Source organism: Lolium perenne, chromosome 5, assembly GCF_019359855.2.
Source record: "Lolium perenne isolate Kyuss_39 chromosome 5, Kyuss_2.0, whole genome shotgun sequence".
NCBI classification, from domain to species: domain Eukaryota; kingdom Viridiplantae; phylum Streptophyta; class Magnoliopsida; order Poales; family Poaceae; genus Lolium; species Lolium perenne.
In genome coordinates, this window is record NC_067248.2 from 262,880,360 (window position 1) to 262,951,841 (window position 71,482).

At 46.0% G+C, this 71,482-nt stretch overlaps 4 protein-coding genes across 4 annotated transcripts; 3 read left to right on the plus strand and 1 right to left on the minus strand.

The window, feature by feature from the left end:
- Positions 1-2,345: 2,345 nt before the first annotated feature.
- On the minus strand, positions 2,346-4,029 carry LOC127304406 (uncharacterized). The gene is made up of 6 exons (XM_071821189.1): positions 3,540-4,029; positions 3,332-3,421; positions 2,964-3,058; positions 2,799-2,877; positions 2,572-2,696; positions 2,346-2,496 (listed from the first exon to the last, which is right to left on the minus strand). Exons 1-5 carry the CDS (start codon positions 4,027-4,029, stop codon positions 2,650-2,652), a joined length of 801 nt encoding a protein of 266 aa, XP_071677290.1. The 3' UTR covers positions 2,346-2,496; positions 2,572-2,649.
- A 4,807-nt stretch (positions 4,030-8,836) lies between these two features.
- Positions 8,837-12,667, plus strand: LOC127302924 (transmembrane 9 superfamily member 8). Its single transcript, XM_051333657.2, has 7 exons — positions 8,837-9,026; positions 10,129-10,293; positions 10,388-10,497; positions 10,577-10,682; positions 10,772-10,884; positions 10,976-11,129; positions 11,233-12,667. The coding sequence occupies exons 1-7, from the start codon at positions 8,907-8,909 to the stop codon at positions 12,388-12,390; spliced, it is 1,926 nt and encodes a 641-aa protein (XP_051189617.1). The 5' UTR covers positions 8,837-8,906; the 3' UTR covers positions 12,391-12,667.
- A 1,061-nt stretch (positions 12,668-13,728) lies between these two features.
- LOC127302925 (basic blue protein) lies at positions 13,729-14,657 on the plus strand. The gene is made up of 2 exons (XM_051333658.2): positions 13,729-14,000; positions 14,112-14,657. The coding sequence occupies exons 1-2, from the start codon at positions 13,835-13,837 to the stop codon at positions 14,459-14,461; spliced, it is 516 nt and encodes a 171-aa protein (XP_051189618.1). The 5' UTR covers positions 13,729-13,834; the 3' UTR covers positions 14,462-14,657.
- A 1,869-nt stretch (positions 14,658-16,526) lies between these two features.
- Positions 16,527-17,307, plus strand: LOC127302926 (mavicyanin-like). Its single transcript, XM_051333659.1, has 2 exons — positions 16,527-16,845; positions 16,938-17,307. Exons 1-2 carry the CDS (start codon positions 16,680-16,682, stop codon positions 17,270-17,272), a joined length of 501 nt encoding a protein of 166 aa, XP_051189619.1. The 5' UTR covers positions 16,527-16,679; the 3' UTR covers positions 17,273-17,307.
- The last annotated feature ends 54,175 nt before the right edge of the window (positions 17,308-71,482 follow it).

Consider the following 71,482-nt stretch of genomic DNA (forward strand, 5'->3'; position numbering starts at 1 on the left):
CACATGGTTCAGCGTAATCACTCCAAATAGGACATCCAGGCATAGATGATAATTATAACAGCAATCTAAATTGGGCTAGAAGCAACATTTTTTTCCTGTAACACACTATTAAAAGTGCCCTATAATTTGACATTGACAAAGGACTTGGAAACGCTATGTTTGTACATGAAGGTCCAAACTAAACACAAACAAATATTTCATTTCGGAAAAGAAAAATAGCACAATAGAGCCTCTTGACATATCCTGATATCATGTCATGGTAGAGTAGATATCACTATGTAGAACAAGTACTCTGAGGAGGAAAAGTTTCAGTGGAATGATAGCACAGGGTAGGAAAATTGAGTTCACCACGCTTTAGCCTCCAACAGAACACAAGTCTGAACCCGAAAGCACATGACATCCTCCCTACTGAAAAATAAAATCTTAAACATTACGCTGCTAGCTTCGCTTATTCTCGATTTATATCATCATTGCATAACCTCCTCATCAAGACCTCTAACGCCAATGGTGTGAGCAAAATATATGAACATTTACATAAGAAAATATAGCTCATACCTTCTTACTTATGAGTTTGCCTCTGAAAATTGAACTTAGAATTGTATGATCGCAGACAATCAATGCAGCCTTGCTAGACTGCACAAAGACACAACTGGTTACAAAGTTACATTAGCCTCCTAGTTGCAGTAAATAATGCCAATGACAACATCAGAAATTTAAACAAATGGCAGCAAGAACCAACAAATGGCAGCAGTAACATGGACAACCAAAGTGTTACAAGCACCATCATGTGAATAGAAACTAAACGAGTTACATAAGTAATTCTTTCAACCCATTTGCTTTGAAGGAACTGACAAACCAACAAACTAACAAAATATATACATATTCGAAGAAAGCTCTACACAGTTTGTGATGCAGACCTAAGCATATCCAACTACCGAGTATAAGCGCAAGAATTGTTATTCAGTCACGTGTGAATACCTAAAGGGATGAGATAAATTCCTTTATCTACATAACTGTGGTACACATACAAGTCACACTGCCGAATAAATAAGAGGTAGAGCTGAACAATTAATAAACACAGAGGAATCACACAATGTCCCAAACAGAATAAAAAGAACCTACGCAGATGGACTAATAACATGCCTAAAAATTAACAACCATGTAGAAATTTAATCTATCACATGCAAATGCAGGACAGGGAACCCAGTGGGAACGAAGACTGAATATAAAACCCGGGCATCCTTTTGATTATGTTCTCATGTATCAGGAGAAATTTCATATTATCCCGTGGCACTGAATGGAACAGATAATAAGATATGTACATTATGCATAAGGTGGCATGTCATAGAAACACAAATATCTGAAAAGGAGTAGCGCTAAACACCAAAAAAATAGAGATTAATACAGTATATTCATTTTCTAGTGAATCAGAGTAAACTGAACATGATCTCATACATGAAGATAAAACTGAAGAGATTTGAGTAAAATCTAATCCTCTCCAGGAACAACTGGACTGCACATATCAATTATGAATGTATTTTGATAATATCATCGATATGTGCAACCAATTGATTAACCATCACCTCCATTCATTGAGCATACAACGCAATTTTGTTCTTTGCGAGAAAATAACAGCTATAACCTACATGTTCCATATTTTGTTTTGGCTTAACCACAATAAAGGCTCGGATCACTGGAATAGGTTGTTTTGTCAACTTGATATTATTCACTGATAAAACAATGAAAATAAGATAGTGCTACATTAGCCTTGTCCAGAGCACAACATGCACAATGAATGATGTTTACATACTGTTTATAGGTAATATTCATGGAAACTACGTTAGCGATAGAGATACTTATGGTACCAACAATAGCCATGAGAGCAGCTAAATCACAAAGCGTAAGAAATATATTTACTACAACTTTCATTAGATGGTTGAAATTCATGACACGTCACATAGATGTATGCACCAATAGCATGGCAAGTGACAAAACAAATCATGAAAGCGTCTATCTGAGTAGAAACCACATCCGGAGTCATAGTTTCAGGAGAAATAATCTCGCCTGCCACTCAAAAGAGTGCAGAGGTGCGGTAGGAGAAATTCCACAAGTGATACAAACTGTTCAGTAGGTGTGTGCCTCATGGTCTATACCAGCAATTTTATTTGTGCTAGAAGGTATTTCTACAAATATCAGGTTTGCTAACAGATTAGTAAATTTGTCGCAGTCAGGGAAACGATAACAGAAAATCCTGATTTGCCTTGCTCTTCTCCTTTTATAGGCATTTAGTCAAAAGATTGATGATAATTAAATCGGAAACAAACTTTCACTGATTAGGAATTATAGCTACCTGCAAGTAAAAGACCCACTTTATCATCATTTACAAACGGAAATAAAAAAATGGACAATCAGAGAAGCAGGAAAGCTGACCTTCTTGAGTTATGGATTTCAAGGTAGGATACCTGAACTCCAATATGGCCGAGCCAATCCTTTAGCCTGTAGAAAGGGCTTTAATTGTTATAATATGCCCATGTAGACTGTAAGAACTGTGGCAATACGCGAAATAAGTACCTTGTGATGCATTAGTTCTAAGCGTGAAGCCTCATCAACATTGGCTCAAGCCGCTTCATGGCGTTAGCATCCTCTCTATCAGTCGCAGGAGTTCTTGTTCTCCCTGTCCCGCATCGGCCTCTTCACTTCATGCAACCATCGGCAACAAGCCAATCCTTGATCATTCGAGGCACATTGACCAATCCTAGATACATCACCATAGCCTATTTAGATTAGTATAGTAGTACCTTGTTGTCGACCAGCAAAGAGACCACCGTACACCTCATTTGTCGCGAGAACTGTTGTATAGTATCTTTTCTTGTCCTCCTACAACAAAATATTTTACAAATAATTATAAAGGCGACAAGAAACCTCCAACCTATGATTTACCAGCAAGTAAGAAAAATGTTTACCCAAAGAGAGATTTGTACCACCATGCTGTAACGGTAGGTTGCTGCTGGGATTCGTCTTGGTCTCCAGCTCAGTCCTCTGTCACAATTATGTGCTCCTTCAGAGATGGAGAGGGGTCAGAATCAACTGCAGCAGAGAGATTGCAAATGAATATTTCACTTAAGAAGAAAAATATAAGAAGTACATGAGTACAAGATGGTGACAGAGACATCACACCCCTACCATCATGGCTTGACATTCTCATGCCTCAATGCTCTCGGTTATAGATCCAATTTGGCTAACCCACAAAATGTAAACCGGATAAAGATTCTTTAGCAGACAAAGGATTTAGCTACAATAAAAAAAATCAAGGATCTAAAACCATACACACCTTGAGGAGAAGAGCAGTAGCCATCGACTGCCCAATACTGCGAAATCCCATGAGTCGGGGTTTGCTGCAACCGCCCTGATTTGTCCTGTACTAAGAGAAACAAGCGAATGGACAAGGTCATAACCACAATAGACGAGCAACACGGCGCACACATGAGAGCGAGAGAGACCAGGAGCAGAAGGGGAGAAAGGATCGGAAGAAGCATCACCTTGGCGGCATCTGCATCGGCTGCGTTCGTCGCTGGTCGGCGGCGAGGGCCGACATGGCGACATCTCCCAAGCCTCCAGGGCCGCGCCGGCCGCCGTCGCTCTGGTCGTCGATCCTCCGAGGTTGAGGTGCTTCCGCCTGCTTCCACCACGGGCTGATGCCTTAGATGAAGGCGTGGTGGTGGAGGAGGTCAGGAACCATCCAGATCGGGTGAGGAAGAAGATGAGGGCGTGAGGGGGAGCCGCCGCCGCTGGGACATGAGAGATGGGGAGGTTGCGTGCGGGGAGAGGAAGCGTGCCTCTCTGGCTCTCTTGAGTAATCCAACTGACCTTTATTTCCCTCACTCGTCCAGCCTTTTTTTTTGCCTCTCTGATCGCCAGCCCTCGCGCCACAGGTGGTATCGTGGATAGCCCCAGAGGGCTCCCTAGTACCACGCACTTGCTTGTTCTCAATTGGCCCTTTATACCCGCTACCAATGCTTGCAATTGCATCAATCATAGGCTGATAGTATCTAGAAGTAGTTGCATTGAAAGGGATAGATGCATCAAAAAACTATTTATTTATAATTAAATCAACTCTTTCTACAGCTTCTTGAGATTGCAACACACTCTCTCTCTTTTTATGGTTTGTTGATCACCTGGTTGGCCTCTAGATAAATGAATCTATCAACTCCCTGGTTTGTTGTTGTCATGCTTGATGCAACAGATTTACCCTTTTTCCCTCGAATGGCTCGAGTGGCAGCGGCAACCTGTTAAGGAGATGAGCCCAAGCGAATGAATTGACACAGAAGCATAGAAAACCTAAGGAAACCATGATTTGCACTTTTTCCAGTCTTGCCCTTCTATTTTTCACACAAAACAAGTCAAATAAGGGTTATTTCTGGAAACAGCACTGAACCGTTCGGCTCAGTCCAAATCGGCCGGTTCGGCGGTTCCAGAGAAAACCGGCCGGTTCGCACGGTTTTTCCGGGTCGCTGGCGGGGGCGGTCCTGTGCGCTTAACAAGCCAGCAAGGTCACCGGTTCCGGTTTTTTCCGGTCCAACCGCCGGTCCGGTACGATTTTTAAAACTATGGTCCAGAGCCACAACGGAAGGCGCTAATTTCAGCCGCCTAAAAGTTTTTTTCCCTGCGATAGGATAGAGCGTAGATGCATTTTCTACGCGGGGAAAAGAAGCGAAGCGTCGATGCAACAACTAGCGCTAACGCTAGGTTGTTTCCCGGGATCGGCAAGGAATTGGGCCTAACGGCCAGGAATTTGGTCCTAGCGCCCCTGTTAAGCACCTCCATTATAGATCCCCTTAGAGCTCTTAGGGATTGTTGGAAAGAAAAACTATTATATGTAGTAGCAGGCAAAGATGGCAAAATACTTGAGAAGTTTCTAGAGAGCTATATATCCCGTATGGATATGAATCACGGAGAAAGTTGAAGACAAAAAAGTATATTGATGCCTTAGTATATCTTATTTTCTCCATCACGCAAAAAAAAGGCGGAAGCCCGAAGGATACCGCACACAAAATTAACAGTAGTGTAAGCATCATGACACAACAAACAATCGGGTTGTGATCCCGTCTTTCAACGGGTTGCTTATTTTTGTTCGAAAAAATTCACGAGGTTGCTAACAATGCCCACCTCAAAAAAGGGTACAACTTTACCATCTGGACACCATAGGATATACTAGGCTCCTCATGAAAAGACTCGGTAGCGCACATGTTGTGCTTCCTTTTGTTGAAGTTTTTCCATTGTGGGCTCGACCAATTTAGTGGTTTGCTCGTCCGATTTGATTTAGTTACGCCTTCGTATGATGCTTCCAGTTCAGCCAATCAAAGTGTGTTCTTCCTCTCTCCAACTTGAACCCCTTCCCGGTTTCCTCTTCATCTCCCACTTCCTAGTGTTGGTACCACTCTTTTAAACCTAAATTCCCTAGTTGTCGGCCTAGATTTTTGTTTCTGTCAATATGTAAGATGGCGTCACCGCAGACAAGCTTGGCGAGTCAAGCGAGCGGATCAAGAACTAAAAAGGGGGAGGACCGGCCCTTGATGGTATATTGATGCGGTTGAGGATTGATGATGACGATATTTGATGGTCTCATTTGTGAGGATGAGATCGACGTCCGGAAGGAAGGTATGAAGTGGACTGCTCTAGCCCATGTTCATAAATCAAACTCTTTCGGTGCACAAATGTTTGAACAACATATGTGTGTACCATGGATCCCCACAAAAGATATCAAATTCATATCGTTGGAGGATTTCTTGTTTTGAGTCCACTGCTCATGCCTTGGAGATTGGCTAAAGGTTGCAAAGGGAGGGCATTGGTTGTTTTGTCAGAATGCCATCTCTAAACTCAGTCGATCTAAACTATATTACTATGTGGATTCAATCTCACAACCTTCGTATTGAATATATGATTTGTCAATAACTTGGCTGAAAAGAAGGCCGACAAGGCATTGGTAACTTTGAGAGAGCCCGGGTCCGACTGCATGTCAAGAAGCCTCTTGCAAGGTTTGTTACCATCTTGAGAGGAGGACGGAGAGAGTTTATGATGTCAAATTATGTGGAGCTTTTTTTTGTCATACTCATACCGAATGGCGTATTGGGGAACAAGATGAGAACACCTTCAAGTGGGGAGATTGGCCTAAGGCAAACTCCGAAACTTGCCATGGCCATGTAGGCAATGGAAACCATGGAGGCAATAGGAGTGGTAGGGGCAGCGCCCCCGTTGGACGTGGACGGACCAACATGAATGATTGTGGTGAGTATGTGAGTTGGAGGTTCAGTGCACATCTCTCATGAGGACGAAAAGGATGAATCACTAAAGGGACATAAGTCCGACCAAGTCAGTCGATGTGGATATGCATGATGGGAGAACTCGGGTTAATGGAGCCAAAATGAGTTTGGGCCTTGGTGTTGTAGCTGATAATACAGTCAACCATCACTTGAGAAGGGAGATGGTGGTAACCTAATTGCTATGATGACTGATTTTGTGCCACAGGAAAATGTAATTGCACATACGGTTGTTGTGCCAGAGAAGATAGAAAGAGGAGGTCAAAGAATGACCGAGTTGATTATAACAATTCCCAAGGATCGGCGGTCTCCCTGGAGGGGTCTGTCCGGACACAATGAACATTATAGCATGGATATGTTGTGACTTGGGCAATGTTGCAGTAGTGTGCGCTTCTGGATGTCCTGGGGTGGTATAACCCCAAGGTGGTGTCCTTATCAGAGGCACACCTCGATTTATATCCGACAGAGTGTTTGAGAAGGACTTCAAGATGGTTCAAAGAAAGTTATGGTAGGCGGGAGGAATTCTGATGTTTTGGAAGAAGGAAATGAAAGTAACTCGAATCTATTCTCGCGAAAATTACATCAATGTTTGTATTTGAAGAAGAATTGAACAAGATTTAGAAATTTACTAGCATGTATGGAGATTTTTAGTGGAGGGAGGAATGCAAAACATGGGGGAGACTTCGTGAAATTCATTAGCAGAATAGTCTCCTGTGGTTGGTTATGCGTGTTTTGGATGAAATTCTATATACCCATGATAAACATGGTGGCAATATGCGACCATAAATTTATATGCAACCTTTCCATGATACCCTTCATGCATGTGATCTGCATGATAGAGTTTTATTGGAGATTGTTTCACTCTGCATAGGGGAGCTATGCGACAGAGAGTAGACAAAGCACTTGGTAATGTCTTGGGGTGAGGGATTTTCTAAGGGATCCTCTGGCACTTCTCCACAGAGGGAAGGTTCGATCGTGTGGCAACCCTTCTTGTCCTTAGCAATCCGGCTTGTTGTATTCCTTCATGAGGAGTAGGGAGTTGCAACCCACACTTAGTGAATCAGGGGAACACTAGTTTCCATGGATACGACATCTCACCTATCTCGAGGGAGGAGAAGCTCATACACCACAATGATGGTGGGTCATACCTCTCGATGTAGTACACCTGGTATGATGGGGAGTTGCTCCTTTAAAAGGTGGCAATGGTGCTCCCTTGCGTCCCTCCGACGCCGACGTAGTATCTGACCCACCGTCGGATTGGCTGAGAGGCTGAGGGAAACATGTGCCACTGCTAAGGCAAACCTCCCTCGCATCCATGTGTACATCACAGGCTTTGCGACGCCTCTTGCGGACCGTCGTCATGTACCTGCACCGGGCGAGCTCATCCTCCGAAGCTTCGTATGACATTGTGGGCGGCTTGACCTTCAACGCCGGCTCACGCGGTTGCCTCATCGCATTCTTGTTTGAAGGCACACCAACAACTATGGCGTGGGAGAGGGCGCGAACCGGAGCGGAGGGGTGATAGAATGGAGTTGAGAGGGGACATTAGGGGGAGGAATATATGTAGGTTTTTTTTGGACTGTGTGACTGCCAAGTGGGACTTGTGGGCGATACCCAATGTTGCTGCAGGTGCCCCCGCTCCGACCCTTGTGGGTAGGGGGTGGCACGGGCGAACATGAAATTTTGTTGGGCTCGAAGGTGCCGGTGGGAGCCAAAAATTTAGCCGGGACCCAATATGCATGTTCGAGGCACTATTGGGGCCATCGGTGGAGATGCTTCATAGCTGCACGACCCTTTAGGACCGACATTTTCCTTGTGGCAATGCCAATACAAGGCATGTCCAAACACCTTTTTAGGACCGACATTTCCAGAAACACGTTATATGCGCCATAGCTGCACGACCCTAACCACACCATGGATGTCCTCCTCCTGGCTGGAAGCCACATAGCGGTTGGCAAACTCGTTGTGGGTGACGCAATCGCTGGAAGCCATAGAGCTATTGCCAAAATCGTTGTGGGTGACGCTAAAATGGCGCGTGATGCCTCCGATGGAACCCCTGCGGGAAGTGGGTTTGTTGGGGATGGCGTACAAAATATAAGAAGGCGCTGGACAAAATTGTTATATGGTGATAGATTGAGTGTTGCTTTTAGTGGGACGTCCACCAAAACCCTTAATAGTTTGAAGGTATCGAGACAAAAAAAAGTTCTAGGTTTTTTTTCTAGAAAAAAGGTAAATATAAAAAATCGTGGCCATGTAAGCAACGTTGCCGGGTCGGTCAAACAAGGCGAGCGAGCGTGGCAACCAGCCCTCGCACTCGCACGTGCCAGGCCACGACGGGTCAAAGCCAATCTGCCGACCCAAGGAGCCGGCCGACACTCGCTTCGTAATTCCGCATTTCTCGAGGGACCTGTGCGCGAAACCCTATTTATTCGATAAAACTCCCGGTAAGAATAAGATCCAGCCCCCACCCGAAGCTTCTCTTCTCTTCTCTTCTCCCCCTTCGCAGTCGCAGCCAGCGCGCGCCGGTCGTCGCCCACCCTCCGCCACCGCCGATCCAACCGCCGCCCCAGATCCCGCGCGCGCGCGCAGATGCGGGCGCCGGCGATGCTCCGGTGGGCCCTCGCCGCGGCGGCGCTCGCGGTGCTCCTCGCCGCCGCGCCCGCCGCCGGGTTCTACCTCCCCGGCGTCGCCCCGACCGACTTCGCAAAGGTGAGCCTTTTCCACCCCCTTCCTCCTGCATCGACCTAGGGAGTGAACGAGTAGCCGCTCGCTCGCGCTGGATGGGATCTGGTCAACGGGGCGGCGGTTCCATGCCCAGGATCCCCGGATCCTAGCGCGGCTCGATGATTAGGTTGCCTCCGGCACGGTCCTGCCTACGAGATTCGCGTGGCTGCGCCTTAAATTCTCGCGTTTTTTCCCCTACCTGCATGCGTGCACTTCTGATCCGCACACTAGTCATTAGATTTCGGAGTCAACGCATGCCTACTACCTCACCTAGCTAAGGTTGCATCTGGAGTACGCGTGCTAATTGGTGATTTATCTGGACCTTCTACCTAAGCAAGACTTCGCGATAAGCTATCCTCTGCATCTTGTGATACTGGAGTTACTATTTATTATTTGTGCATGCTCTCCTGGATGAATGTTACATTATGTGTTATAGTAGTTTATCGAGGATCATTCATGGTACATGTATTGTCCCATGTCGACGGTCGATCATGGCACGCGTGCTGCAGCTTGTATGCCACGCGTGTTACTGGGAATTTCTGACACGGAGGGTAGCTGGATTGGTTGATTTGATATGCATAGCGGTGGTAGCGTTTGGACACTGATCATCATAATTTGTAGCTACTACTACTGCTTGATAAGTGACCCTAAACGATTACCTAGGTATTGTTGAAATACGTGGACGTCGGGAAGTGGAAATATTCAGTTTGATCCACAGACCACGGTTGGGGCTCAATCAACTGAGTCAGTGGAGTAGCCATCTCAGCCAAGCGGAAATCTTGTCTTAAGAGAACCTAGTTCAGAGTAATTGCATGTGCCGCAAGCACTTCTTTTTAAAATGTTCATTGCTTTAAAGGCTACAGCCGTTTATATAGATGATCTATGATGTAGTTTTTTCGTCTGCATGTTTCACTTTATAATCTCTGGCAGCCGCAGCTGGCTTTCTTTTGCACTGAGAGACTTATATTTTGGTTGCATCTAATATTTCTACTAGGAGTTATCTGTAACATAGTCAAACTATATGGAATCATAGCATTTTGTTTTTCTGATAAGAATATCCTGGATTGCTATCTCGGTTTGTCTGCAGGGAGATGAACTTATGGTGAAGGTGAATAAGCTGACATCAATCAAGACTCAGCTTCCCTACACGTACTACTCCCTTCCTTTCTGCAAGCCCAATACTATAGTTGATAGCTCTGAAAATCTTGGTGAGGTTCTTCGTGGTGATCGGATTGAGAACTCCCCTTACGCGGTAAGTACTGTACTGTATAAAGATCAAGCCAGGTTCATTGTCCTAACTAGCATGCCTAATGCTTAGCTTGTCGTCCTTGTTTTGCGAACCGCAGTTTCAAATGAGGGAGCCCAAGATGTGCCAGATTGTGTGCAAGCTAACTGTTACCGAGAAAGAAGCGAAGGAGCTCAAGGAAAAGATTGAGGATGAGTACCGTGTGAACATGTAAGTACTATACACGTATTGTTGTTGCACTTCAGTAAACATACTCATTTCCAAGGTGCTGACATGGTTTGCTTTACAGGGTTCTTGACAATCTGCCACTAGTTGTTCCAGTTCAAAGGCAAGACAAGAACACTATCGCTTATCAAGGTGGATATCATGTTGGCGTCAAGGGCCAGTATTCTGGAGTAAGTTCATATTACCACTTCATCGTGCTTACGCTTGTCTTGCACATATGATCGGGCTAACGAATTCACATGTACAAACAATTCTCCAGAGCAAGGAGGAGAAGCACTTCATCCACAACCATCTGGCATTTTTAGTGAAGTACCACAAGGATGAGGAATCCGAACTTTCTAGGATAGTCGGATTTGAGGTCAAGCCATTCAGGTTTTCTTTCAACTTTGCTTGTTGATATTTTTGCCACATAGCTTATGGAATGAAGCTAAGTTGTGCATTCTTTCATATACATTTGCACCAGCATCAAGCATCAGTTTGATGGGAAATGGAATGATGCAAACACTCGTTTGAGCACTTGTGATCCTCATGATAGCAAGTTTGTGATAAATTCTGAAACTCCTCAGGAGGTTGAAGTTGGCAAAGATATCATATTCACTTATGATGTTCGCTTTGAGGTACTGATTTCTTATTGGTTGTTGCATGATACTTTCCTAACCTTGAATGTTAAGCTCTGCTGAATTATGGTTCTTATGGAGTGTTTTGTTGTTACTTCTGCAGGAGAGTGAAGTCAAGTGGGCATCCCGGTGGGACACCTATCTGTTGATGTCTGATGATCAGATTCACTGGTTTTCTATTGTGAACTCTCTCATGATCGTGCTTTTCCTATCTGGTATGGTGGCCATGATCATGATGCGCACCCTGTATAGAGATATATCTCGATACAACCAGCTTGAAACTCAAGAGGAGGCACAGGAGGAAACTGGCTGGAAGCTTGTTCATGGAGATGTTTTCCGCCCTCCAGTTAACTCTGATCTGCTCTGCGTTTATGTCGGCACCGGAGTTCAGTTCTTTGGCATGCTGCTAGTTACAATGATCTTTGCTGTTCTAGGTTTCCTCTCTCCATCAAACAGGGGAGGACTGATGACTGCAATGCTTCTTGTCTGGGTACTGATGGGGCTGCTTGCTGGTTATTCTTCTTCACGTCTCTACAAGATGTTCAAGGGTGCAGAGTGGAAGCAGATAACCCTGCGCACGGCTTTCCTATTCCCAGGGATTGCTTTCGTTATTTTCTTCGTCTTGAACGCCCTTATCTGGGGGGAGAAGTCATCTGGAGCTGTTCCATTCACCACCATGTTTGCCTTGGTCCTCCTTTGGTTTGGCATCTCAGTGCCCCTTGTGTTCGTCGGGAGCTATCTTGGGTTCAAGAAACCCGCCATGGAGCCTCCAGTGAAAACCAACAAGATCCCACGACAGATCCCCGAGCAGGCCTGGTACATGAACCCGCTCTTCACCATTCTGATCGGTGGCATCCTACCGTTTGGTGCGGTCTTCATCGAGCTCTTTTTCATCCTCACCTCCATATGGCTACACCAGTTCTACTACATCTTTGGCTTCCTCTTCCTGGTCTTCGTCATCCTCATCATTACCTGCGCTGAGATCACAGTCGTGCTCTGCTACTTCCAGCTGTGCAGCGAGGACTACAACTGGTGGTGGAGGTCGTACCTCACCTCAGGGTCATCTGCGCTGTACCTCTTCCTGTACGCTGGATTCTACTTCTACACGAAGCTGCAGATCAGCAAGCTGGTGTCGGGCATCCTGTACTTTGGGTACATGCTGCTCGCCTCCTTCTCCTTCTTCGTGCTCACCGGGACTATCGGCTTCTGCGCCTGCTTCTGGTTCACAAGGCTGATCTACTCGTCCGTGAAGATTGATTAGTCGCTTCAGCCGCATGACAGTGGAGCATAGCATATGTTTTCAGGTTTTGGGTCGAGATAACTGTACGATTAAGGTGAAAGCGGGGATCATTCCCCTGAATTTTTTATCCAGTCATATCAGGAAAAGATACATTTTGGGATTAGCTATGCATGATTTAAGTTTATTGTGGTCAGGTGATACATGTGAGTTATTACAAGGGTAGAAGAAGAATACACTGTGATGTAGTTGACTCTTTTCGCAGAATTTTATCAGCCGGTGTATAAGATTCAATTGATTATGACTGGTATAGTTCTTGTTCTGGATTACCCTAATCACAACATTTTGATCATTGTATTTTAAGATCATATAATAAGTTATATATAGCGACCTCTTTTTTAGAAATTCATTAGCTCATCTTTCCAGCAGTGGTGCCTTTCGATGTTTGGACTCTACTGTCTTCCTGGCATTCCACATTGGTGTTTATCTCAAAGATAGCTTTGGGGAGTAGCATGAAATTGGCCCAGCATCGTCGCATGGCTCCGGTCAGAAATGGGCCAGAGTCGAGTCACCACGAGACCAATCAGTGCGTGCCGTCGTGTCGATGTATGCCCCAGCGTCACGAGTATCCACTACAACTCGATCCGATGCTGAGAAATTTATGTCAGCACTGCTCCTGTGCTGCTTTGCTTTCCCCTGCCATTCTCTCCAGGACTCCTTGCCACCCTTCTGAGATTATCACATACTCTGATAGGTTAATTATTTTTAATTATTTGATAAATATATTATTTGAGAATAAGTTTAAATAATAGCCCTTTTTTGGACTTAGTATCCTATTATTCGTGTGCGCTCTACAGTGTTCCTGGCATTGCATTATTAGTTTATTACTTTAGGAATTCCTAGATTTCATATCATCTTATCTTTCCAGAAGTGGTGCTTTTTGGTGTGCTTTCTACTATCTTTGTTCATACAATCACCCATTTGAACGCAAATACACACATCTTATCCCTATGAGTAACTTTGAAGATTGAGCCAGCTGATCGGATTTTGAAATTGACAAAATCACAACAGGCGTCTCGCTGTTCCATCTTTATAAGACACACATGTCAAATCTGAGATTTTAACTCTGGTGGGCTAAAGGTACAACCATCCTCCTAACCACTCAATCTTAGGTTGGTTCTCTTTCTACTGTCTTTGTGAACATTTCATATATTGGTGTATATCTCAAAGTTGGCATTGATCTTTGGGCACCAGCATGAAATTGCTCCAGGAAGTCTCCTCCTGTCAACGTGTGGCCCAGTGTCACGAGCACGACCGATTTATTTGTGTCACTGCCACTATTTCTACTCCGGTGCTCCTGCCCTGCATTCCCCACGCTGCTCTCTTGCCACCGTCCTGAGCTCACACCCCATTACTCACTCTGTAGTCACTCTCTCTAGCGGAGAGCAAGACTCCTCGAGCTCCGGCAATGGCGTCGTCCAGGCTGCTGCTGGCCGTGGTCGTGGTGGCCAGCTGCGCGGTAGGGCTCTGCGGCGCGACGGACCACATCGTGGGCGCCAACCGCGGGTGGAACCCTAACATCAACTACACGCTCTGGTCCGGCAACCACACCTTCGTCGTCGGTGACCTCATCTGTAAACCCCTCCCCTCCACCTCTCTTTTCTCCAGCTCCAGACATGGATGGAGCTCCACCAGATCTACTACAGTAGTCTCTCTCGGCCGTCTCATCCAATCTGTTCTTGCAGCGTTCAGGTACCAGAAGGGGACGCACAACGTGTTCGAGGTGAACCAGACGGGGTACGACAACTGCACCATGGACGGGCTCGCCGGCAACTGGACCTCCGGCAAGGACTTCATCCCGCTCAACGAGCGCCGCCGCTACTTCTTCATCTGCGGCAACGGCTTCTGCCAGGCCGGCATGAAGGTCGCCGTCACCGTCCACCCCGGCGCGCTCGTGGGCACAGAGATGCCGATGGTGCCGCCGGGCCCCGACTCCACTGCTTCTGCCGCCGCCGCCACCACCTCCACCTCATTCACCGCTTCCGCCTGGCTGGCGGTCGCGGCGCTGGCCGTTGTCATTGCTGCCGTCGCTTGATTCGCAGGAGCTTAGTGGCTTAGTGGTGTCGCCTAGTTAATTCGCAGGAGTTTGATTGGGATGTATATCAACTGAAACATTGGCCTTCATGTAAGCGAGTGTCATTTCGAGCTGAATGTACCAGTGATCACTGACCACGCTAGAACCGAGTGTCATTTCGAGCTGAATGTACTACTGATGTTTAGCCTCTTTTTAAGCTCGGATTGGGTGTGATGATGAGATGACCTATGATTAGTTGGATAATGAGTAACGTACTCCTCCGTCCATAAAAAGATCTCATAGGTTTGTCTAAATTTCAGATAAATCTACATTTAGATACATCTAAATTTAGATAAACTTGCGTCATTTTTTAATGGGCGGAGATAGTTGTAAAGTTTTGTGATATGTGACATGTAATTAGTTGAGTGCTACTTCCAGATCGGAAAAATGTTGACATGTTTTTTTGCCTTATAAGTTTGACCAATGCAGGAGGAAGTTTGTAATTATTGTGAATTTAGTACCCCGTACCTATTACAGACTAACAATATAGCATTGCTAATATTCTTGCATATTTGTTAAAGTTTAAAATAGCTGGCTATTGCATTTAGCCACGGCATCTTTAGAAGTTATGAAAGGTTATAGCGGGCAATAGCGGGCCAAGTCCATATATCGGTTTTGGTAGATAATAAAAAAATACAAAATTTAGGCAAGATATATTTGTATATATCAATAATTTATAGATGCATAATATATTGTCTTGTGCTTCCATAGACCCCAAGCCTCAAAACAGTGTAAACACCCGAAAGGGTATCATTTTATCGTTTAATCTCAGCCATCATACCCCTAATCCCGAACATGTATCGTTAGTCTCAGTCATCCTTGTGTTTCACTCAAAAAAAAAACGTTGCAGCTTTGAAGGTCTATGGAAGCATAAGTTGTGGACATAGTTCTATCCACATATTACTGCATGAACTAGCAACAAAATAAGAGAAAAGGGAAAAGGGAGGATTTGGGGATAGGGTTAGCCATGCGATTGATTTTGGTGAGAAATAAGACCGTGCAGGAAAATTTTGGCCCAAAATTTGGGCAGCTAAGCGGGAGCACAAAGGCTAAGGGGTTAAATAGGGGCTAAATTAATTTAGCGGGGCTGTTACCGGCTATTCTTGTTATATCCTAGGAAGACTTAAAACTTTGATTATTTGTACACGCTAGGAGATGACTGTCACTTGTTTTTAGTGGAAAAAGCGGCACAACAGATTTTTGTGTCGAAAATTTTGTTTGATCCTAATGCCCTCAATTGAGTGCCATCGGCTTGTTTGATACTACTAGTGGAAAATGCAGCACAACGGATTAATGCTCATAAAATTGAGGAATTCCAATTTCATTTAGGGTACATATTCTCCTGCTATTAGAAAAGATATTTTGAAATTCCAGGAAAAATTAGAACAAAAAATTCACGCGTACATGTCAATATTTTACACGCGTGCACCGTTTCATGGAAGATCTACATTTTTTATGTGCTGTGGAAAAAAAATTCTTGTGAAGAGCATTTTTTACCACCAAAATTTATCTTATTTAAATATGACACAAGAAATGTCGATTTTTTGTGACACAACTTTGCGAGCACATAGAACATTAAGATATATGTGTGATATATTTTTATCAGATTTTTAAACATTTTGAAATACATTTAAAAGCCATTTTATTAATAAGGAGCATATGCTCCTGAGAGCAAATACGCCGCGTCTACTGATACGTCCATGCTATGGATAGAAAATTTACTGAAGTAACTAGGTTATGAAATGGATGGAAAGTTGCATGTGTATTCGGTACCAGCAAGGGAAAGCAATTTATGATGGATTAGTATGCATTGAGAGTGATGTTGAATTGTCCTGCTCGTCTCTACAGCATGTGCTCCTGGCATAAAATTGGTATGGGTTTCATTTTCCAAAGTTGGCTTTGGGGCGTAGCATGAAATTGCTCCACGAGACGAGAGTCGTGTCAGAAGTGGGCCAGAGTCGGGTAACCACGAGACGAGACCAATCAGTCCGTGTCGTCGTGTCGATGTATCATCCGGCCAGCCTCACGAGCAACCCTCCAGAGCTGAGCAATTTATGCCACTACTACTCCTGTAGCTCTGTGCTCCTGCTCTGCTTTTCCTTGCTGCTTTCTTTGATCTCCTCGCCACCCTCCCGAGCTGACACCCAACTCAAGTGAAGCCACTCGAGCTGCGGCGGCAATGGCATCCAGGGTGCTTCTCGCCGTCGCCGTGGTGGCCGGCTGCGCGGTGGGGCTCTCCGGCGCGACGATCCACATCGTGGGGGGCAACCACGGGTGGAACCCCAACATCATCAACTACACCCTCTGGTCTCGCAGCCAGACCTTCTTCGTCGGCGACCTCATCTGTATGTAAACCCTTCTTTCCACCTCCATCCAAGCTCCACTGCACTCACTGTAAGCAAGAGCCTCCGTCAGATCTATCCATCTATCTGTGCAGCGTTCCGGTACCAGAATGGGACGCACAGCGTGTTCGAGGTGAACGAGACGGGGTACGGCAGCTGCACCATGGACGGGGTCGCCGGCAACTGGACCTCCGGCAAGGACTTCGTCCCGCTCGTCGAGCCCCGCCGCTACTTCTTCATCTGCGGCAATGGCTTCTGCCAGGCCGGCATGAAGGTCGCCGTCACCGTCATCGACCAGGATTTCCAGTTCCACGACCACGGGCCAGAGATGGAGCCAGATTGCGCTGCTGATTGCGGCACCGCCGCTGCCTCAGTTGCCGCTAGGCTCATGGTCACAGCGCTCGCGGTTGCCATTGCTGCTCTCGCCTAGTTGATTAGTGCTAGGAGCTTACCATTAAGATTACTGCTATCTAGGAGCTTACTGCGATGCCTCAATTAGTAGTAGGAACTTACTGCTGTCCATTAATTCGTAGGAGTTTGCTGCATTTTATCAACCGAGACATCTGCTTCCCTGTAAGCACCAGTTGCATTCGAGTAGAATACACTCCGCTACCGCTCTGCTCCCCTATTCAGCAACATGATCCAAAGCAGAAGAACCATGGCCAAATTAAAAGTCGGAAAAGAAATAATACCACTAGAAAAAACTCAAGCAACTCCACACAATCCATATCCGCAAACCAAAGATGCTACTGTCATATCCACGAACCAAGATGCTATCTATTGCAGGCTGCGAGATGATCATCAGTCGACGCGAGAAGGCTAGAATAACAAACCCTATGGAGATTGTCGAATTAAGTCCCTCTGTTATATATGTGTACACTACTTAATTACTACCGCACATTTCATCTATCAACGTTCAGAACTTTTTGAGCATGGATTGTCCTCATGAAGTCTTGTTTTGCTGAAGTTTCAGAGCACCTTAAGCGCCTGTCTACACATTAGCAACATTTATTTGTGAAACTACTATGAAAACAAGTGCAAACTTCATGGGGGGACATGTGTAAAGAAGCTGTGAAACTGCATGAAACGCATGTGAAATGTCAGCCGACACTACGGGAAAAACACGGCAAAAGCCGTGTTGGCAAAATACACGGCAAAGCCCCTTCAAAACATGGCAAAGCCCTTGCCGTGTGGCGGAACACGGCAAAATCCACACGGCGAAAAACAACACGGCAAAGGACCTTTTCCGTGTGCCTTTCTGCGCGGACCGCGGTAAAGCTTTTGTCGTGTGCCTTCCACCCAGGAACACGGAATCTCCGTTTAACAAACGACGCCACGTCGGATGATCTTTGCCGTGTGCATCAAACCGGAGAACCCGACAAATATTCAAACATTCGCCGTGTGCCTACCATCAAGGAACACGGCAAAAGCCTCCTTCTTTGCCGTGTGCCACACCGTGAGACGAGCACGGCAAAGAAATGGCACGGCCCACCCATCTCCCTTTCTTTGCCGTGTGCCACCGACCAGGGAACACGACAAGGGCCTCCCTCTTTGCCGTGTGCCACCAAATCAAGGAGCACGACAAAGGCCGTTTGATATGGATATCCGGGCCTGGTACTCTAGGATAACCATTGATATGATATTTGGGTCTAAGGTTGTACCAGTAGTTTATTATAATCTTGTTATTAGGAGATAATAATGTAGCCAGGTCATGCTGTGGGCCATCTAGGGTTTTAATAGAGTCTGTTTGACTTGGGCCTGTCCAAGTCGAACTAGGTTAGGCCCGATAAGGGGGCCGGCCGGCCAGCTCTCCCTCTCATATAAGGAGATGGCACGGCTAGGGTTGAGGATAGTTCAAGTTTAGTCTAAAAGATTAGGGTTTCCCTATTGCGTGTGATCACGTGTATCATCCCTCCGGGGGTACGGCGCTGCCGTTATCTATTATATCCGCTGCGAAGGTTCTTGTGTTCATCAAGGATTGTCTAGCTCTTGGTTTGAGGCGGTCGTTCATCGATCCATTGCCTGCTGGATTCTTTCCCTCTTCTCCAGGCTGCGTTCATCGCGTTGTTGGGAGGATTCTCTACCCCAGGTTCTCGCTGTGAAAGATCGGGCATCAATCTAGGTGGATCACGTTGGATCTACCGTATCATGTGGTATCAGCTTTCTGGGTTGCTCACGGCGAGGTTTTGTTGATCGATCTCTTTGATCGGTTTGCACTGGAGAAGATTGGCTCTAGATCGGAGGAGTTTGGCTCTCGGTCGAAGGAGGTTGGTTGGAGGAAGTTTGGTGTTGTTTGGTGCAGTTTGGAGGTCATCCATGGTTGTTTCGGAGGTCAAAATCGCGAAAAATCGCGCCTGGAATCGGGAAGAAGACGAAGATTCGCGACGCGCCCCGGTGCCAGGGCCGGTCGACCGAACCCAGGACCGGCCGGGCCGGTCAGCCAGCCGGTCAACCGGGCGCCAACCGGACCAGCTGCTGACGCCAACCGGCGCCGTTACCGAGCCGCACAGTCGCACGGCCGGCCACCAGGCCTGTCTGACCGGGTCCCTGGCCGGACCAACCGGTCACCAGTCCGGTTTGACCGGGTCCCAGACCGGATCGGCCGGTTCCCAGGCCGGTTCAGCCGGGCGCTGGGCCGGGAAGCCTGCTGCTGTTTCTGGTGTTTTTCCGGCGAAATTTGTTGTTGCTACTGGTGATGCTACTTCGTTTCCAGGCGATGTTCTGGGCATGAGGTGTACTCTTCCGACGAAATCTAGTAAAGTTTTCAATGACTATCTCGATTGTTTGAAGGGAGAACAGCGTCCGCCATCCGATCTTCGTTGGTATCTACACCGTCTTGCGACAGTTCAGGAGTATGAAGATTGGGAGAGGAACATGGAGTTGGGTTTTGCTCGATGCCGCACATACAAAAGGAAGTTCAATAGTTCTTATGCCTTTTATCTTGCTATACGGCGTGTGGACGAGGCATTGGAACGTGACTGGGAGGATGCGGTGGACAGAGGTGAATTTGCTGAAACTTGGGAGGATTACACAACTTTTCTTCGTAGTGGTTTTGTGTTACCATACATGGAAGAGAGTGATCAGTCATCCCGAGTTGTACATACAATAGAGAAAGTGGACAAGTGCATAGTTCCTATTCAGGAGATTGTTCCACTACCAACAGTCACTAAGGTCGAGGTGAAATCTTCAGAGGAGAGGAAACCCGGCTCTGATACCAAGAGCGCTACTGTGACTGTTGAGGAGGATATACCATTGAGCGGGCTGTGCAACTCAAGAAGGTACAAAGTGATGCTTGCAAGACAATTGACAAGGTTCAGCGGTGGAGTTTGTTTCAGACTCAGTGCATTATCAAGGGCAAGGCTTGCAAGTTGATGGTTGATGGTGGTAGCTGTACTAATGGCATTAGCAAGGCGATGGTGGCAGCATTGGGGTTGTCTACATGGCGTGTTCCTGAACCTAAACATCTTGAGTGGTTGAATAGCTGTGGTATGCTGAAGATTACTCACAAGGTGCGTGTGCCATTTACAGTTGATGATTATGTTGATGAGATCGATTGCGATGTGTTGCCATTGGAGGTGTGCGGATTGCTACTTGGGCGTCCTTGGCAGTATGATCGCAATGTGACACATGCTGGGCGAGCAAATACATATTCTTTTATGCATGGAGGCAAACAGCGGACTTTGAAGCCTTTGGGTGATGATCATATCAAGTCCGATGTGGAGTTAGTAGTGCGTAAAGAGAAGTTGCACAAGCCTAAAGTGCAGCTTGAGGTGCATGATGTTCCTAGCATTGATGTTGGTGATGTTTCAGCCAAGCCTGTAGATGACAAGCCAGTTCTTGTTGGTGACAAGCCGGATGAAGCTAAACTTGTTGTTGATGTGGATGTTGCAGCATGTGCTACAGTTCCAGTTTGTGTTGATGCTAGTATGCAGACTGATGATGTTTGTGCTGATGATGTTCCAGTACATATGGCGCAGATGCGCGTGGGAGGAGTGGGAGGCGAGAAAGTTATAGAAGCCAGTGTTGCTGGGGTTTCCGCCCGGTGCCAGGGCCGGCCGGGCCGGTCAACCACCCGGTCAACCGACGCCCAGACCGGCTATGGCGCAGCGCATCAGTGGAGACAGTGGGCAGCGGTTGTGTACTGCAGTCCAGTTTTCCGTGACACCGCGGATGCATCGAGGCAAGGATGGACGTGTGAGACATCTATGTGGCCCAGGAATTACACATCTTGTGCAGGGTCATGTGCAGCGATACAAGGGTCCATCAAAACCTCACAAGAAGAAGGAATTGGCGCCGAAGGCCAAGCTCATGTGGAGAATAAAGGAGGCGCCAAGTGCTGTATCAAGTCGAGAAGGCCGCGAGGGAGGATGTGGTGTGGAAGGCAAGCAAGACTTGAGGACGGCGAGGACGTGTCATGTTCATATCACGTCACATTTTTCCAGAAGACCCTCACGCGTTGGGGACAACGCTTCTTGAAGAAGGGGAGAGATGATATGGATATCCGGGCCTGGTACTATAGGACAGCCATTGATATGATATTTGGGTCTAAGGTTGTACCAGTAGTTTATTATAATCTTATTATTAGGAGATAATAATGTATCCAGGTCATGCTGTGGGCCATCTAGGGTTTTAATAGAGTCTGTTTGACTTGGGCCTGTCCAAGTCGAACTAGGTTAGGCCCAATAAGGGGTCCGGCCGGCTAGCTCTCCCTCTCATATAAGGAGATGGCACGGCTAGGGTTGAGGATAGTTCAAGTTTAGTCTAAAAGATTAGGGTTTCCCTATTGCGTGTGATCACGTGTATCATCCCTCCGGGGGTACGGCGCTGCCGTTATCTATTATATCCGCTGCGAAGGTTCTTGTGTTCATCAAGGATTGTCTAGCTCTTGGTTTGAGGCGGTCGTTCATCGATCCGTTGCCTGCTGGATTCGTTCCCTCTTCTCCAGGCTGCGTTCATCGCGTTGTTGGGAGGATTCTCTACCCCAGGTTCTCGCTGTGAAAGATCGGGCATCAATCTAGGTGGATCACGTTGGATCTACCGTATCACCGTTTGGCCTGACCAAATGGTTGCCCCGTAGTAAGGTTGGGTAAAGTGACAGTTGAGGGTGGGATCATGACCATACCTGAACTAATAGCGCAGAGTTTTTTATGCCCGATCAGTACCAATGGGATGTTCAGCACATGGAGGATAATGTATTCAGGGTTAATTTTCCAAGTAGAAGTGATTTGGTGAAGGCTCAGCACTTTGGCAAATTCTGTGTGCCGAGAACACAAATTACTTTGTCATTTGATTTCTGGAGAAAGGATGTTGAACCAATTTGGACGGCATAATAAGTGTGGGTCAGAGTTCATGGTCTACCTCCTTTTGTTCTTGATGAAATTCTGGCTTTGTAGGCCTTTGGTGATATTTTTGGTGAGACTACATATATTGATTTACCGTTTACAAGGGCTAATAATGTGCTAAGAATTCGCATTAGCTGTTTGGACCCTGCTCTTATTCCTGCTAGTCTTGATGTGAAGATTCGCAATGATTTCTTTCGACTCCGTTTTGAAGTAGAGGGCTTCAAAGCTCCAACGATACATGAGGAGAGTTTGTCCGAGGATCTTCTTTTTTGGTAGAGCAAAGGATATTGAACAACAATATATGCAAATTTTTGGATGTGAGGCAGGAGCTTTACCATTTAAATATCTTGGAATTCCCATCCATCACCGAATCTTGAGAAATGCTGAATGGAATCCGGTTGAAAGTCGTTTTGCTTCAAAATTAGGATGCTGGCGTAGTAAAATGCTTTCTTATGGGGATAGGTTGGTTCTCATTAATTCGGTCTTAACAAGTTTACCGATGTTTATGTTATCATTCATGGAAATCCCAATGGGGGTTAGAAAAAGATTAGATTTTTATAGATCCACTTTTTTCTGGCAATCTGATGAACAAAAGAAAAGATATAGGCTCTCTAAATGGAACATGATTTGTAGGCCCAAAGATCAGTGGGGACTGGGTATTGAAGTTCTAGAATTTTAAAGAATAAATGCTTACTTAATAAATGGTTATTCTCAAACTCCTTACTGAACAAGGTATGTGGCAAGAAATTCTGCATAACAAGTATCTACATTCTAAAACTCTAGCGCAAGTTGCGGCTAAACCTACGGATTCACCATTTTTGAAAGGTCTTATGCAAGTAAAATCTGATTTTTTAGTAGAGGGTTTTTCAAAGTTGGTGATGATAGTTCGGTACGTTTTTAGGAAGATGTCTGGTTATGGGATGTCCCTCTATCACAACAATATCCCTCTCTTTATAATATTATTCAGCATAAAGATGTTCTGGTTTCCACAGTTTTGGCTCAAACTCCGTTGAATATTACCTTCAGGAGAGGCCTAAATAATCACAAATATATTGAATGGTTACATTTGTATGAACGAATCATTACCATCAACCTTACGGAGGAACCTGATAAATTTGTATGGAAGCTTACAAATTCGGGTTTGTTCACAGTCAAGTCTATGTAGCTTGACTATATGAATGGTCATACTAGATTTCTACGCAAATACTTATGGAAACTTAAAGTTCCTTTAAAGATATAAAATTTCATGTGGTTTCTTAACAACAAGGTTTTACTTACTAAGGACAATTTGGCCAAACGTAGGTGGACAGGGTCTCAAAAGTGTTGTTTCTGTGATGCAAATGAAACCGTTGATCATTTGTTCCTTGCTTGCCCCTTTTCTACTATCATTTGGAGGATGATTTACTTTGCCTATAATATTCCGCCACCCAGGAGTATTAATAATATGTTTGGAACTGGTTGTATGGAGTTCCGAAGAAAGAGAAAAATAAAATTAGGATTGGTATATCTGCTATATGCTGGACAATATGGAATACTAGAAATGACTTGATTTTTAATAATTAGAAGGGTACTAACTTTTTGCAGGTTATTGATACGTCCAAAACGTATCTACTTTCCCGAACATTTTTGCTATTGTTTTCCTCTAATTTGTGTATTTTGGATACAACTAACACGGACTAACGCTGTTTTCAGCAGAACTGTTCTGGTGTCTTGTTTTTGTGCAGAAATCCAACTTTCAGGAAAATCCTCGGAATTTATGCGAAAGGTCCTATTTTTCCAGAAGACTGACGGAGCCAGAAGGGCAAGCCAGGTGGAGACCCGAGGGCCCCACACCCTAGGGCGGCGCGGCCTAGGAGGGGGGCGCGCGGCCCTAGCGTGTGGCCCCCTCGGCCGGCCTCCGACGCCCTCCTTTGGACTACTTAACGCCTTCGACCTAAAAACGCACGGGAAGAAGTCGAAGTCGCCAGAAACCCTCCAGAACGCCGCCACATCGCGAAACTCCATCTCGGGAGCCAGAAGTCTCCGTTCTGGCACTCCGCCGGGACGGGGAATTGGAGGAGATCATCGCCGCCATCACCACCGACGCCTCTCCATCAACCAGCAATGTTTCCCCCATCCATGTGTGAGTAATTCCCCCGCTATAGGCTGAAGGGGATGGTAGGGATTGGATGAGATTGGTCATGTAATAGCATTATATTGTTAGGGCATAGTGCCTAGTGTCCGTAATTGGTACTTTGATGATATTGTTGCAACTTGTTATGCTTAATGCTTGTCACCAGGGCCCGAGTGCCATGGTCTCAGATCTGAACATGTTATTGTTTCATCGTGATATTTATTGTTTATGATCTTACCTGCAAGTTGTATACACATGTCGCTGTCCGGAACCAATGGCCCCGAAGTGACAGAAATCGGGACAACCGGAGGGGATGGTAGTGATGTGAGGATCACATGTGTTCACGGAGTGTTAATGCTTTGCTCCGGTGCTCTATTAAAAGGAGTACCTTAATTTCCAGTAGATTCCCTTGAGGCCCGGCTGCCACCGGCTGGTAGGACAAAAGATGTTGTGCAAGTTTCTCATTGTGAGCACGTACGACTATAATTGGAACACATGCCTATTGATTGCTTTGTACTTCGACACCGTTTTATTATTATCTGCAAATGCCCTGCTATGATTGTTACATGAGTTTCTCTCATCCATGCAACGCCCGTTATCCGTCCCCGTGCCTACAGTATTTTAATCCTGATGTTTACTATAATTACTACTGCTGTTATTCTACTACTGCTACTGTTATAAAACTGTTACTACTGATAAACTCTTGCGAGCAAGTCTGTTTCCAGGTGCAGCTGAATTGACAACTCCGCTGTTAAGGCTTTCAAGTATTCTTTGTCTCCCCTTGTGTCGAATCAATAAATTGGGTTTTACTACCCGCGAAGACTGCTGCGATCCCCTATACTTGTGGGTCATCAAGACTGTTTTCTGGCGCCGTTGCCGGGGAGCATAGCTTTATTTGGAAGTTCACCTGGATTGATATTGTTCACTGCAAATTCTCCATCATCGGTAAATCTCGCGATCCTAAAGTCGCCATATTACCATCCACTACAAGAAAAGGTACTACTCTGAGTACCTCTGCTGCTCTTGATTCACCATCTGTGATGAGTCAACTTGTTTCACCACCGCAAGCTTCACTTGCTGGTACTTATGCTGAATCTGAAAACTCTTATAATATTGATAATGTTTCTGCTGTGCTTGATGATAGTGGTTCATTGGGATCTTTTCTAGATGCTACAATTGCTAAGTCTAGACAAATTGAAAATACTGAAACTCCTAATGCTACTACACCTGTTAGTTCACCTGAGTCTGTTGATTATTCTAGTGATGATCCTGATGAGGATTATGTGGAGCTTAATGATGATTTTATTGATAAATGCAATTCTATTACTGATGCAAGTAAAATTAAAAAGTTTCTTGCGCAACATACTGTTAGATATAAGCTATCTCCTGATCCTAAATTTGCCACGTCTCCCATAAACATTAAGGATAAAGATTATGATTTTTCTCTTGATCTATCTCATATAGCTATTGTGGAGAAAACATCCTTTTGTGGTACTGAAGAAGAAAGTGCTGAAGAACACATGATTGAGCTGTCTACTCTGAGTAGCTTGTTTTCTGATGATATCAAGGTGCGTACTTATTTTGTTGCTAAAATTTTTCCTTTCTCATTAAAGGATGATGCTAAAACTTGGTATAATAATTTGCCTCCTGGTTCTATTAAAAGTCCAACTGATTTGCGTGATGTTTTCTTTCGAAAATACTTTCCTGCTAGTGCTCAACATATTGCTTTGCAGAGAATTTATAGATTTGACCAGGAAGATGGAGAGAAATTGCCTGAAGCTTGGGCAAGATTTTGCTCTCTTATCAGAGCTAGACCTGACCATGATCTGGAAAAGAATGATCTACTTGATATATTTTATAGTGGACTAACTATTGAGTCTAGAGCATATTTGGATAGTTGTGCTGGTTGTGTTTTCAGGAAAAGGACTCCAGACGAAGCTGAAGAATTATTGGCTAAAATAGGCCGGAATCATGATGATTGGTCTACACCTGAGCCAGCCCCGACGCCGATGTTGAAGAATAGGGGTTTGATTAAATTAAATGATGAAGATATGAGGGAAGCCAAGAAGTCTCTTAAGGAGAAAGGTATTAAATCTGAAGATGTGAAAAACTTACCTCCCATAGAAGATTTATGTGAGACAATTCCCCCTTCATCCATGATTGAGGTAAACTCCCTTCAACGCTTTACTAGGGAAGATATTCCGTATTCAAAACCTCCTGCTCAATGCTTAGATGAGTTTGATAATTATATTGTTAAGCAAGAAAATTTTAATATTAGAGTAGAGAATCATTTAATGGAAAATTCTCAAGCTATTAGTGAATTGCATGATATTGTGGAGAGAACCTCCAATGATGTTAAGATGATTGTTAAACATTTTCATATGATTCAAACTCAAATTGATCAACTCACTAAAGTGCAAAATGACTTATTAAAAAATAATTCTAAAGAAAAACATGCTTATGAAGTAACAACTAGAGGCGGTGTTTCTACCCAGGATCCTCTATATCCTGAAGGGCACCCCAAAAGAGTTGAACAAGATTCTCAACGAACTAAAGAAATTAGTGCACCTTCGAAGAAAAAGAAAAAGAAACATTAAAATGTTGTAGAATCCTCTGAACCTGTTAATGATCCAATAGTATTTCTATTTCTGATGCTGAAACTGAAAGTGGTAATGAACATGATAAATATAATGATAAGAATGATGCTTCTGATAAAGAAGAAGTTGAAGATGAACCTGAAAAGCATGCTAAAAATAAAAAGTATACTAAAGAAGATTTTATTGCTAAGAAACATGGTAATGAAAGAGAACCGTGGGTTCAAAAGCAAATGCCTTTTCCTGCTAAGAAACTAAAATCAAAAGAAGAAGAACACTATAATAAATTTTGCGATTGTATGAAACCTTTATTCTTGCAAATCCCTTTGACTGATGCTATTAAATTGCCTCCTTATTCAAAGTATATGAAAGATATTGTTACTAACAAAAGGAAAATCCCTAATGAGGAGATTTCCACTATGTTTGCTAATTACTCTTTCAATGGCAAGGTTCCAAAGAAGTTGGGCGACCTAGGTATACCGACCATTCCTTGTTTTATTAAGAATAATTATGTTAGAACTGCTCTATGTGATTTGGGAGCCGGTGTTAGTGTTATGCCTTTCTCTCTTTACAAGAGACTTTATTTAGATAAGTTGATACCTACTGATATATCTTTGCAAATGACTGATAAATCTACTGCTGTTCCTGTTGGTATATGTGAGGATGTTCCTGTTCAAGTTACTACTAACTGCTTGATATTAACTGATTTTGTTGTGTTGGAAATGCCTGAAGATGATAATATGTCTATTATTCTTGGGAGACCTTTTCTCAACACCGCAGGGGCTGTTATTGATTGCAATAAAGGAAAGGTTACTTTCAATGTCGATGACAAGGAACATACCGTTTATTTTCCCAAGAGGATTGAGAAAGCATGTGGAGTTAATACTATCTCTAATGTGAGAACTATCAAAGTTGGAACTATTGATTGTCCAATATATGAGCCTAAAGAAGAATATCAAATCTTATGATTGGATCCATATCAATTCAATACAAGGTAACATGATTGATTTGAGGTTTATTTTCTTCATATGTTATGTAAAATTTATTTGGTGACAAGACTTGATCAACCTTGTTAACAAATTCATTTTATATGCATAGAGGAGTTAAACAACATCTCTTTCTTCCTCCATTTGCTCTACTTGCTGTAGCACTTTTGTTTTGCAAAGTTTTTAGTTGTATAGAGATTTCAAAAATCTTTTCCTGCCCAGTAATAATAAAATTAATACCCAGAAATGTGCATTTTTCAAAGTTTTCAAAAATTCACAAAAATTATACCGTTGGTCCTATTTTTCGAAGAGGCACCTGGGAACACCTGGGGATGACCAGTGGGGCACCCCCAGGGTGGCTCCCACCTGGCTGGCGCGGCCAGCAAGGGGGGCGCGCCACCCTGGTGTGTGGGCCCCCTTTGCCCCACTTTTCTATCTCTTCCTCCCACTCTCTTCTCTCTCCCGAAAAAATCAATACCAGCTTTCTCTCACTCGTGTTTCTGCTCAAGAACTCCAGATTTCTCGATCTCTTTGCTCAGCCCAGATTTCTTGCTGAAATTTGGCACATTTGCTCCTTGGTATGTGACTCCTCCGATTATCCAAGTAGAATTTTGTTTGGTTGAGTATATCTTGAATATTTTGCTGCTGTAGGTAACATGTTTAGTGAGCTTGCATGCTTGTTCTATGATGTAAAAACTAGTTTTGATGCATGATTAGTACTCTAGCAAGTTCCTATAGTAGTTTCCTTCAATTATATGTCACCAAATCAAATTTTATAATGATTGTTGAAAAATTTCAGAAAAGGGAGATGGATAGTTATAACTTTGGAGAAGTGTTTGAGAGAGAGACTACAAGCACTGGAAGGCCCTCTAGGACCGCCACTCGATTCAGGCAATCTTATAATGAGGATATCATCGCACCAAGCTTCGATCCCGAAGAGGACGATGGAGTCCCTAACGCTTCATCTTTCCCATGTTATGACTTTTTGAGTAATGCAGGGTTGGTGGATGATTTCTTGACCCTCGTTGGTAAGGCGGGTTTAACCACCTATATGGAAGATGAAAGGGAGCAATACTATATGCTCACTAAAATCTTTGTGGAGAGCTTCAAGTTCAACAACAAGCACTACCACCCGACGGTTGCATTCAAGATCTATGGTAAAGCCATTACTATGAAGTTGAAAGATTTTTGTGCTGCATTGGGTATTGCCCCTGTAGGTACCGCAAAGAGGATCGAGGACAATCCGAGGGTTTTGCTTGAGCTCTACCGAGAGATCACCAACGATGATTGCCGCACCATTCAGCGTGGCAAGATAAGAAACATCCAACTCCCTGCCATTAAGTATTTTGCTTATTACCTTGCTACTAGCATTCTTGGTAGGGAGAACACTAGCAATATTTCTAGCTATCATCTTGCTTTCTTAATTGCTGCACTCACAGGAGAGACACCTTATCATCTTGGTGCTCTTATTGCTCGCCGCTTATCTAGCAAGGGGCCTATTTTTGGAGGAATTATTGCATCACACATTTTAGCACATCTAGAATTTCCTCTTGATCCTACTGATGTGCCATTAACTCCTATAAAACTTGATATTGCTGCTATGAAGAGCCATTAATTTGTTACAGCTGATTCTAATTCAGATAATATGGTCTATAGAATGTTGTTTGCTGACGGGATGAGAGGGAAATCCCTTTGCCACAACCAGATTTGTTCAGTATTGATAGGAAACCATGGTCGCGCTCTAAGGAGGAGGTGGATGAGAAAATGAAGATACAAGGCTTCCACCAGCAGCATGACTCCGAGGACGCCGAGCCCTCCTACGACTACACTGTCACGTACCCGGGTGCTTCTTCCAGCACATACCCGGAATATGATCCATCTTCGTCGTACTACGGAGGTGCTACTTCATGGGCACCATGAGATTGATCTCCACTTAGGCCAAAAGCCTAAACTTGGGGGGAGGTATACCGGCATCACTCATTCTTTGCATATTATGATTGCTGGATACTTGTATATACTTGTTTTGCTTCTTTGAGTGGTTTTCTAATGAGAGGGAGATGATATTTGGGGAAGTGCTGATTGAAAACAGATTCTGGACTGTCACCATAAAAATTCTCAAAAACAGCCAGAACGTTATTTTGCGAACCCAATTTTTGAGCATGTTCCCCAGGTTGTTATCTAACTTTCATTAGTTGAACACTTTTATATTTGAGCAGCGGAAGAATTTCTTAAAAAATCGATTACTGTACTGCTGTCAAGTTTGACGAATTTCTGCTGCTTTGTGTTTATGTGACTCTTTTAGTTTTCATTTTCTTGTTTTTGCTTTGTTTATTTCCTAAAACACAAAAAGACCAAAAATTTTCTGTTGTTTCTCTTCACCATTTGTTTATTTTGGTTTCTTGCTTTTACTTTGCTTTATTTGCTATCGTTGGTTTGCTATAAGAAAATCCAAAAAGATTTTGCTTTGTTTGCTTGTTTCCTTTTGTTCTTGTTCCCAATTCAAAAACACCAAAAATATTTGCTGTTCTTCTTTGGTTTTGTAAAGTTCATCATGAGTTCAATGGTATTCGGTGGCTGGAGCGTGGCTTTCATTTCATATTATCCAAGCTACACAAGTGAAAGACAATAATGACGATCTACGCCAATTCGACTGTGGTGAGAGGCTGGTATGAACTCTATTTGTTTTCATTTTTGTACATATACTCATCCATGTGAGCATGCTTAGTTGGTTCATGTGAGGTATATGTCATTTAAGAAAGTCTAGTAGTTCATGATCTCTCATGATTAGCTCCAATTTATTAATATGAGTAGCATGTCATGGATGTTTGCTTGCATTGTTTTATTCATAAATAGGTATGACATTGTGGTATCCTCCTCTAAATAATTCATTTGAATCAACTTGGCACATGCTCACGCATGCATATGACTGGACAAAAGTCAATTAAGCCTCGATGATTTCCTTGCTTCAGAGTTCTTGTATCACTTTTATGGATCCGTTAATTTATTTTGCCGCAAGCATGATTATGACAGTGACTGCTCTCTTGATTTGTCGCTCCCCTGTCTATTGCTAGCCTTCACTTGTACTGAGCGGGAACGCTGCTCGTGCTTCCAAACCCCTGAAAACCAAGTTGTTCCAAAGTGTCAACCATAAATACCTATGCATGGCATTTCAAACCATTCCAAGTAAATTCTCATGCGCTACCTTTAAACCTTCAAAATGCTTCTCAATTTGTGTTAATGTTTTATAGCTCATGAGGAAGTATGTGGTGTTTATCTTTCAACCTTGTCATTTACTCTTGACGGACTTTCATAATGGACTAGTGGCACATCCGCTTATCCAATAATTTTGCAAAAAGAGCTGGCAACGGGGTTCCCAGCCCCAATTAATCAAACTTCATTAATAATTCTCTTCACATGTTTTGCTCTGATTCATCAGTAAGCAACTTAATTTTGCAAATAGACACTCCTCCATGGTATGAGATTGATGGAAGGCACCCGAGGATTCGGTTAGCCATGGCTTGTGTAAGCAAAGGTTGATGGGAGTGTCACCCATAATAAAACTAAAATACGTGTGTAAACAAAAGAGAAGAGGGATGATCTACCTTGCTGGTAGAAATAACGTCCTTCATGGGAGCCGCTCTTGAAAGTATGGTTGGCGAGGTAGTTGGTGTACCCATTACCATTCGTTGACAACAACAAACACCTCTCAAAATAATTTTACTCCTGTTTTACAAATGAAAACCTCTAGCGCATGTTAATCCCTGCTTCCCTCTGTGAAGGGTCAATCTTTTACTTTTATGTTGTGTCTCCATCCTTTCTTTGAGCACTTTCTTGAGAACACAACTGTCATTCTTAGTATAATATGCTTGTCTCGAAATATGATTGATTGTGGTATAACTTTGATGCTTTTATCTTTGACAATCTCTATTTCTAGTCTTTCTATGAACCTCAGAGGTGCCTGAGCATTTATGTTTTGCTATTCAAACACAGGCAAGCGAGATACCACTCTATCATATCCTTTTATGAACATTGCAATCTTGCTTATAGACATGATTCATGATGCTTACTATTAGTTGTTGGCGCTTTTCCATGATTGACATAGCTATTAGATGCTTTTATTTGCATGTATCTTATTATGAACTGCTTAAGTGTTAGCCATATCATGAGAATATATACATCATATGAACTAACGTGTTCGTGAAAGTTCTTTTATCGCGTCAGTTGTTAACTGAATTGCTTGAGGACAAGCAATAAGCTAAGCTTGGGGGGAGTTGATACGTCCAAAACGTATCTACTTTCCCGAACACTTTTGCTATTGTTTTGCCTCTAATTTGTGTATTTTGGATACAACCAACACGGACTAACGCTGTTTTCAGCAGAACTATTCTGGTGTCTTGTTTTTGTGCAGAAATCCAACTTTCAGGAAAATCCTCGGAATTTATGCGAAAGGTCCTATTTTTCCAGAAGACTGACGGAGCCAGAAGGGCAAGCCAGGTGGAGGCCCGAGGGCGCCACACCCTAGGGCGGCGCGGCCTAGGAGGGGGGCGCGCGGCCCTAGCGTGTGGCCCCCTCGGCCGGCCTCCGACGCCCTCCTTTGGACTACTTAACGCCTTCGACCTAAAAACGCACGGGAAGAAGTCGAAGTCGCCAGAAACCCTCCAGAACGCCGCCACATCGTGAAACTCCGTCTCGGGAGCCAGAAGTCTCCGTTCTGGCACTCCGCCGGGACGGGGAATTGGAGGAGATCATCGCCGCCATCACCACCGACGCCTCTCCATCAACCAGCAATGTTTCCCCCATCCATGTGTGAGGAATTCCCCCGCTGTAGGCTGAAGGGGATGGTAGGGATTGGATGAGATTGGTCATGTAATAGCATTAGATTGTTAGGGCATAGTGCCTAGTGTCCGTAATTGGTACTTTGATGATATTGTTGCAACTTGTTATGCTTAATGCTTGTCACTAGGGCCCGAGTGCCATGATCTCAGATTTGAACATGTTATTGTTTCATCGTGATATTTATTGTTTATGATCTTACCTGCAAGTTATATACACATGTCGCTGTCCGGAACCAATGGCCCCGAAGTGACAGAAATCGGGACAACCGGAGGGGATGGTAGTGATGTGAGGATCACATGTGTTCACGGAGTGTTAATGCTTTGCTCCGGTGCTCTATTAAAAGGAGTACCTTAATTTCCAGTAGATTCCCTTGAGGCCCGGCTGCCACCGGCTGGTAGGACAAAAGATGTTGTGCAAGTTTCTCATTGCGAGCACGTACGACTATAATTGGAACACATGCCTATTGATTACTTTGTACTTCGACACCGTTTTATTATTATCTGCAAATGCCCTGCTATGATTGTTACATGAGTTTATCTCATCCATGCAACACCCGTTATCCGTCCCCGTGCCTACAGTATTTTAATCCTGCTGTTTACTATAATTACTACTGCTGTTATTCTACTACTGCTACTGTTATAAAACTGTTACTACCGATAAACTCTTGCGAGCAAGTCTGTTTCCAGGTGCAGCTGAATTGACAACTCCGCTGTTAAGGCTTTCAAGTATTCTTTGTCTCCCCTTGTGTTGAATCAATAAATTGGGTTTTACTACCCGCGAAGACTGCTGCGATCCCCTATACTTGTGGGTCATCAGTTATTCATCGAGGTGTGCACTGGATACAGTTATAAGCTTTCCTGCTACCGGAGGATCAACGCAAGGATATGGATACTGGCTGCAACAAGCTGCTGGTGGTAACTCAGGATTTATACTACCGAGCTACTGGGTGGGGACACAGTAATATGACAGAGTATGGCTAGCCTATTTAGGTGTCTGCTGTTCCGTTGGTTTATTCAAGTTGCAACCATGTCGGGTTTATGACTGTACTTTATGTGACTATCATACTCGTACGTGATATTTTTTGGTTTTTAATAAAAGGTCGTGTGCATCAATCGATGCAGAGGCTGGGGCAATTGCTCCTTTATCTAAAAAAATCTGCCTCGGCAACGGTAATCCGCCGCTGCCCTTGACGGTGGTGCCGCTCTTCCGCTGCTGAGGCAAATTGCGGCACCGGAGGAGAAACATGGCTTCCTCCAAAGAACTTACCTCTGGGAAGTTCATTTGGTGGCGCGGTCAGGCAAACCTCCACGCCGCAGCATTGTATGCACGGGCAGCCTCCTCTTTACAATTGAAGGTGCCGAGCCACACGCGCACTCCGGCGGCGGAGATTTCAGCCGCGAAACGGCCCCCAGGCCGCAAACGGATGCCTTTGAAGCCCGTGTTGCTATGGTTGGTACGACGACGAGGAGGCATCTCGACGGCTGCAGAGGATGGAGTCTTCGCTGGTGGTGTTTGGAGGAGAATTGGTTGCCGGTGCTAGAGAGGAGAAGTGCTGGTGGATGTGGAGGAGAAATGCCCGAGACATGTGACATAGGCATCCCCAATGGGCCTGCCAAAGATGGTACCTGATACGTCTCAAACGTATCTATAATTTCTTATGTTCCATGCTACTTTATTGATGATACTCACATGTTTTATACACACTTTATGTCATTATTATGCATTTTCCGGCACTAACCTATTGACGAGATGCCGAAGAGCCAGTTGCTGTTTTCTGCTGTTTTTGGTTTCAGAAATCCTAGTAAGGAAATATTCTCGGAATTGGACGAAATCAACGCCCAGAGTCTTATTTTTCCACGAAGCTTCCAGAAGACCGAAGGAGTTACGGAGTGGGGCCACAAGGCGCCGCCACGCCAGGGCCGCGCGGCCAGGGCCTGGGCCACGCCGCCCTGGTGTGTGGGGCCCTCGTGACGCCCCCTGACCTACCCTTCCGCCTACTTAAAGCCTTCGTCGCGAAAACCCCAGTACCGAGAGCCACGATACGGAAAACCTTCCAGATACGCCGCCACCGCCAATCCCATCTCGGGGGATTCAGGAGATCACCTCCGGCACCCTGCCGGAGAGGGGAATCATCTCCCGGAGGGCTCTTCATCGCCATGATCGCCTCCGGATTGATGTGTGAGTAGTTCACCCACCCCTGGACTATGGGTCCATAGCAGTAGCTAGATGGTTGTCTTCTCCTCTTGTGCTATCATGTTAGATCTTGTGAGCTGCCTAACATGATCAAGATCATCTATTTGTAATGCTACATGTTGCGTTTGTTGGGATCCGATGAATATGGAATACTATGTTATGTTGATTATCAATCTATCATCTATGTGTTGTTTATGATCTTGCATGCTCTCCGTTGCTAGTAGAGGCTCTGGCCAAGTTGATACTTGTAACTCCAAGAGGGAGTAATTATGCTCGATAGTGGGTTCATGCCTCCATTAAATCTGGGACAGTGACAGAAAGTTCTAAGGTTGTGGATGTGATGTTGCCGCTAGGGATAAAACACCAATGCTTTGTCTAAGGATATTTGTGTTGATTACATTACGCACCATACTTAATGCAATTGTCTGTTGTTTGCAACTTAATACTGGAAGGGGTGCGGATGCTAACCCGAAGGTGGACTTTTTAGGCATAGATGCATGCTGGATTGCGGTCTATGTACTTTGTCGTAATGCCCAATTGAATTTCACACTACTCATCATGATATGTATGTGCATTGTCATGCCCTCTCTATTTGTCAATTGCCCAACTGTAATTTGTTCACCCAACATGCTATTTATTATCGGAGAGACACCTCTAGTGAACTGTGGACCCCGGTCCAATTCTTTTACATCGAATACAATCTACTGCAAACATTGTTCTTTACTGTTCTTCGCAAACATCATCTTCCACACCATACATTTAATCCTTTGTTACAGCAAGCCGGCGAGATTGACAACCTCACTGTTAAGTTGGGGCAAAGTATTTGGATTGTGTTGTGCAGGTTCCACGTTGGCGCCGGAATCCCTGGTGTTGCGCCGCACTACACTCCGTCACCAACAACCTTCACGTGTTCCTTGACTCCTACTGGTTTGATAAACCTTGGTTTCTTACTGAGGAAAAACTTGCTGCTTTACTCATCATACCTTCCTCTTGGGGTTCCCAACGGACGAGTGCTTTACCGTCACAAGGAAGCTACTTTGGCGCCGTTGCAATACGTCAACTACGTGCAAGCAGTACCCGGGGTTTACCGAAGGCCCACGAGTCGAAGAATATGAAGATTGGGAGCCCAAGTTGGTACTAAGGAAAGTTAGAATTGTATTAGGAAATATAGACTTGTAATTTTACGGGACAGGTTAGAAACCCTCCCGGACTCTGTAAGCTTGTGTATTATGAATCCCTCGGCTCCACCTCCTATATAAGGGGGAGTCGAGGGACAAAGAAAGCATCGATTCATTGTTCCACGCAACCCTAGTTTTCATAATCGTCGAGTACTTTTCGGCTGAAACCTTCAAGATCTACTTGCCCTCTACTTCCAACTAAACCCTAGTCTACAATACGTAGGCATTGATAAGTTAATCCCTTGTCAATTGGCGCCGTCTGTGGGAATTAGAGGTGCTAAGGAGCTGATCTCGATGGCACGTTCAAGATCGTCGACTTCGTCAACTGCGAGCAACGCGATGGACAGAGGTAAACATATCGAAACTGGTCTAGTTGATTTTGTTCCTCACCCACCCGCCCGTTTGGATGCATATGCGTATCTGGAGGAGCCCATGGAGATGACGTTCGGAAAGTTCCACTTCCGCGTCGAGAAGGAAGGATCGTATCGTCTCAAAATTCCGATCTCGTCGGGATTATCAGCGGTCGATTCCGATTTTTCGGGTTCAACATCGTCAATCGAGTCAGGCGACGAGGAGATTTCGCCGCCACGCTTCATCCGCACTATGGCAAATGAAAAACTCGCCAAGATCTTCAACGACATGTCTTTCGAGTCATCTGCGGACTCCGATATAAGCGATGACTCGGGCAACATCGACAGCTTCAACTTCATCGATAGATCCACCATTGTTGGAGAGGTCTTCACCAATCTCTATGATGGTGTCACCGAACCCGACAAAGTTCAGAATCCAAAATATCATCAGATCTACGTAATTGGAGAACTAAGTCGCCCACAGGAGGAGACGTCAGAGAATTTCGATGATGCGGGAAATCCGTATGACGATCCTGCAGATCTCACTCGAGGTTTAGGAACAAAATATGTTGGGCCGGGAGCGTGGCAGATGATACAATTTCCGCAGGCAGTATGGGATAGAGTTGCGAGAGCCATTGATGGCACAAAACCAATGATTGTGACCGCAACAGCGGAAGAACTACAAGCATATCAATATAAACTCGCACGCGCCAGGCGACAGCTCGAGAAACAAAAAATCGAGTTGGATAGGAGGCAAGAAGCGGCTTCTGCATCAAGTAGGAGAAGAGCTAATTTGAGTCAATCTGGTACTTCAGGAGATAGTCACAGAGCAGCTCGAAATAGAGCGAGATCTCGGCTGCAAAATATACCTGAGGCAGATAGGGAGAATCTGGTTCAAAACCTCGACATGTCCTTTATGTCGATAGACACGAGGGGAAACATTATCCCTAAAACACCAGAGGCTGGGTACATGGCGACGCAAGCCTTCATCCTCGCATCCAAGCCACCTCCCGGAGATCAAAAGAAGCATTGTACAATATGGCCATGGCAGGAGTTGGAGCTATGGGAACGACGTTTATAAATTCGCCTCCCGAAGGATCAACAAGGAAAAATAGTCCACGACCCACTGCAGCAGCACCAGGACCCGAAAGAACAAGTGGGGCAAGAGACACAACAACTCAAGCGCGGTCAACAGAGCACGACAAAATAGAAGGGAACAGCGGCATTCTCCAGAAATAGATGAAGAGGATGTGTGTGGGTTACCGTGCTTTACAAGGAGAGTCCGGAAAACTCGAGTGCCTTCAGGGTTTAAACTACCCGATAATTTAAAAAAATTCGATGGCCTGCAAGATCCCGATGATTGGCTAGTCGATTACCTCGAGACGGTGAAGCTGATAGGTGGAACCAGAGCAACAGCCATGCAGAGCATTCAAGTACACCTGAGTGGAGCCGCACGATCTTGGATAAATAAGCTTCCTCCAGGTTCCATCGACAGTTTGGACAGTTTTGAGGATATATTCGTCAAGAATTTCCGGTGCACCTGCAAAAAACCCGCGTCACTAGAAGAGTTGAGGTCGTGTAGACAGAAGCATGATGAATCAATAAGAAAGTACATCCAGAGGTGGAACATCATTAAAAACTCGGCAGAGAACATATCTGACGAGAGAGCAATAGATGCGTTCGTGGCAGGAATTCGGCGAGGAGATTTTGTCGAAGACTTGGGGAGAACCAACCCAAAGATAGTATCAGCATTAATGGAAATAGCGAACAGGTGAGCAGATGGAGAAGATGCAGTTCACAACAAGCTACATAGGTCACCAGAGGAGGACCGTAGTCGAAATTTTCAAAATAGACGATGATTTCCTCGGCAAATCTCGAGTTATGATGCTCCTGGCCAAATATCGGCTTGTTTTCGAGGAAACACTGGAGGAAACAATAGAGATGAATATCAAAGGAGCAGCGAGGCGACAATAGAGATGACTCCCAGAATAACAGGCAAAATAGTGGACCAAGGTTCCAGAGACCTTATGTATCTCCCGAGGATATGATGAACGGGCCATGTCAGATGCATTTTTATCTTGATAATAATGGGAAGAGGCAGTCAGGACATCTGCAGAAGGACTGTCGAAACTTTCAAGCAATGTTGAGGTTTGCAGGACAAGCTAATGCTCAAGCAACAAATAGAAACCCCCAGGGGCCTAGGAGTGAGATCCACCTGCCACCTCCTCTCGCAATTACGGACGAAAATCGGCACCAGCTCAGAATATCGGCAGCACCACACCCACCTCCATATATCAACCCCAATTCCAACGGCGCGGTCTCGATGATTCAGAAAGCTAGGCCGTCTAACAGGGCTCAGAAAGTAATCTCACGTCAAGTGTTCATGGCAGAGAAGATTCCTCCTCCAACGATTGAGTACCTAAATTGGCCGGGACAAGACATTGGCTTCACAATAGCGGATCACCCGCAGCAAGTTCCTCGACCAGGGCAGTCAACACTTATCCTACCAGCGGTGATAGCAGGGTTTGATATATCTCGAGTATTTATAGATGGAGGCAGCAGCCTAAACCTTATGTTTGCAGACACACTAAGGAAGATGAACATATCCCTAGCGAATCTGAAACCAACCGACACACGTTTCCATGGTATCACGCCAGACAAGCCAAGTTATCCGCTGGGGAAGATTAATCTCGACGTTCAGTTTGGAACCCGAGAAAATTACAGGATAGAGAGGCTGGAGTTCGAAGTCGTGGATTTCCCGTCGCAATATCATACCTTGTTGGGACGACCAGCATATGCCAGGTTTATGGCGGTACCACATTACACGTACCTGGTGTGGAGGTTACCCGGACCTAAGGGACCAATTACAGTCAAAGGCAGTTTCGCGTTAGCTGACAAGTGCGACAAGGATTTTCATCGACTGTCGGAAACTTTCGGGATGCAAGCGGAATATATGGCATCAAGGCTAACAACTGATTATGATGTGTTACCAGATGTAGGAAGGCCACTTAGGGAGCCAACCTTTAACACTGCCAAGGATTCTAAGGAAGTGCAGATTCACCCGACAGATCCCAAGAAAACAACGTCCATTGCAACAGACATGGACCTCGCATAGGAAAGCGCGCTCGTCGAGTTCCTCCGTGAGCACTGGAAAATCTTCGCATGGTGTCCAGCTGACATGCCAGGAGTACACAGGGAACTTGCCGAGCACCACCTAAACTTGGATCCAATAGCGAGACCAATTAAACAACCTTTGCGGCGTTTTTCGGAACCAAACCGCAAAGCTATGCTGTCAGAGATTGATCGACTCAGAGAAGCTGGTTTTATCAAAGAGCTACATACAGAGGCCACGTGGGTAGCTAACCCAGTGCTGGTCCCGAAGAAAAACACGAAAGTCCTTCGCATGTGTGTCGACTTTACGTGTCTCAATAAACACTGTCCAAAGGATCACTTTCCCCTACCAAGGATCGATCAAATCATCGACTCCACGGCAGGATGTGAACGTCTTTCCTTCCTGGACGCATATTCTGGTTATAACCAGATCAGATTAAAAGAAGAGGATGAGGTCAAGACAACGTTCATAACACCTTATGGCGTGTTTTGCTACAAAACAATGCCTTTTGGTTTGAAAATCGCGGGAGCAACGTATCAGCGGATGATGCAGAAGTGTCTTGCAACACATATTGGAAAAAACGTACAAGTATACATTAACGATGTCGTTATAACAACAAAGAAGGGGTCAACATTGATCGAGTATTTAAAGGAAACTTTCGACAACCTCGACAAGTTCTGCCTCAAGCTGAACCCGACAAAGTGCTCCTTTGGCGTTCCTGCGGGAGAACTTCTCGGGTTCCTAGTTTCAGCAAGAGGGATCGAAGCCAATCCAGAGAAAATTCAAGCTATTGTAATAATGAGGAAGCCAACAAAGTTAAAAGAAATACAACAATTAACTGGGCGAGTCGCAGCTCTAAGCAGATTCGTCGCCAGGCTGGGAGAAAAGGCGTTGCCGTTCTACGCTTTGATCAAGCAAGGAGAGAAGTTTCAATGGAACGAAGAGGCAGACAGAGCTTTCGAGGATCTCAAACGCACAATCTCGACACCACCAATCCTGGTGGCGCCTAAGGAGAAAGAACCCCTCTTGCTATACATTGCAGCCACGCCTCAGGTGGTCAGTACAGCACTCGTAGTCGAAAGAGAGGAAGAAGGAAAACTCCATGGAGTATAGAGGCCAGTATACTTCATCAGTGAAGTTTTATCTCCCTCAAAATAGCGGTATCCGCAGTACCAAAAGCTAGCATATGGAGTGTTTACAACCGCAAGAAAATTGCGGCACTATTTTTTGGCGCATCCGATAATAGTGATCAATGAGGCGCCTTTATCCAATATATTAAATAATCCAGAAGGTACGGGTCGTGTCTCCCTGTGGGGAATAGAGATTTCCCCTCGGGACATCACGTACGAAAAAATAAAAGCAATAAAGTCGCAAATTCTACCAGACTTCATCGCAGAATGGATGGAGTTACAAAATACGGGACCCCCGCATTTATCGAGAACTTGGACTATGAACTTCGACGGGTCCAAGAGATTAGAGGGAGCTGGAGCAGGTGTGATACTAATATCACCTGAAGGCGACAAATTAAATTATGTCTTACGGATGACTGCTGGTGTGCGACATGAATTGCAACGGCGCCAGAAAGTAGCTTCCTTGTGACGATAAAGCACTCGTCCGTTGGGAACCCCAAGAGGAAGGTGTTATGAGTTGTTGCCTGCCAAAACCCACCGGCGAGCAGCGACGAGCAACACGAAGAGCCGGGAGGCTCCCAGGACTGCTGGTGGGCCCTGGTCCCTCGGGCGACGGCCCGCAAAGCTCCGACACACGTCCTGGCGGTTGCGAGGGCGTGCCACCTGACCTATACCTGGTCAGGAAGGTGATGGATTGCTTCAATAAGTCTCCTGCATGGTAGACACGTAAACATTAAATACGAGCCTCGATCGGCTCTCAGGTTATCCTGTGAATCGGCTCAAGGAGCCGATCCACCCATGATTCGTATCGGATCTACGATAACATGGTGGTCCTGCTTGATCAATATTAAGTTAAAACGATCTACGATGATCTAGGGTTTCCACCGCATAACGGGAACGTCCTACACGTAGTTGAGCCTGGCAGACACGAAAGATAACGGAAAACTAGTCCTAGAAAAGGCCTAAAAACCAACATGGAGTTGATTCCCGGAACAACTCCTCTAGGATTGGCAAACCATACCTCCCGCACTACTGGATCATTCAACCCGTTTGCAAGGCCTAACTATGCAGATATCAAACTAATCCTTGAGAAACAAGGAACGACCATAACAGATCAAATCTACTAAATAAAGGTTAAGCAAGATGATGCCCTTACACCTAAGATAGGTGTAAAGGCAGCTAGATATCTAGGGATAGCATAACTAAGCAAATACATCAAGAAAGTATCGATGCTAGCCCTAACACATCTATGATAACAACATTGCTCGTCATCAACAAAGCTTCAGTACGAGTAACGCATAAACAACGAATAAACTTTATGATGCTCAGATCGCAAGATGCGATCTAGGCAGCATGGCGCTTACTCGGAAGAAACCCTCGAAACAAGGGGTGGCGATGCGCCTAGATTGGTTTGTTGCGAACGTGATCGTCCTCCTTTCTCAATAACCCTAGATACATATTTATAGTCCGTATACTTTCTAACTTGGGAATAAACCCAACTGTGTACGAGCTAAACTCTATCTCTTAATTCTAACCGACACATAATCTACCATAATTTACAGATACGCGGGCAATCTAGCCCAAACTCTCGCCCAAGGCCGATTCAGAAACTCTTTAGGTGTATATCCCTCAAGCCCATCTCCATCACGGCCCATCTCTTGATCCGGTTAAAATCTGGCGATAACACATGCCCCCTGGTTTTGGCAATAATAATTCCAAAACCACCCTGTTTTTTTTTCTTCGTCGGGTCACGCATGGCAGAGCAGAACCGCTGCAGTATCCTTCATCATGATGCCTTGTCTTCTCAACTTCTCTGTACTGCACGACTTGACAGATTTGACACCACATCCTCGGAAACCGCCGCAGCATTGAATCATCTCCACTATATCCCCTTTATTTAACCGCATCGAACAGTTCGCCTCTTCATCCTCTTGCTCCGTACTAGCAATCGAGAAACCCCTTCCTCTGCAGCCATGGCCTCCTCCTCCTCCTCCTCTGCCTCCTCTGGTCTTTCCTTCCAGTCCGATTCCTCCAGCGAGCCGATGCCGGAGTACGACCCGATAAGGGCGTATGAGGCCCGCGCCCCAGAATGGTGGGACGAGAGGGATTGGGACTTCACCGTCGGGTCCGAGGATGAGGAATCCTTAACCGACGGGGAGGACAACCTCCAGTTCCTCGTGGATGGGGAATGGGAGGAGGAGAGCGACGACGACCTCTTCTCCTGGGGCGACTTCCCCTCTTCCGACGAGGAGGAGGAAGCGGAGGATGACTCCTCCGACGAGTACCCACCGGCGAAGCGCTTCCGCACCGGGTCGGAGGAGGACGACGACGACGAGGAGGAAGAAGGAGGGCCTGCCGACGGCTTCGGCAGTAGCGACGAGGACTTCGCCGGCAGCAGCGCCGATGACAGCTACGACGGCGATGACGAGGGCAGCGACTGCGGCGACGGCACCGGCATCTAGACTAGGGCCTACTAGAGTAGGACTAGTAGTAGTAAATTAGGCAGTAGATCCTTCTTTTGTTCTTCCTTTTGTGAGCAATCGGCTCTTCTTTGTAAAAAACCCTCTCCATCAATGAAGAACGTTTTCGTATTGATTTTGCCGATTGTCAAACCAGGTCAAATCTCAAAGAGCCGATGGCAACGCATCGGTCCTGTACCATAGAACGTGAGTAAGGCCAACTCAGTTGCCTATTCAAACGGTAACCTGCGACCCTTGTCTGAAGGAGCAAACTCAGATCCCCAAATCGCCCATCGAACAGGTTCAACTCACAGCCGCGCGAATCCCAGATCCCAATCGTGCAAATTCAATTCTTCAGCGAATCTGATGGCGGAATCATCGAGCGCCAACGCTACGGTCTCTGGCCTGAAGGTAATCCTCAACTGCTCCTCACCATCCGAGCATAGTGTTAGAACTAACGGCAAACTCCTGAATTAATGCCTTATTTCACTATTAATTTTAGGTATCAGACATTCTGTTGCCGCATCCTTCTCTTCCGAATTCTCTTTGCCTTGGCCCCCGTTCTACCGAGAGTCCTGCCCATTTGATTTCTTGCGAAGCCAATAGGATTGCCTTCGTGAACCAGCACTTAGACCTAACCTCTTGGGCCGACTGTTTACGAGCCTGGCCTAATCCTCCTGAGGATTGGGTTTCTTGGTACAGTAGAGTATCCAAAACTCACCAAGCCAAATGGGAAACCACAGGAATAGCCGATGCTTTATCTTTGTCATTATCTCCCCTTGAGAAACATGAAAACCTTCTGAAAACCATCGGCTACTTTTGGTCTGATGCTCTGAACTATTTCATGTTTGGCCACGGCCCCATGACACCAACTCTGCTGGATGTGGCCATGATCACTGGTCTAGACATTTCATCCCCCAGCCCCTCTGCTTTTATGCTGCCAAAGGTTCCTTTCAAACTCTCTTCCAAAACAGAGTGTACTAACTGGGGTGCCTACCTTAGACGCTACATGAAAACCAAAGGCCCTGTAACAGAGAAAGAACACACGGCCTTCCTGAACTTCTGGCTGGAACACTTCATATTTTGTGGCCCTTCACTTGCCCCAACCAAAAATTACCTTTCTTTGGCCTACGAACTTGCTAGAGGCACTCAGCTTGGCATCGACAAACTGTTCCTTGGAGAAGTCTATCGATATCTCCAACTGATGTCTGTCAACCTGTTCTCCCAAAAGACAGTCAAAACAGGAGGCCCCTGGTGGTTTATTCAGCTATGGGCTCAGCTGTACTTCCAGAACCACATCCCAAACTTCCCATCTTTGGCCACCTGCACCTTTCCAAATGCTAATGGGAAGCCAATCCGATGCACTAGCTATGGCCAAGCTCTGTATAGCCTTCAAGGTAGTAAACTGATCCCCAAGGAAACATCAGAATGGTTCAGAACCTTTTACCAAGGCCTGGACAACCCTCTCGTCTTTCCTTACAAGGAGTCTAAAATTTTTGAAAATCCAGTCTCCTTTAGGCTAGACAGCTTTGCCGATGATGCCAACACCCGGCAGTTGTATTCCATCATGATCCGTCCCTGCTTCCTTCTAGTTGGCATGAGCACCTCAAAATGGATCATCAAACCTGGTTATGAGTCTTACCAGCCGGTCGTAGCAGCCCGGCAGTTTGGTCTTGGGCAGGTGTCTCCTCATTTCTTCCTCCACCACCTAACAGAGAGCAGAGCTGAGTTGCCTGATGTCCTCACCGGTCAGAGGTGTTACTCTTTCTTTGATACTCTGACCATCCCAATCCCTCACAACCTCTCTTTCACCTCATCAACTGATGGTTTTGAGACCTGGTGGTCGATGTGGAAGACCCATGCCTTCAGGAGAGCTCTAGGACCGTTGCTGAAACAACTTGATGCTGAATATGATATCCCTGCAGAACAGGTACCACCACTCACAAATTTTATTACAATGGCTTACAATGATTTTTATAACCTTGCTCTGACTCTTTGCAGCAACAAGATGGTCCAGAACCTGTTCGTGATGACGGCTCCCCCTTCAAATTCCTCCCACCAGCTCCGGTGGTCCTCTTCTGCAAAAACTCACCATCCTTGAAAAAGGTTGTGATGCAGAGCCAGCCGATTTCACCAGAATCGGCTTCCAAGAGCAAAGTATCTTCAGGGCCAGCTGCCCCCCGAGCCTCAATCAAGGCGAGAACAGTAGTGAGGAAAGTAGCTGCCAGGAAGACCTTGAAGCGCCAAAAACCTACTCCAGCTCAAGAAAATTTGCACGTAAGCTGGTCCATGCCCTGACTGATTTCATTTATCCTTCTAGGCTCCTGCAACATGCTTGTGCTTACTAACTCTACTTTCATAGGCCTCCACCGAAGACAACTCCAGCGAGGAAACGCAATCCAGCCGAAGGGATTCGAGCTCGGGCAACTCTGGGAAAACCACCATGCAGAGCCAGCCAGATTTGCCACCATCGGCTTCCAAGAAAAGGTCAGTCCCTGACCCTGCTGCCCCCCAAGGTCTACGCACAAAGAGCCGATGCATCAAGAGAGCTCGAAAGGAACCGCAAGCCCCTTCATCAAACCAAGAGGCTTCAAATGTAATTGCCCTCCAACTCTCCCTGGCTCATCTCTCCTGCTAATTCATTGCTGCTCACATCGGCTCACCACCTCCTTTGCAGACTGATGACACTTCTAGTGGGGAAGTCGAGGAAGTACTGATGCCCTCCACAGACCTGGACGTAGCAACCTCTAAAGGTGACGTTGACCAGGTTGCCAACTTGGCCGAGCCCCATGCAAAAACACGAGAACCGATTGCTTCATCATCGGCTGTCCCTCTGATCTTAGGAGAGGTAAACTCCCTTTGTTTGGCTGGCCCTCCCCCTGGTTTTCATACTGATGCTGCTCTTATCGTTTGTCAGGGTTGTGACCTCTCGGGCTTGCTATCGTTCGATCCTGAGTCCATCGAACCAGCTCCTTCTACAGCATGCGATGAACCAGGACCCAGCGCTATCCTTGGTCAATTCAAGCGTCTCAAAGCCCTGCTTTCCTCCTCGATCGAGACGTTGGTCGAGGACCCCGAGGAAGTGAAGAACATCCTTGAAGAAATCCAGCCCCACCTCCCGGTAACGCTGCAGGTGAAACTCTGGCCAGTTGTGACTCTGTCTGCCTACAGGTCAAGGGTGAAGTTGGCTCGTCAGAGAATCGACCTACGCCACGCCCAACTTCCTCTGAAAGCCGATATTGCAGACAAATGTCAGCGGCTTAATGAGAAAAAGGCAGCTTTGGACGCCAAAACTGACACCTCTGCCAGCACCGCCGAACTCGAGACCTTGCGAAAGGAGTTGGAGGACCTTGAAGAGAGGGTCCGGGTAACCAAACAGCTTATCCATGACAAGGAAGATCTTATTGTCCACTCCCAACAGAAAGCAGAAGGCCTCAAAGCTGAACTGAAGACTGATCTGGCAGAGATACGTGCCCTGAACAAACAGTTAGTGACAGGCAAGGACGAGGATGACGAGGCCGAGATCGCCAAGGTGGATCGTGTCCGTGCTGACACCCTCCATGCCTTCGAGGCATTCCTTCAGTAGGGCCTGTCCATGTGGCAGCTTGTACCTCTAGAGTCGATGGCTATGCATTGGCTTTGTAGTCTAAAGTCGATGTCTGCGCATCGGCTGTACTTTGTGTTCTGTTGCTTTGTATATATATATTTTTTACTGGCTGATTTCATGCATCGGCCCCCATATTTAACTGTCCGTCATCCCACATGCTTGGGAAATATTTTTTTTACTGGCCGATTTCATGCATCGGCCCCCATATTTCACTGTCCGTCATCCCACATGCTTGGGAAATATTTCTTGAGATGCTGACCATTGACGGCCACTGGGAATTTAACACCGTTCAGCTCCTCGAGCATGTATGCGTTACCCTTCAAAACTTGGTTGACTCTGTACGGCCCATGCCAATTTGGAGACCATTTACCATACACTGGATCCTTAGTCCCCAATGGTAATACAGCTTCCCATACCAGATCACCTACATGGAACTCCTTTGGTCTCACCTTCTTATTGTATGCGCGAGCTACCTTGGCTTTGTTCTCTTTAATTTTCTCAAGCGACCAAAGTCTAAGTTCCGTCAGATCCTCAATGCTATCACTCATCAGGGCTGCATATTCTTCAATTGTCAAATCATTCTGAAACGTAACACGTCTCGATCCAGCCGTAATTTCCCAGGGCAATACGTCTTCTTGTCCATAGACCAGATGGTAAGGCGAGGTTTTTATTGCTCCATGACATGACCTGCGATAAGCCCACAAAGCCTCTGACAGTACTTCATGCCAACATCTAGGGTGCTCGTCGACTTTTCTCTTAATCAGCTTGATAAGGCTCTGGTTGGACGCTTCAGCTTGCCCATTTGCTTGAGCATAATATGGAGACGATCGGATCAGTTTGATTCCTATGTCCTCGCAGAACTTTCTAAACTCTTTAGAAATGAAGACCGAACCTCCATCGGTCGTGATAGTCTGGGGAATCCCGAACCTATGAATGACATGTTCTTTCACAAAATTGATAACATCTTCCGATTTTACTGACTTCATAGGGATGGCCTCCACCCATTTAGTGAAGTAATCTGTAATGGCCAAAATCCACACGTGGCCTTTGCTCGATGGAGGATTGATTTTGCCGATCATATCCATGCCCCAGCCTCGAAATGGCCACGGCTTGATGATGGGATTCATTGCTGATGCGGGTACCGTCTGGATCTTCCCAAACATCTGACACGCTTGACACCCTTTATAGTACCTAAAGCAATCCTCAAGCATGGTGGGCCAATAAAACCCCGATCGCCTGATCAACCATTTCATCTTATGAGCCGATTGGTGAGTTCCACAGGCGCCTTCGTGTACCTCGTGTAAGAGCCGATTTGACTCGGCTGATCCCAGACATTTGAGAAGTAACCCTTCCAGAGTCCTGTAGAACATGTCATCTCCTATAAGGACATACTTCATGGCCTTGTACCTTATCCGTTTAGGTGCCCCCCGAGCCGGATCTTTCAAGTAATTGAAGATATCGGCTCTCCAGTCATCCGGTTCCAGGAACTGCACCTGAACATCGGCTCCTTCTGCTACGTCCTTGTAGCCTGATGCCATCTGGGCGAGATCGTTGGCCTCGGTATTTTGCGACCTCGGGATCCAATTGAAGTTTATGTACCTGAACTGTGTCATCAGTTCACGGAATTGCATCCATAATGGGAAGAGCGACTCGCTCTCACATTTGTATTCCTCCGTGAGTTGAGAAATCACTAATTTTGAGTCTCCAAAAAGTTCCACTGCTTCTGCCCCGGCTTCTATGAGCAACTCCATTCCCTTGCGTATGGCTTCATACTCAGCGACATTGTTGGTGCAAGGGGTAAGTAGCCTGATAGAGAAGGAAAATTTTGCCCCCCGGGGCGATACGAGCAGAATGCCGATGCCACAACCATCGTCGCAAGCCGATCCATCGAAAAACATGGCCCATGCACGCACAGACAATGCTGCTATATTAGTGTTGATTCGTTCAGCAATAAGATCGGCCAACGCCTGTCCCTTGACCGCTTTCGCAGGCTAATACCGGTGATCAAATTCCGATAATGCAAACATCCACTTACCGAGTCGGCCTTTCAACATAGGAGCCGACAGCATATGTTTGATGACATCTGATTTGCATATGATGATAATCTCCGCTGTCAGCAGGATGTGATGAAGCTTGGTGCAGGTAAAAAATAGGGAGAGGCACAACTTCTCGATCTCAGGGTACCTAGTCTCTGGATCCAACATCCGTCTGCTGAGGTAGAAAGCGACTCTCTCCAGACCATCATAAACTTGCACCACCACTGAAGCGATGGAAGTGCTCGCTACTGATAAATAAATATAGAATGGCCTGTCTTGCTGGGGTGGAACCAACACAGGCGGCTTCGTCAGATATTCTTTAATCTCGTCGAACGCTCGTTGTTGTTCTGCCCCCCCCCCCAGTGAAATTCCTCATCGGACTTAATTTTTACCAACCCCATGAACGGCTCGATTCGCCCTGACAGATTGGAGATGAATCTTCTAACGAAATTGATCTTGCCGATGAGACGTTGGAGTTCCTTCTTCGTGGTAGGTGACGCCATTGTTCGTACAGCCTCCTGACTTTTCAGGTCGATCTCAATTCCGCGTTCATGAACCAAGAACCCCAGGAATTGACCGGCCGTCACACCAAAAACACACTTCTTCGGATTCATCCTTAGTCCGAACTTCCTAGTTCGGTCCAGGACGTGTCGCAAATCCTCCAAGTGTCCTTCTACTGAAACAGACTTGACTACCACGTCATCAATGTAAATCTCTACCAATTTGCCGATCAGATCATGAAAGATGTAATTCATGGCTCTTTGGTATGTTGCGCCGGCATTTTTCAGTCCAAACGTCATGACTACATATTCAAACAAGCCCACTGCACCTGGTACTCTGAACGCGGTCTTGTGTATATCTTCTGGAGCCATAAAAATTTGGTTGTAACCGGCATTGCCATCCATGAAACTTAAGACCTTATGACCAGCAGCTGCATTAATCAATGTCTCTGCTACTGGCATTGGATACTCATCCTTTGGAGTGGCTCTATTGAGATCCTGAAAATCTATGGCGACGCGCCATCGGCCGTCCTTCTTCTCTACCGGTACGATACTAGAAATCCACTCAGCGTACCTGCATGGCCTGATGAACCCGGCGGTCAACATTTTCTCGATCTCTTTCTTGACTTCTTCTAGAATTTCGGCCTTCATCTGTCGTGCTCGCTGCTGGAACGGCCGAAACCCTTTCTTGAGAGGGAGCCAATGCTCAATGATGCTCCTGTCTAGCCCGGGCATCTCTGTATAATCCCAGGCAAAGCAGTCTGGGTATTCTTTCAACAAATCTATCATCAGGCCCCTCAGATGCGGATCCAACTTTTTGCTGATAAATGTTGGTCGTGGCTTATCCCCAGGACCAATGTCAATCTCTTCTAGCTCATCAGCCGATGTAAACCCATACCCTAGCTTTCCGTCGCCTGCTAGATCGATGCTGAACACAGGCAAAACGTATGTTAAGGATAATTTGGGCCAATTGCTGGAATCGGCCCCCTTTATGATTGCATTGCTCAATGAAGGTTTACAACTTATTTGTATTTTACTACAGGAAGGAGTCTCCCTACTACGACTACGTGATATACTTGAGGTGAGATCATTGCTTTCTATTTTTTGGGGCCGATCGCAGGGATCGGCCTTGCCACGTACGTCCATCGACTTTGCTCTTGCTACTCCGTCAGGCCGGTGGATAAGACCAGCCTCACCCCGTTTTTTGTAACTTCGATGCGCTCACAGCTCAGGGTGGGCATAAAAACCGTGAAACCGAAAACCGAACCGAAGCCGCAACCGAACTAACCGAAATCTCGGTTTTTTCTATTAACCGCTATTTTTTCGGTTTCCATTTATACTAACCGAATTAAATTTGGTAGAATTCGGTGTTTAGCCCCACCAACCAAACAAGACCGAATAGACCGAATTGAGTAACCTACCATCAATTTGTGCATAAACCGATCATTCCATAGAAGCCCAATTGCGTTTGATGTTTCAAAAATTGTTCATTCAATGTATGACTTTGGTCTTTGATGTACTAGCTTTTTCTGAATATAACGTGAAGCCTGCATAATAGAACACGTCGCTCGAAGTCTTAGCTACCCCTTTTAATCGCTCACGAGTGATGCACCTGTACCACGAGTGCCGCAGCCTACCAAATAGCATCCCTCCACGATTGGTGCTCATTTGTCGATTTCTTGCGCAGTTGATGTTTTTTGTGTTGATATGTCAATCACTATTTGCTTTCTTCGGTGATGCCTACTATTTGTTCAAGTGAGTAGGTTCATTCGGTTTTAACCGAAAACCGAACCGAATTTGTCGGTTAACCGAATCTTCGGTTACCTAAATTTTCATGCCAATTTCGGTTACCATTTTTGAAAACCGAATTTGTTCAAAAACTGCAAAAACCGAACCGAAATTTCGGTTAAAACCGAATGCCCACCCTGACTCACAGCCATCTAAACTGATTCCAGAGAGTGGCTCTTGGCCGTCTGCATCCCAAATGTTCATGCCAGCTATTGAGACCTCGACTGAGTCATCTGCATGAATGTCCATCCCACTGTATCAGGCATTGGTGCATTGTGGATGGAATGCAGCAATTGGCGTGAATCCAATCCCTCCCTAGCGGGACAGCGTAGGTGCTTTTGCTGTCGACGATGAAGAATGATGTAGGGATGGTTTTTCGGCCCACGGTTAGATCGACGTTCAAAACACCTTGCGTTTCTGATGCTTGGCCGTTGAGTCGCTTAGTGTGACGTTGGTCTTGATCAAATCTGCGTTAGAGCGTCCCAAACGGCGTAGCATGGAGTATGGCATTATGTTGACGGCCGCTCCCGTGTCAACCAACATCTTGCCGACGGGCTGCCCGTTGATATAACCTTTTAGGTACAGGGCCTTCAAATGTTTGTAGCTCCTCTCTCGTCGCTTTTCAAAGATAACTGGGCGCGGGCCGCAGTCAAACTGTGCCACTGGTGCTTCTTCGATTCTTGGAGCACAAAACTCTGACGGGAGTATGAACACCATATTTGTTCCAGCCGATGACTTCGCATCGGCTTTCACTTGTTTGGGGCGCCATTCCTTCTTCTGTGGACGAGTCTCAGCGTCCAAGGTCTGCTGAATTTTCACGGCCAGATCGGGCCGCGCCTTCCTCAGCGTGTGCAAGTACTGCGCCTCGGCTTCCTCCAAGCTACGTAGCCGCTGAACCCTACGCTTTTGGGAATGACTGAGTCCATCAGGGCACCACCTTGGTCGGTGGTACCTATCTCCTTCCTCATCTTCGTCTTCTAACTCCTCGAAATCTTCCACTCGAGATGGCTTGGCTCGTCTGTTTTGAGATGGGAGAGGCCCTAAACGTTTGAACACTGAAACCTCAGCCGTGTCCTTCTTCCGCTGTCTACATTCCGGGCAGTTGTTGATGGTAGGCAATCGGCTCATACCTGAATCCCAGCAGTGCTTAAAGAAAGGACAATCCCAGTGCATGTCCATGTCTTCCTGCTCCCTTGACTTCTCCTTAGCGCGGCGTTCGTATCTTTCGTTGTCTCTATTATACCGACGATATTTTCCACTGTCTTCATCAGACCGATGATATCTCTCGTCATCTGTATCGTACCGCCGGCGTCGATCGTACTGACGCTCATATTTGTTAAGGAGATGCTCGGAGAGCGGTCGTTGATACCGCACGTTTCTCACCTGTTCCTCGGTGATGTACCGTTTATCATCATATCGGGGCCGGTCGCGTGGGCCGGCCTCCTCCTTTTGTTTGTCATTGGGGTGACCGATTCCTTCTTTATCCCTGCCATGGTGGTATACAGGCCCTGCCATGTTAACCTCGAATGAGAAATCTGGCTGACGCCTTGTGAAGGGATTGGGTTCCACCATGTTGATTCCGGGAAACGGTTGCGTGTCCACTTTCATGGAAAACTGACCAAAGATCAAACGGCCTTGTTCTATCGCCATTTGGATCTGCTGCCGCAGCACATTGCAGTCATTGGTGATATGGGTGAATGAGTGATGCCACTTGCAGTACGACCTCCCGTTCATCTCTTGCGCCGTGGGGATTTTATGGCCTTCGGGTAACTTCAGCTGTTTTTCCTTAAGCAATAAGTCAAATATTTGCTCAGCTTTGCTTATATCGAAGTCGAACCTTTTTGCAGGTCCTTGTGGTTTCACCCATTTGCAGGACACGGGATCTGCCCCCCGAGCCCATTCGGCCACGGCTACTTCTTGGTCTTCTTCAGAGACCTCATCTCCTTCGGTCTCGACCAGGCTTATCGGGCATTTAAACTTGTCTTGGTACAATTCTGGGTGGCGCTGCTCATACAATGTTAATTTCTGAGCCAGGTGCGCTAGCGAATTGTAGTCCACCTGGAAAGCCAGATCCTTGATCGGTGCTGCGAGGCCCAACACTTCCAGATCGACTGCTTCTTTCTCATTCAAGCGAGCCGAATAACATCTGTTCTTGACAGTCCTGAAACGCTGGATGTATTCCGACACCGTCTCTCCACGCTTCTGCCGCACCTGCGCTAGATCGGCAATGCCAGCCTCGGTAGCTTCTGAATGATATTGAATATGAAACTGCTCTTCCAGCTGCTTCCATGTCCGGACTGAATCTGGTGGCAACGAGGTGTACCACCCAAAGGCTGGTCGTGTGAGAGATTGCGCAAAAAACCTCACGCGTAACGGATCTGATGCTGAAATCGTGCCCAATTGTGCCAAATATCGGCTCACATGCTCGATTGAGCTAGACCCTTCCGATCCATTGAACTTTGAGAACTCAGGGAGCCGATACTTGGGCGGCAGTGGAATCAAATCGTATTCATTGGGGTACGGCTTGGAATAGCCGATTGTTCTCTTCTTTGGCAGAATGCCAAACTGGTCTCTCAAAATTGTACTGATTTGTTCCACGGTATTAGCTGCAGGGGCTGAGCTTTCATGACTCGTTCCGGTGGCATATTTAGCTAACCACGCCTGTTTGTCGGCGTCCGCTCCAGAAATCCCTCCTGTTGTAATCTGGTTCGTGCGCGCCAGCATGTTGTTGGAGTCCGGCACGTATGTGCACACGTATCCATGTGGGATTTCTTTAGGCGGCTCTTGCAGGAACTGGTAATCGCCAGGATCGCCTCCAATCTTGTAGACGACTTATGCCGGTGAACCCGGCGGCTCTGGCGCTGCAAGCGCGAATGGCAGCTGTGGTCTGGTTTGGAACGGTATCTCTCCCTGGTGAGTTCCTTGGGCAGGCCCTGACGGAGAGTACTGATGCTTCATGATTTCCTGAACCACGCGAACCGCAACGCGCTCGAAAGCATTTACCAGGCTCTCAGAATGACGGTGTAGAGAATGAGCTACCATGTAATTAACTTCCTGGCATATAGCTCTGGTGCGTTCTTCTGAAGGGGTAGACAGATCCACTTCATCGAGAGCCCCTTCGGGGGAGAACCCTTTCCACCTAACTCCATGTCTACGGGTCTTCTCGAAAGAGCCGATGAGATCGGCTTCGAAGAGAGCTTTAATCTCATCATATTTCTTCTTGTGCTCCTCAGGCAGTTCTTCGTACGTGACTGGGGTCTCCGCCATCTCAGCTGCAGATGTTGATGCCGTTGTTGTAGACTGTCCCACCGGGCGTGCCAGAATGTGTTGCCTGCCAAAACCCACCGGCGAGCAGCGACAAGCAACACGAAGAGCCGGGAGGCTCCCAGGACTGCTGGTGGGCCCTGGTCCCTCGGGCGACGGCCCGCAAAGCTCCGGCACACGTCCTGGCGGTTGCGAGGGCGTGCCACCTGACCTATACCTGGTCAGGAAGGTGATGGATTGCTTCAATAAGTCTCCTGCATGGTAGACACGTAAACATTAAATACGAGACTCGATCGGCTCTCAGGTTATCCTGTGAATCGGCTCAAGGAGCCGATCCACCCATGATTCGTATCGGATCTACGATAACATGGTGGTCCTGCTTGATCAATATTAAGTTAAAATGATCTACGATGATCTAGGGTTTCCACCGCATAACGGGAACGTCCTACACGTAGTTGAGCCTGGCAGACACGAAAGATAACGGAAAACTAGTCCTAGAAAAGGCCTAAAAACCAACATGGAGTTGATTCCCGGAACAACTCCTCTAGGATCGGCAAACCATACCTCCCGCACTACTGGATCATTCAACCCCTTTGCAAGGCCTAACTATGCAGATATCAAACTAATCCTTGAGAAACAAGGAACGACCATAACAGATCAAATCTACTAAATAAAGGTTAAGCAAGATGCTGCCCTTACACCTAAGATAGGTGTAAGGGTAGCTAGATATCTAGGGATAGCATAACTAAGCAAATACATCAAGAAAGTATCGATGCTAGCCCTAACACATCTATGATAACAATGTTGCTCGTCATCAACAAAGCTTCAGTACGAGTAACGCATAAACAACGAATAAACTTTATGCTGCTCAGATCGCAAGATGCGATCTGGGCAGCATGGCGCTTACCCGGAAGAAACCCTCGAAACAAGGGGTGGCGATGCACCTAGATTGGTTTGTTGCGAACGTGATCGTCCTCCTTTCTCAATAACCCTAGATACATATTTATAGTCCGTATACTTTCTAACTTGGGAATAAACCCAACTGTGTACGAGCTAAACTTTATCTCTTAATTCTAACCGACACATAATCTACCATAATTTACAGATACACGGGCAATCTAGCCCAAACTCTCGCCCAAGGCCGATTCAGAAACTCTTTAGGTGTATATCCCTCAAGCCCATCTCCATCACGGCCCATCTCTTGATCCGGTTAAAATCTGGCGATAACAGAGTACATCAGCAAGTTTTCCCTCAGTAAGAAACCAAGGTTTATCGAACCAGTAGGAGTCAAGGAACACGTGAAGGTTGTTGGTGACGGAGTGTAGTGCGGCGCAGCACCAGGGATTCCGGCGCCAACGTGGAACCTGCACAACACAATCAAAATACTTTGCCCCAACTTAACAGTGAGGTTGTCAATCTCACCGGCTTGCTGTAAACAAAGGATTAAATGTATGGTGTGGAAAATGATGTTTGTTTGCAAAGAACAGTAGAGAACAATTATTGCAGTAGATTGTATTCAGATGTAAAGGAATGGACCGGGGTCCACAATTCACTAGTGGTGTTTCTCCAATAAGAAATAGCATGTTGGGTGAACAAATTACAGTTGGGCAATTGACAAATAGAGAGGGCATAACAATGCACATACATATCATGATGAGTAATATGAGGTTCACTTAGGGCATTACGACAAATTACATAGCCGCTATCCAGCATGCATCTATGCCTAAAAAGTCCACCTTCGGGTTAGCATCCGCTCCCCTTCCAGTATTAAGTTGCAAACAACAGACAATTGCATTAAGTATGGTGCGTAATGTAATCAACACAAATATCCTTAGACAAAGCATCGATGTTTTATCCCTAGTGGCAACAACACATCCACAACCTTAGAACTTTTTGTCACTGTCCCAGATTCAATGGAGGCATGAACCCACTATCGAGCATAAATACTCCCTCTTGGAGTCACAAGTATCAACTTGGCCAGAGCCTCTACTAGCAACGGAGAGCATGCAAGATCGTAAACAACACATATATGATAGATTGATAATCAACTTGACATAGTATTCCATATTCATCGGATCCCAACAAACACAACATGTAGCATTACAAATAGATGATCTTAATCATGATAGGCAGCTCACAAGATCTAAACATGATAGCACAAGAGGAGAAGACAACCATCTAGCTACTGATATGGATCCATAGTCCAAGGATGAACTACTCACACATCAGTCCGGAGGCGATCATGGTGATGTAGAGTCCTCCGGGTGATGATTCCCCTCTCCGGCAGGGTGCCGGAGGCGATCTCCTGAATCCCCCGAGATGGGATTGGCGGTGGCGGCGTCTCTGGAACTTTTCTCGTATCATGGCTCTCGGTAATAGGGTTTTCGTGACGGAGGGAATAAATAGGCGGAAGGGCAGAGTCGGAGGAGGCACGGGGGCCCCACACCATAGGGCGGCGTGGGCCCTCCCTTGGCCGCGCCGCCTTTTGGTGTCGGCCCCTCGTGGCCCCACTTCGTATCCCCTTCGGTCTTCTGGAAGCTCCGTGGAAAAATAAGACCCTGGGCGTTGGTTTCGTCCAATTCCGAGAATATTTCCTTTGTAGGATTTCTGAAACCAAAAACAACAGAAAACAGGAACTGGCGCTTCGGCATCTTGTCAATAGGTTAGTGTCGGAAAATGCATATAAATGATGTAAAGTGTATATAAAACATGTGAGTATTGTCATAAAACTAGCATGGAACATAAGAAATTATAGATACGTTTGAGACGTATCAATGACGTTTCCAAATGCATCTAATAATGAGGCAGAATACGAAGCTCTCATACACGGGATGAAAATGGCGAAGGCTTGTGGTGCAACTCGATTAAAAATCTTCGGCGACTCACAGTTGGTGGCTCAGCAAGTCATGAATCAATGTGATGCAGTCAATGATAGTATGGTAGCATACAAGGAAGTATATAATGAGCTAGAGAAGCTGTTTGACGGGTGTGAAGTAAATCACATCAGCAGGCTATGCAATGATGAAGCCGATGTTCTTGCAAACATTGGGTCGCAATGTCTCGCGATTCCACCAGGCGTGTTCTGGGAGGAGATAGCCGAGAGATCTACAAAGCTGAAGAAACCAAAGAAGAAGGAGAAGGAAGAGAAACCCTCGGGGGCTACAAAAGCGGTACTGAAGAAGAAGAGGAACATGACCTAGTAATGATGGTACAAATTCCATGGATGCAAGCATACATATCATACATCCTAAGGAAAAAAAATACCCGACGATCCAGTTGAAGCAAGGAGAGTTATTAGACGTTCTAAAGCCTTTACTGTAGTCAAAGGGGGGTTATACAAACGAAGTATTTCGGGAGTGTTACAAAGGTGCGTCACACCCGAAGAAGGAAGACTAATTCTGAAGGATGTACACGAAGGAATATGTGGTCATCATGCAAGCGGCCGAGCAATAGTAGCCAAGGTTTTCAGAGCAGGATTTTATTGGTTGACAGCAATCGAGGATGCGAAAGAAAGAGTTCGTACTTGCGATGCGTGCCAGAGATTTGCCGCAAAACCTCATTCTCCGGCAGCAGAATTGACGCCAATACCGCTGTCCTGGCCCTTTGCTCAGTGGGGCCTCGATATGGTGGGAAAATTACACAAAGCTTCACCAGGAAGATACGAGTATATGCTCGTCGCTGTCGACAAATTCACAAAGTGGATAGAAGCAAAGCCGTTAAATTCACCGGACGCAGCGTCTGCGATCAAGTTCGTGAAAAGTACCGTCTTTCGGTTTGGAGTACCTCATAGCATTGTCACAGACAATGGTAGTAATTTCACATCCAAGGAATTCAAGGCATATTGTGCAGAGGTAGGCATCAAACTACACTTTGCATCAGTTGCGCACCCGCAGACCAACGGTCAAGTCGAGAAAGCCAATGGCATTATCTGCAATGGTATCAAGAAGCGCTTGCTAGCACCATTGGAAAAAGCTCGACATACCTGGCCAGAGGAGTTGCCCAGTGTGTTATGGAGTATTAGAACAACACCAAATACAGCGACACAGGAAACTCCATTTTTCCTGGTCCATGGAGCTGAGGAAGTACTGCCGATAGAAATAGAGTATGATTCTCCAAGAATCACGGAATATGACGAAGAGGCCTCAAGAAAAGCATTGGAGGATGATGTCGATGCACTCGATAAAGCTCGAGACGAAGTGTTATCACGAGTCACTAAGTACCAGCAAGACCTGAAAAACTACCACAGTCGACGTTTGCGCCCGAGATCCTTTCAGGTCGGCGACTTAATCCTTCGGCTCACGCCAAAAAGTCATGAGAAACTCGAGTCGCCGTGGCTTGGCCCTTACATCATCATAGAAGTAATCGAAGGACAAGAAGACAGGGGTTGCTGAACCAAATCCCTGGAACGTGGCACAACTCAGGCGGTTCTACGCTTAGAGTCGAAATATAGTCCTCCTTTGTAAAAATACAATGTACTGAAACACCCGCGAGTTTTCAGACGCACTCTTTTCCTTTTCAGGGCACCGAGTGGGGCTGAAAAGGTTTTTAATGAGGCGGGCTCGCGGTGCTGCAATATAGTAAAAGATAGTGGTGATATACATCTTTTTTCGTCGACAGGCCCGGGGGCTCATAACCCGTGGTAACAAAATATATATGATCTCTCGCAAAATAGTAACTTCATCGTGGCGTAAAAATAATTCGAGCACTGGCCAAAGGCTCGGGGGCTTTGCAATATAGATTATACAATAATTACAACCTCATCATCAAGAAAAATTCGATAAGGAAAAATAAACTTTTAGTTGCTACCTAGTATATCATCTATGTTTATACTGTCGTTGTTTGCAGCACCAGTTGTATGTTCAGCATAGCTACCTTTCACAAAGAATTCAGCATCCATACGAAAAAGTTCGTCCATCATTTTCTCTGCTACAGGGGTTACAGTGTCGTCGATTTTGTCGATGTTCCTCTTCCGCTTCGCCTGCCTGGCCAGACACTTGGCGACAATTTGAGTCAAGTCTAACTTCGGGTAACAGATCTGTATTATAATCATGGCGAATCTTGCCCCAACAGATAGTTGAGCCCGCACAAATTCATGAATTCGAGGGGCATCTCGAAATTTCTCCATTAGAGCAGGCAGGGTTTCTGGTATTTTGTTGCGTGGAAACATGGTACTATAAACTAGAGATAATGTTCTTGTGCAGAAGTCGAGAAAATTTCGGACCTGACTCGCGCGATCTTGAAATCTGACGATTTGGCGAGTACGCTCCGGAGTACCCCAGAAATTGGAACCATGCTGAAAGGCAAGCTTGAGAAGCACATTGGTTCGGGCTTGAACACGTTGGTCTTCAGCAGCAGTATCCAAAAAAGAACCTGTTTTAACAGAAGCATCAATGAGGTATAAAAGACAGAAAGAGTAAAATACAATATGACCAATTTTGCGGAGTGTACCCCTCATATCCAAGCTGAGTCATTCATCAGTTCAAGCATATGATTCTCTCGAGAAGCAGCTTCAGCAGCCGCAGCAACCGCAGTTTCCTTCAACGCTATGGCTTCTTGCGCTTGTTGAACAGCACGTCTTTCATTTTCAGATGATCTTCGAGACTGTTCCATTATCACGAGAGCTTGTTTTTTCGTCGACTGCAGTTGTTGACGAAGTTCGTCCAAGTCTTCATTCTGTGCAACACTCGAAGAACCTCCAATACACTCATCAGCGGAGAACTTTTTCGAGCAACACGCAGCAGGCAAGGCAGTTGAGGAAGGCACCACGGTATAGTTGTCAAAAATCAACTGGAAAGAAATACTTCGATATCAATAACTCGGCAACATAGCTTTTCATTAATAAGGTCAGATATTTACATGGCTATTACAAAAGAGGGTTCTTACTGAACTAGTAGGGCAGCTGTCACCAAAGCTATTATGGCGACAACATTAAAAGAAAAAACAAAACAAAAAAAGAGACAAGGTGGTCTACTTGACCTCCAGCTTCGATGAACTGGGAGCTGGAGTTGGTTTGCATCCAAGGAAGGCAAGGATTTTCTTCGAGTTTGGTTTGGCAGCCCTAATCAAAGACCGCCACTTCTTCGTCTCCATCTCCTTCACATATATCGCCAACTTTCGCCCAGTCAATATCCTGTTGGCTGTCAGCAACCAAGGCGATGGTGCCTTCAACACCAATCTTCAGGCCTTCTTGTCGAAGACTAGGTCCAAGATCTTCTTTAGATTTGAAGCACTTGGCAAGAGCAGTAAAAGTCTTGGGTTCTTCTTTCTTCACGAAGAAGTAGGGAAAAAGCCGCGACAGAACTACTCTAGCATTAGTAAGGCCTTGGCGCGCCTCGTCTCCGTGAAATTCAAGAAGGGAGAGTGCATCGAGAAGACGATCCCCTTCAGGATTCTCTAGATCATAATCTTGCTGCGTTCTCCCTAAATGAGCAAAAGGAAGCTTGTCAAAAAAGCGAATCAGGAAGAATGTGATGACCCAAAGAAATAGCAATGATCTGAGTACTTACTAACAAAACGTCGACTCTGCGACTCCAAGCGCGTGAAGATTTCATCTTCACGAGCAGACTGTGAGCTATGTTGTCACTTAAAGAAGTTTCCGCGTCGTGAAGTCTTTTTCGAAGATCTTCGACAACTGCGGCATTTGATTCAGCTTTCTTGCGAGCTTTTTCGCTTTGCTCCAATTTAAGAGCAAGAGCATCAACGCGTTTGTTAGCTTCCACAAGATTGGCTGGCAAAACAGTTGACAGTAACAAATGTCATGACAAAAAATGATGGAGAGTTTGTTCAGCAGAAGAAGCAGCAAAAATAGTACCTTCAAGCTTTTTAGCATGGTCACGGTACCCGACGAATATGGTACCGAGACGGATAAACTCCTTCATCAAAGGCTGAAAAGCAAAACAGAGAAAGAGAAATCAATATAGGAAGCGAAAGTTCGACAGCGACAAGCAAAGGAGAAGCAAAGGAGAGTCGAAAGCATTGAAATATTCGGAACATAAAAGAAGAAGAGAAAACTTACATCATCCATTGAAGGAGTCGTGGAACCACCAATTAACGGGGTAGGCTCCTTGGCTGGTGACATAGGCATCCCAAATGGTCCTGCCGAATATAGTACCCGGGGTTTACTGGAGGCCCAATACCCGAAGAATAAGAAGATTCGGGAGCCCAAGATCTATTAAGGAAAGATAGAGTTGTAATAGGAAGTGTTATTTGTAATCTGGCGGGATGAGTTATAAACCATTCCGGACTCTGTAAACTTGTATAGCACGAATCCCTCGGCTCCACCTCCTATATAAAGGGGGAGTCGAGGGACGACGGATCAATCGAATCATTGTCTGCAAACCCTAGTTTTCATAATCGTCGAGTACTTTTCGGCTGAAACCTTCGAGATCTACTTACCCTCTACTTCCAACTAAACCCTAGCCTACAATCCATAGGCATTGACAAGTTGATACCTTGTCAATTGGCGCCGTCTGTGGGGATTAGAGGCGTAAGGATCTGATCTCGATGGCACGCTCAAGATCTTCGACATCGTCAACCGCAAGCAACACAATGGATCGAGGTAAACAGATCGCTGCTGGTCTTGTCGATTTTGTTCCTCACCCACCCTCCCGTTTGGATGCATACGCGTATCTGGCGGAGCCCATGGAGATGACGTTCGGAAGGTTTCACTTTCGCGTCGAGAAGGAAGGATCGTATCGTGTCGAGATTCCGATTTCGTCGGGATCGTCGGTGGTCGATTCCGATTTTTCAAGCTATGCATCGTCTATCGAGTCAGGAGAAGAAGAAACCTCAGCGACACGCTACGTCAGCACCAGAGCAAGAGAGAAACTCGCCAAGATCTTCAACGACATGTCGTTCGAGTCATCTGCGGACTCATATATAAGCGATGGCTCAAGCGATGTCGACAGTTGCGACTTCATCGACAAATCTCTCACAGTGGGCAAGGTCTTCATCAATCTCAACGATGATGTCACCAAACCCAACGTAGATCTGAGTACAAAGTATCATCAGATTTACACCATTGAAGATCAAGAGGAGACATCTGAGGCTTTCGACAGTTTGGGAAATCCATACGTCGATCCCTCCAATCTGCGCCAAGGCCTGGGCAACAAATACGTCGGGCCAGAGCCGCGAGATAGAGTTCAACTTTCATAAGCAGCGTGGGACAGAGCCGCGAGAGCTATGAACGGCACAGAACCAATGGCTACCACAGCCACACCAGAGGAATTGCAAGCATATCAATATAGGCTCGCACGAGCTGCCAGGGAATTGGAAAAATGTACACCTGAGTTGAACAGAGAAAGGAGGCAGCTTCGCATCCGGCAGAGAAGGGCAGATCTAAGTCGACAATCTAGAACTACGGGTGATAGCCACAGGGAGGCGCGGAACAGAGCAAGATCAAGGCTGCAACACATACCCGAAGCAGAAAGAGAGCACTTGGTCCAAAACCTCGACATGTCTTTTATGTCGATAGATACAAGAGGAAACATCATCCCTAAGACACCAGAGGCTGGGTATATGGCGACACATGCTTTTATCCTTGCATCTAAACCACCTCCAGGTGATCCAAGGGAAACACTGTACAATATGGCGGTAGCAGGAGTTGGAGCTATGGGGACAGCGTTTGTATCAACGCCTCCCGAAGGAGCGGCAAGGCAAAATAGTCCACGACCTGCAGCAGCAACAGCGGCAGTACCTGAAGGGCCAAGTGGAGCAAGAGACACAGCAGCACAAGCAAGAGTCGATAGAGCGCGGCAGAGCAGAAGGGATCATCGGCAATCTCCGGAGCTGACCGACGAAGATATGTGTGGCTTGCCATGCTTTACAAGGAGAGTCCGGAAAACTCGAGTCCCCTCAGGATTCAAGTTACCCGATAATTTCAAGAAGTTCGACGGCCTTCAAGATCCAGAGGATTGGCTAGTCGACTATCTGGAGACGGTGAAGCTGACAGGAGGAACTAGGGCAACAGCCATGCAAAGCATCCAGGTGCATTTGAGTGGAGCTGCACGATCTTGGATAAAGAAACTCGCTCCAGGATCCATCGACAGCTGGGAAAGTTTCGAGGATGTGTTCGTCAAGAACTTCAGATCCACGTGCAAAAAACCCGCGTCGTTAGAGGAGTTGAGAGCGTGTCGACAAAAGCCAGATGAGCCAATGAGAAAGTACATCCAGAGGTGGAATATCATCAAAAACTCGGCAGAAAATATATCTGACGAGAGAGCAATAGATGCGTTTGTCGCAGGAGTCAGGCGTGGAGATTTTGTCGAGGACTTGGGACGGACCAATCCAAAGACAGTATCCGCATTAATGGAGATAGCAAATAAATGGGCAGATGGAGAAGACGCCGTCCATAACAAACGGCACAGGTCGCCAGAGGAGGACCGTGGTCGAAACTATCAACCGAGGCGACGATTTCCTCGGTCGTACTCGTAACTATGACGCTCCAGGAAAAATTTCGGCAGGTTTTCGGACAAATACAGAGGAAGCAACAGAGATGATTACCAGAGAGGCAATGAACAGCGAGGTGATAACAGGGATGATTCACGCAACAGGCAAAGTAGCGGGCCTAGGTTCCCAAGACCTTTCGTGTCCCCTGAAGAGATGATGAATGGACCGTGCCAGATGCATTTTTTCCTCGACAGCAACGGTAAAAGACAGTCAGGGCACCTGCAGAAAGACTGTCGAAATTTTCAGGCAATGTTGCGGTATGCAGAGAACGCTAATGCGCGGGCAGCACAGAGAAATCCCCGAGAACCCAGAAGCGAGATTCACTTGCCGCCTCCTCCCGCGATTACAGAAGACAATCGGCATCAGCTCAGAATAGCGGCAGCACCTGCACCACCACCTTATGTTGATCCTAACTCCAATGGAGCAGTGTCGATGATTCAGAAGGGAAGGCCGTCCAATAGAGCTCAGAAAGTAATCTCACGACAGGTGTTTATGGCAGAGAAAATGCCTCCACCAACAGTTGAGTACCTTAATTGGTCAGGACAAGATATCGGCTTCACAATAGCAGATCATCCGCAGCAAGTTCCTCGACCAGGGCAGTCAGCACTTATTTTGCCAGCAGTTATAGCGGGATTTGATGTCTCTCGAGTGTTCATAGACGGCGGCAGCAGCTTAAACCTTATGTATGCAGATACATTGAGGAAGATGAACATATCCTTAGCAAACTTGAAACCAACAGACACAAGGTTCCACGGCATCACACCAGAGAAACCAAGTTATCCATTGGGAAAGATCAATCTCGACGTTCAGTTTGGGACCCGAGAAAATTATAGAATCGAGAGGCTCGAGTTTGAAGTCGTGGATTTTCCGTCGCAATATCACGCTCTGTTGGGACGACCAGCATATGCTAGATTTATGGCGGTACCACACTATACATACCTGTTGTGGAGGATGCCTGGACCAAAGGGACCAATCACAGTCAAAGGAAGCTTCGCCTTAGCCGATAAGTGCGACAAGGATTTCCACCGGTTGTCAGAAACTTTCGGGATGCAAGCTGAGTACTTGGCGTCAAAAAGCATGACTGACTACGACGTACTGCCAGACGTTGGAAGGCCAAACAAAGAATCAACTTTCAGTACCGAGAAAAATTCAAAAGAGGTGCAGATTCACCCGACAGACCCAAAAAAGACGACATCTATCGCAAACAACATGGATATCGCATAGGAAAGCGCGCTCGTCGAGTTCCTCCGTGAGCACTGGAAAATCTTCGCATGGTGTCCAGCTGACATGCCAGGAGTACCCAGGGAACTTGCCGAGCACCACCTAAACTTGGATCCACTAGCGAGACCAATCAAACAACCTTTGCGGCGTTTTTCGAACCAAACCGCAAAGCCATGCTGTCGTAAATCAATCGACTACAAGAAGCTGGATTTATCAAAGAGATATTCACCAAAGCCACATGGGTAGCAAATCCTGTGCTGGTGCCGAAGAAAAACACTAAGGTCCTTCGCATGTGCGTCGACTTTACGTGTCTCAATAAACATTGTCCAAAGGATCACTTTCCCCTCCCAAGGATCGATCAAATTATCGACTCCACGGCTGGATGTGAACGTCTTTCCTTCCTGGATGCATACTTTGGTTACAACCAGATCAGATTGAAAGAAGAAGATGAAGTAAAGACTGCGTTTATTACACCTTACGGCGTGTTTTGCTACAGAACAATGCCCTTTGGTCTAAAAAATGCGGGAGCAACATATCAGAGGATGATGCAGAAGTGTTTGGCGACACAGATTGGGAAGAACGTGCAAGTATACATTGATGATGTCGTCATAACATCAAAAAAGGGGGCAACGCTGATCGAGGATCTCAAGGAAACCTTCGACAACCTTGATAAGTTCTGCCTCAAACTGAACCCGACGAAGTGTTCTTTCGGCGTCCCAAAGCGGGAGAACTTCTGGGGTTCCTAGTCTCAGCAAGAGGGATTGAAGCAAATCCCGATAAAATACAAGCTATCGTAACAATGAGGAAGCCAACAAAGTTGAAAGAAATACAACAGCTAATCAAGCGAGTTGCTGCTTTGAGCAGATTCGTCGCGAGGTTGGGAGAAAAAGCGCTGCCGTTCTACGCTTTGATAAAACAAGGAGATAAATTCCAGTGGAACGAAGAAGCCGACAGAGCTTTCGAGGATTTGAAGCGTACAATCTCGACACCACCAATCTTGGTGGCGCCAAAAGAAAGGGAACCTCTCCTGCTGTATATCGCAGCCACGCCCCAAGTGGTGAGCACGGTGCTAGTTGTCGAAAGGGAAGAAGAAGGAAAGCTCCACGGCGTGCAGAGGCCAGTATACTTTGTTAGCGAAGTTTTATCGCCCTCAAAACAAAGGTATCCGCAGTACCAAAAGATAGCATATGGAGTGTTCACGACAGCACGAAAATTGCGCCACTATTTTTCGGCACATCCGATCATAGTGGTCAATGAAGCTCCTTTGTCAAATATATTGAACAACCCAGAAGCTACGGGTCGTGTCTCCCTTTGGGGAATAGAACTTTCCCCTCGGGACATCACGTATGAAAAAAGAAAAGCAATAAAGTCGCAAGTTCTGCCGAACTTCATCGCAGAGTGGATGGAATTGCAAAACACAGGACCCCCAGACTTATCGAGAACCTGGACCATGAACTTTGATGGGTCCAAGAGACTAGAAGGGGCTGGCGCAGGAGTAGTACTCATATCACCTGAAGGCGACAAGTTGAAGTACATCCTTCGGATGACGTTCCCTAACGCATCTAACAATGAAGCAGAATATGAGGCTCTCATACACGGGATGAAGATGGCGAAAGCTTGCGGTGCAACTCGACTAAAAATCTTTGGCGACTCACAGTTGGTGGCACAGCAAGTTATGAACCAATGTGACGCAGTCAATGATAGCATGATGGCATACAAGGAGGTGTACAACGAGCTCGAGAAGTTGTTCGATGGATGCGAAGTAAATCATATTAGTAGATTGAGCAACGACGAAGCCGACGTTCTTGCAAACATCGGGTCGCAATGCCTTGCAGTCCCGCCAGGTGTATTTTGGGAAGAGATAACAGAGAGATCCACTAAGTCGACAAAATCAAAAAAGAAGGAGAAGAAACCCTCGGGGGCTACCAAGGAAAAGCAAGAGGACGAAGAAGAAGATCAGGACCTGGTCATGGTGATACAGATACCGTGGATGCAGCCGTACATATCATACATCCTAAGGAAAGAAATACCCGACAATCCAGTTGAGGCAAGGCGAGTAATTCGACGCTCCAAAGCTTTCACGGTGGTCAAGGGAGAATTGTATAAGCGAAGTATTTCAGGCGTCTTGCAAAGGTGCGTCACACCCGAAGAAGGAAGAATACGTCCGACGGATGTACACGACGGAAGATGGGGCCACCACGCAAGTAGTCGAGCTATCGCAGCCAAGGTTTTCGGGCAGGATTTCTTGGTTGACAAGCAATCGAGGACGCCAAGGACATAGTAAGAACTTGCGACGCGTGTCAAAGGTTTGCCGCAAAACCTCACTCTCCAGCAGCAGAGCTAGCACCAATACCATTGTCATGGCCCTTTGGTCAATGGGGACTTGATATGGTGGGTAAGTTACACAAATCCTGGCCAGGAGGAAAGGAGTACATGCTAGTAGCTGTCGATAAGTTTACAAAGTGGATAGAAGCGAAGCCGATAAATTCACCAGATGGAGCATCCGCAGTAAAATTCGTAAAAGGCCTCGTCTTCAGATTTGGAGTGCCCCACAAAGATCGTCACGTACAACGGCAGTAACTTCACATCCCATGAATTCAAAGATTATTGCGAAGAGGTGGGTATCAAGCTGAACTTTGCGTCGCTTGCACATCCTCAAACCAATGGGCAAGTCGAGAAAGCCAATGGCATCATCTGCAATGGCATCAAGAAGCGCTTGTTAGGACCACCGGAAAAAGCTCGACATACCTGGCCGTAAGAACTACCAAGCGTGTTGTGGAGCATCCGAACAACACCAAACACAAAGAACGCAGAAACTCCGTTTTTCCTGGTTCACGGAGCAGAGGCAGTACTACCAATCGAGATAGAGCACAACTCTCCACGTGTCGCTGAATATGATGAAGAAACGTCGAGAAGAGCGCTAGAAGACGACGTCGACGCACTTGATGAAGCTCGAGATGAAGTATTATCTCGGGTAACCAAATATCAACAGGACTTGAAGAATTACCACAGTCGACGTTTGCGGCCAAGATCTTTTCAGGTGGAAGACCTAGTTCTTCGGCTCACGCAAAAAAGTCATGAAAAACTCGAGTCACCATGGCTTGGCCCTTACATTGTTACGGAAGTAATCGGAGGAGGAGCATACAGGATAAAGGACAAGAAGACAGGGGTGGAGGAGCCAAACCCCTGGAACGTGGCGCAACTTAGGCGGTTCTACGCTTAGAGTCGAAATATAGTCCTTGTAAAACTTCAATGTACTGAAACGCCCGCGAGTTTTCAGACGCACTCTTTTCCTTTTTCGGGGCACCGAGTGGGGCCGGAGAAGGTTTTTAATGAGGCGGGCTCGCGGTGCTGCAATATAATAAAGATAGTGACAATATAACTTTTCTTCTTTATCGACATGATCAAAGTCTTTGCTCCGACGAATTTCAATATAGTTCATCGACAACAGAAAAGCCTCGCCTTGGTATTCAAATACCTCGTGAGTCAATAAAAATACAAAATAGTACTCAATAAAAAGCTCGGGGGCTCATATTCGCCATAAATATATAAATGCCTTGGTTCAAAACCTCGCAAATATACAAATACAGTAAAGAGTCACCGAAACACTCGGGGGCTAGACAAACAGAAAAATATAATGATTGCTTTACAATATAGTCATGGATTACAAAGAAGAAATATCTACAAGAAGAAAATAACTAGTCTTGATTCAATATGTCATCAAGAGTAACTCTGTTTTCTTCAGGAGCAGCACCAAGAAAATCGGCATAATGGCCATCGGCAAAAAAGTCGGCGTCCATCCGAAGAAGGTCCTCAATCATTTCTTCGGCTATAGGCGTAACCTTCGTGTTAATCCTGTCAACACCAACTCTTCGATGTTTTACCTTTTGGTGAACCTTCGCGACAACTTGGGTAAGGTCAAGATTCGAGTGGCAGATCTGGAGCATGATAAGAGCAAATCTGGCGCCAGCTACTAGTTGAGCTTTGACAAAATCATGGATACTGCGAGCATCCTTGAACCTTTCCATCAATTCAGGAAGAGTTTTTGGTTGGACGTTCCGAGGAAACATGGAGTTGTAAACCATGGACAAGGTCTTGGTACAGAAGTCAAGGAAGTCGCGAGTTTGAGAGGTGCGATCTTGAAATCTGACAATTTGGCGGGTCCTCTCTGGGGTAGCCCAAAACAAAGAACCATGGTCCAGGGAAAGATTAACAAGGAGGTTTGTCCTAGCATTTACCCTCTCTTCCTCGGCAGCAGCATCAGTAAAGGCACCTATCAAAACAAAGAAGTGGAAACCTTTAAGAGACAATAGCATGAAGATGAAAGATATCAGAGGATGAAACAGGCATACCCGACATATCTGCACTGGCTTCATTCATTAATTCAAGCATGAAATTTTCTCGAGTAGTCGCCTTTTCAGCCTCGGAAGCAGCAATTTCCTTAGCAGCCACGGCCTCGCGAGCTTGCTGGAGAGCAACTTTTTCGGCTTCAGATGACTTACGAGATTGCTCCATCATCATAAGTGTTTGCTTCTTCGCATACTGAAGTTGTTGTCGAAGTTCGTCCAGTTCTTGCGACAAGGTATCGTCGACAGGTGCAGTATCAGCAAAAGCTCTCCTCGCGCGAGAAGAAGAAGGCGAAACATTGGAAGGAGCGGAAGTTGGAGTATAGTTATCAAATATCAACTGAAATTTAAACAGGACAACATCAAACGACAAGCAAAGATAGAGTTTTTCATTAATCTCTCGGAATAATTACAAGGGCATTACAGTGGAGCTAAGGAAATACGTGTCGCCAAATGATTACTTTGGCGACAAGAGCAAAAGAAACAGAAAGAAAAACAGAGGCATGCAACTAGACCTCCGGCCTTGACGAGCTAGGGGTCGACGCTGGCTTAATCCCGAGATAAGCCAAGATCTTCTTCGTGTTGGGCTTGGCTGCCTTGATTAGCGACTTCCACCTTGATTGCTCTATTTGCTCGGTGTCGCCAACTTTCATCCAGTCAATAGTCTGTCGACTTTCAGCAACCAAAGCGACAGTGTTTTCAACAGCAACCTTCATATTCTCCTGGCGCATCTTCAGTCCAAGGTCTTCCGGCGTATTGAACATCTTGGCAAGGTTGAGAAAAGTCGCGGGCTCCTCTTTCTTCGGGAAGAAGTAGGGGAACAACGCCGACAATACTGCGTTAGCATTCGACACACCTTCACGAATCTCGGACCCATGAAGCTCCAGATAGGAAAGCGCGTCAAGGAGCGGGTCATCGACAGGATTCGTCAGATCAAACTCCTGGTTTGTTTGGACTGTCAAGGAAACAAAGCATTAGTGAAAAGACAAGAAACAACGATTCTCATAAAGATAGATGGGATCAGCAACATTACCGAAAGTGCGGCGACTCTGAGTTTTCAGGCGCTTGAGGATTCCTTCTTCACGAGAAGCTTGCGCAGCTTTGTGCTCATCTAAGGCAGCTGTAGCATCCTCAAGTTTTTTCTGCAGTTCCTCGACACCAGCAGCTTTCGCCTTGGCTTCATCAGCTTCGGCCTTGGCTTTGCTAGCAGCGAGTTCGGCTTTCTTGCGAGCCGCCTCACTTTGCTCAAGTTTTCGAGCAAGTGCGTCGGCGCGTTCGTTGGCCTCTGCAAGTTTCTCTGTCGAGATATGGAAAAGAGAGAGAAGAAAGATCAAAAATCGCGACAAGCAACAGGAGTAAAAAATCAAGGAAAAACAGCAAGTGTAAAAGTCGTTACCTTCGGCTCTATTAGCATATTCACGGTACCCAATAAATTGGGAACCAATGCGGAGAAGATCTTTGATCATAGGCTGTTCAAGGTGAACACAGCAAGAGAAACATCGGTATGAAAAAGAGAAAAGGTGTGAAAAAATAAAATAAGGAAAATATAGATGTCGACAAGCTTACATCATCTAAGAGCAGAGTCGACGAACTGCCCAACTGAGGGGCAGGTTCAACAATCTTTTCAACCCTTGTCCTTTTTGGTGAAGGAGCAAGGGGGCTTGATGGTGGAGTAGTGGTGACGACGTTTTGTTGAGGAGGCGAGGTTTCTTCTCCCTCAACTAGCGTGTCTGAGGCAAGTACAGTACGTGACGTGCTTGTCCGAGGAGCCACGTCAGTAATTGGTACTTCTTCCTCGTCATCACTGTTGGTCAAAAAATCGGCAGCATAAAAAGCAAGACAGGATAAATATTTCGAGTACAAAAATAGGGAGAAATAAAGACGACTTACGAGCTGACGAGGGATTCAACATAAGGATCGTAAGCTGCCTTCGGATGAGAAGGAACAACTTCTTCAGCCTTAGAGGTGCCAGAATCCTCGGCATCAGTCCTTTTCCTTTTGTTCTTTGGAGAAACAGCAGGAGGAAGGGATTGCGTCGACTCACTGGCTTCAGACTCAACTTCTTTTTCATGAGAAGCCGCAGATTTGTGAGAACCCGCGACTTCACTTTCAGGAATAGAAGAACCTTGAGTATCTTC

Bases quoted from the DNA above. Each gene is read 5' to 3' on its own strand.
- LOC127302925 (XM_051333658.2), top strand. From the start codon at position 13,835: ATGGCGTCGTCCAGGCTGCTGCTGGCCGTGGTCGTGGTGGCCAGCTGC. The intron at 14,001-14,111 runs GTAAACCCCTCC...CTGTTCTTGCAG, and splicing joins CGTCGTCGGTGACCTCATCT to CGTTCAGGTACCAGAAGGGG.
- LOC127302924 (XM_051333657.2), top strand. From the start codon at position 8,907: ATGCGGGCGCCGGCGATGCTCCGGTGGGCCCTCGCCGCGGCGGCGCTC. The intron at 9,027-10,128 runs GTGAGCCTTTTC...GTTTGTCTGCAG, and splicing joins CCCCGACCGACTTCGCAAAG to GGAGATGAACTTATGGTGAA. The intron at 10,885-10,975 runs GTTTTCTTTCAA...CATTTGCACCAG, and splicing joins TTTGAGGTCAAGCCATTCAG to CATCAAGCATCAGTTTGATG.
- LOC127304406 (XM_071821189.1), bottom strand. From the start codon at position 4,029: ATGCAATTGCAAGCATTGGTAGCGGGTATAAAGGGCCAATTGAGAACA. The intron at 3,422-3,539 runs GTGATGCTTCTT...TGTTTCTCTTAG, and splicing joins CCGATGCAGATGCCGCCAAG to TACAGGACAAATCAGGGCGG. The intron at 2,697-2,798 runs GTACTACTATAC...GGTTGCATGAAG, and splicing joins CTTTGCTGGTCGACAACAAG to TGAAGAGGCCGATGCGGGAC.
- LOC127302926 (XM_051333659.1), top strand. From the start codon at position 16,680: ATGGCATCCAGGGTGCTTCTCGCCGTCGCCGTGGTGGCCGGCTGCGCG. The intron at 16,846-16,937 runs GTATGTAAACCC...CTATCTGTGCAG, and splicing joins CTTCGTCGGCGACCTCATCT to CGTTCCGGTACCAGAATGGG.